This window comes from Dreissena polymorpha, chromosome 10, assembly GCF_020536995.1.
Source record: "Dreissena polymorpha isolate Duluth1 chromosome 10, UMN_Dpol_1.0, whole genome shotgun sequence".
Lineage (NCBI taxonomy): Eukaryota > Metazoa > Mollusca > Bivalvia > Myida > Dreissenidae > Dreissena > Dreissena polymorpha.
Window position 1 is genome coordinate 45,634,597 of NC_068364.1, and position 72,089 is coordinate 45,706,685.

The 72,089-nt window shown below is 35.5% G+C and overlaps 1 protein-coding gene and 1 long non-coding RNA gene across 6 annotated transcripts in view; both read left to right on the top strand.

Moving 5' to 3' along the window:
• Window positions 1-3,878: 3,878 nt before the first annotated feature.
• Window positions 3,879-37,430, top strand: LOC127848476 (carnosine synthase 1-like). 5 transcript variants are annotated; one of them, XM_052380957.1, is made up of 13 exons: window positions 3,879-4,095; window positions 20,844-21,053; window positions 21,528-21,714; window positions 22,348-22,586; window positions 24,519-24,779; window positions 25,077-25,352; window positions 25,993-26,224; window positions 26,611-27,011; window positions 31,455-31,671; window positions 32,109-32,271; window positions 32,421-32,704; window positions 35,212-35,298; window positions 36,724-37,430. In XM_052380957.1, exons 2-13 carry the CDS (start codon window positions 20,901-20,903, stop codon window positions 37,203-37,205), a joined length of 2,982 nt encoding a protein of 993 aa, XP_052236917.1. In that variant the 5' UTR covers window positions 3,879-4,095; window positions 20,844-20,900; the 3' UTR covers window positions 37,206-37,430. The 5 variants fall into 5 exon arrangements, with proteins under 5 accessions (XP_052236917.1, XP_052236918.1, XP_052236919.1 ...); XM_052380958.1 differs by lacking the exon at window positions 3,879-4,095 and adding an exon at window positions 16,880-17,114 and having other exon boundaries at window positions 20,844-21,050; XM_052380959.1 differs by lacking the exon at window positions 3,879-4,095 and adding an exon at window positions 16,880-17,114 and having other exon boundaries at window positions 20,844-21,045.
• Window positions 37,431-70,541: 33,111 nt separating this feature from the next.
• LOC127847279 (uncharacterized) overlaps window positions 70,542-72,089 on the top strand; it is a 1,710-nt gene continuing 162 nt past the window's right edge. The window contains exons 1-3 of the long non-coding RNA XR_008033897.1: window positions 70,542-70,628; window positions 70,882-70,986; window positions 71,255-71,385. This is a non-coding gene — a long non-coding RNA (uncharacterized LOC127847279). The remainder of the gene's footprint in view (window positions 70,629-70,881; window positions 70,987-71,254; window positions 71,386-72,089) is intronic.

Genomic DNA, 72,089 nt, shown 5'->3' on the forward strand with positions numbered 1-72,089 from the left:
TAACGATGTCAAAACAAACTATTTCAATGTATCTCAGAAGTTAAATATTTGAAATGTAATACAGATTCGAAATTTACACGGTATATATTGTCGCACAAAAAAATAAATACGAGCAGTTTGTATCTCGTTAAATCAATGTTACCATACCACACGTAGCGTAACAACTTTGGCTATTGCTTTTGGGAATACTGATTTTTTTTACTTCATTTACGAATTTGTTTGCGAAATATTCGTTGATTATGAGTAGTTACACGTGATTTTAAGACATATTAAATTTGTTTTAAGACATGTACGAATCTTCGTTTTTGCTTTGATACCTGCATACCTATCCAAATCCCAGCTGTGAAAATAGACACTTTGTTTATCCTTCTGCGATTTGTCCGGTCTTCACAGACTGTGTTAATAGATTCTTCTGCGTAGATATGATTGCACTTGGATGCGCGAGCAATCGGGATTGCGACAAACACTCAGTTCACGTGTGGCTTTCATTAAAGTGCGTTTTTAACACCTTTTTATGAACTATTTTGGTCACTTTCGCATTACTATGCATGTGATTATTGCTTATATATTGTCAGTTATGTATATGTGACGATAAACTGAAAATGTTCAAGTTATATGAATAAACTTTCTGTTCTGTTCTGTTCTATTAAAGAAGGTGATGGTACTATTTTATATATTACGAATAAGCCAAATGTCAGTAAATGCAGCACTCATAATCACTTCTTTTAATTCGATATAAATGGCAAACGCTCAACAACTGCTTACCCTGGCATGTATTGGACATAAAAAACCTTATTTTTCGTTGTCTGAATAAATATCATAAATCAGTATCATTTGAAGAAGTTGTCGTTCCTCGAAAATATTGAATGTAGGTATTAAAATTGTACTTAACCAAATTATTGCGATAGCTTGTGCAGATCTGAAAAAAATGGAATTGAACATCACACTAAACATTTAAGAATTTCCAAAATCATATACGTCGTATATCAATTATATTCAGTAAAAAAATCAAGGAAAACGTGAATTTAGTTGTCCAGTAACATACGCCATCCGTTTAACATAGTTAATATATTAGGTATATATTTCAATATGTTCCCTCACATATATCTCATCATATAAGCTATTTTGATAAAAAAAATGTTGTAGCACATGCTACCATGCGAAGTATCGGTGTGCGTTATTACGAATATAGTTTTGCAAGAGACATCTCGATAGTTCATCAATAAATACGACGCAACAACCCAACAAATAAGTGCATTCATCAGATAAAATGTGTTAAATTATGTTCAGTAACATATTAATAATATATGTGGGATGCCAACTTGTGTTACATCACAAGTGCGTGACTAACCAGAACATCTATATGGTAAAAGCAGAGCTATAAAGAACAAAGTTTCTTGATAAATGTTAAATACGAGATAGCTCAATTAGCGATGTGCATATTATGGACGGGACGCTTATGTTTTCTTTTTAGCATGTTTCTGGAGTTTTCACATCATGTATATCAAACTCTTCACAAAACCAGAGCAAAATACCAGGGTAGTGCGCCCAGCACCTTGTTGTTTGCTTTCTGCTGCAAATGTGGATTGGTAACCAACAAAAACGTGCAACATTGTTGTGCTGAGCTTCAATATATTGTAACAACTATTAAATGGAAACGAAAAAGACTTTCTTGTAATACCTGGAATTGCTGTTTGACTGAAACCCTTTGCACTATTTGCACACTTGTGTAATGCCATAGCCTTCCCTTACCGTGATTCAATCCCCGTCCCGGTCAAATAAGTCGTTCGGACATTGGTTGGGAAATATATATATATTAAGACGCACCATATATATTTTTGCGCTCGACTTGCGCGCTCGATCTGCGCAGTGAAATACCATATCCGGTTACTTCGTCTATTTCCGAGAATGATCGTTATTCGTTTTTCATTTTCTTTTTTTCTGGAATGTCTTGTTAACGCAAACTAAAATAACAATATTTTAAGATATGTATATAAATACCAAATATAAGGTCTTTTAATGTATCAAAAAAATATTCTTACTGTCTCGGTAAAGAATTGTATCTTTTCGGCCTAAACCGTCAAGTGAGGAACTTATTCTCATAATATGTAAACAATTAAAACTATGTTGTAGCCAATGATTAGCAATTTTGCTTCAATAATATTTGTTTACACTTTTCATGACACTACGATGTTATGTAGTGATGTTCTGTATTCTGCGAAGAACTACTTTTATTGCGCATGAATTAAGTGGTAAATCGGAGTTTTGGGAATTTAGTTTTTGGCAGCCAGCCAATTCATATTGGCTCAAAAATTTGTATCATTACTATGGCCTCGGGGCTATGCCCCAGGCCAAAAATGATGGTTCGGTGTTTATTAACGTGTCGAATATGCAGGGGCTTAATTTTATAATGTAACATTATTTTCCAAAACGTTGTTTGACTGCAAAATACGAGTATAATTAAGCAATCATTACCTAACCCCTATCGATAAAAAAACTTTGGTTGATATTATCATTCTGATAATTAAACATCATTTTAGATCCGAAGTTGAAGGTTATGAAAATAACTATAACATGGTGCTTTGTTTCATTAAAGTCAACATCCACATTCAAAAGTGGCAGTAATTTTATTATAAATTGATTGGAACTTACTGTGGTCCGAGGACTAATTGACACTATTTGACATGTACATGTAGCATGAACGTAAGTAATACTATTAAATCTACTGTATCTGTTACTGTTCGTGCTAAGCATTTTAGGTGTTTGATTTGAGTCTTAAAACTGCGGGTATTAATTATCTGATCATGTAATGTAATTAAAACAGGATCCCGAGAAAATTTATAGATCAGTGAATGCGTATCGTGCTGTTTAATTATAGTCCTGAATTATAAACAAATGGGATGTACTCTGTGAGAAAGGGGTGTAATTCATGTGTCCGCACAGACTCATCAGGAACGACACTTTCCGAATACACTGGATTTTTGCTCAAATGAGACATTCATTAAAAGGAAAAGTTTTAAAAGGGAAAATATCGTCTCTGGTAAGCCTGTGCACTTTAAGCAAATGCATAAATTCCTATTTCACAGATCAAATTTCAAATTATTGTACGAATATAGATTAACGACATTTTCCGTTGTTTTGCTACATTATCACATTCACTGTTTTTATTTTATTTTAAATGAAAGGACAGGTCGATTGTGAATAGCAGATTTTAAAAATGATAATAATGACATGTGAGTGGTGTGCCCAGCATATATATATATCATTCAAATATTTATTTTTATGTTTGTCTTCCTAATGATTTATTTAAGATTCCTTGAAATTGTGTTTGCAAAATATCAAAACGTGTTTGTTAATTTCCTTAGACTTATTCGAAACGCTCTGTAGTCGGTTTCCTGGGACAAGAACCAATACTTTGTGTCAATTGTCTATCGAAAGAATGCTTTCAATGGAGATCGAACCCGTCATTAGCCAAGTAAAATATTATAATTTAAAATGCTTTCTTATGACACTGGTGACAGCGACAGACCAGGTAGATCGGGAAAGCATTGGTATACTATGTTTTGTCCATCGTTCTCGACTGGTTTCACTACCTATAGAGAATAGACTGGTGTGTCGAGTGAAAATTTGAATTTGAAATGTATTAACATTTACTGTTAATTTGCCAAGACCAATTGTACATGTGTTTATTGAGGACAGAGTGGAGATTCTCATTTTTAGGAGTGTGTGCCAAGCTGCTTTAACACGGTCAATTGAATGAAAACTACGGGGGAGAATTTCTACATGTCTGTTTCTAGTGGTATTTACCTCCCTTTGTTAAAAATCGGTTCAGCTATTACTAAAAACAACTAGGAAGATATCATGACACACCCGGATGAAATTTGATTCTTTGATTGATCAAAATTCAAGTATTTATCATCGCTATGAACATAACATTTCTAGAATTATGGACATGTAAATTGTTATTGGGAGGAATGTTCTTAAATTCTTAAAAACGTGTCTTCTTTCGCAGCAGCAGGCGTTCAGCGGCATACACTGACTGGAAATCCTACAAAAGCCTGGCAACAGTTAGCAGTAAGACAAAAAATTGTCATGGTAAATTGCTATGAAGGCATATTATTGTTCAGTTGATGACTTGATGACTTTATAGTCAGTTTTAATTTCGGTTACACTTCATTCGACAGGTTAATGATTACCGTTTTTACTACTTGCTTGCAATCTGGTGTTCTCGCGTTACTTAAGGAATAAAATTCGCATTTAAACATCATGATTATATATTGGATAAATTATTGCATATAACAATCCTATTTGATTTCGATTAGGACTTTGGTTAATTGATAATCTGTAATACTGGATTGATACAGATTCCAACTCTTTCGATAAAAAGCCTGTGGTGTCAATTTTGTTTCCTGGTTGCCATGTAGACGTATTTACTAAGTTTTCAAATGCTCATATGAATACCGGAAGTTAATTAACAAAGGTTACCACCGCATAGCGCTTAAAGTGTCATCACGCTCTGAAAGGAAATCATTGCTTGTCATGCGTTATCAACAAAAACTATATATTATTTTATTTTTTTAAATCAGTTGATTAATACATTTTCGGAAAATGGTCGGACTTACTTGGTAATGCGAGTTTTAAGTTTGTAAACTGACTGTCATTTGAATGACATTCTCGAGTGTCAATGTTCATTTGCTTGGGAGATAACAATGATCAGGATTATTTGCATTTAAATATTATACGGAGATCTGCCTTGCCGTCTTTATATGATTTAGTTTAATGTACACAAAAGGAAAATCGAAAACTTCTGTATAAACAAACCTTTACTGTTATTAATCCTAACCAAACATTTAAATTCAGATGACTTTGAAACGAATACATTTACTTAACTGTAATGAGAACAACGTTTGTAAAATTCTCTGAAGTTTTTTTCATATATCTAATTAAAAAAAAACTGTATAAAAAGTAGACGGTCAAAAGCGAAATAAATACAAAAAATTAAACAAGGAAAACTTGTTTTATGACTTTCCATCAGTAGTTTTTACAATTCACGAACATATAATTAACCGTTCAATACAATATCTATGTCCGCATGTCAAAGTCCGGTATGCCACTAACGGGCTTTAGTTTGAAACACGGCAAATGTATTTTTTTAACAAAACTCACTACATATCCTAAAATGAGTGATAAACAAAGATTTTCGTTCATTTCGTGACTAGATTTACAACCGGATTAGGCCGCTTCTCTTGGATATATAATTAGCTCAGGACAACTAGTTTTGTAATTGAAAACCTGTACTGTTAAAGGGACATGTTAATAGATATGAGTATTGTTAGAAATGTCATATAATTTGCATACTAACAAATATTGAATGGATTTGAAAATCTTAAATTACCACAACAACAAAAGACGGTATATGAAAAGCATTGCTTTCACTGGGATATATCCCCGAGCACTGTGGTATCTAATGCTTAAAGGGTCTTTTCACGTTTAGGTAAATTGACAAAATTAAAAAAAAAAGTTGCTTCAGATTCGCAAATTTTCGTTTTAGTTATGATATTTCTTAGGATACAATAATACTGAACATTTACCATGCTCTAAAATATACATTATATTCATCTTTTGACGATTTAAAAACCTGAATATTATAAAGCGTTGCAACGCGAAACGATTGACTAATTTGGAAAGTTCTGTTGTTGTCGTTATGTTTTGTGAAACTACGAAGATTGCTTATATAAAGTAAAAAATACATCAGTCATTTTATGAGCACGGATAGACGAGTGGTAGCGGTATACTTTTACTCCAGAACTCCATGGGTCTGTGGTTCGAGTCAAGCTGAAGGTTACTTTTATCTTTTTTTAATGGTATTCTTGTTTTCTTACTGGAGCTGTTTAGATCCAATTTTTACATTTATCAATATAAAGCATTTAATGACAAACTTCAATACATGCCCAAATCTGTGAAAAGGCCCCTTTAACTAGAGCGTGTGCGCATCGCTGGCTTAAGTATTTATCAGCGGTTTATAAACGCTCTGTTAGTTAAACAGGTATTTTACAAATAATGGAGGAAATGCTTCACAAAAGCTGTATCATTTTACCGATTTCGAATGATTTTACATTTATGATATCTCTTACTTTTTGTATTAGGAGTGTTATTTCGATTGACGAAATGTATTCTTTATTGAATCAATGACTATTATTTTGAAAGTCAACATAGTCAAACTGTACACACCTCTCTTTAAAAAATAATTATCGATGTCGTGTATCTATAAATAAATACAGAACGAGTTGAAGTTTGTGCTCAAGTATAGTAAATACTAGGGTCACGCCATAGTGGCTCATTTCGTATTGTAGTGTTATTCGTGACGGCGACACAAAGGGTATAATTCAAAATAAAGTCTTTAATAACGTTGTTTCAAATGTATTTGTGTCTATATAGTAGTGTAATAGTAATAATACGATGTTATTGAATTTTATACCAATTTTCAATTTACACAATTTAAAGTATATAATTTATGAATACGGCGGAAAATCTAAATGTCTCATAAAAGCTATCTTTCAAGTCTAGCCGAATCTGTCTAATACAAAATTTGACTCTCTTTGTATAATAAATGGTTACCCTTTGATCGGGTCTCCACGACAAACAAGTTTCTCATAAAGATGCCCTATAATATCGTAACATTTTGTTATGGAATGGGTCGACTTTTGTTTTGTTTTTAGCTCTATTCGATCTTCTTTACTGTACCTCGCACTCTGATCGCTGTTATGTATGATCTTTGAGTTTCCGACAAATGGGATTTATTTCATTATGCAAAACTGTCTTACATCTGAGTAAACCATTGTGGCGATTGTTGTTGCAATACATATTAAGACGCTTACGCCGTGGACTTCCAAATCTTACTTTTTTCATTCATTTGATTTTGCAAGTACATGCATGACAAAAAGACCATACGGACGATGCCCCAATACGAGTCGTCTCGTAATTCGGCCAGACAGATTTACTCCCTGACAAAAAGCTTCCTCTGTTGTGCATTATTACAGGTCCACGATATTTGTATTTATAATTAGACAGTGATTTGACACCAATCAATCGACGTATGACACCACAATATATGGCATATACGTGTTACAGATCGTATTTAATATTAAATTTAAAACTATATTGTGTTGTGTTGTTTTATTGTTGTACCAATTTCTAAATATCGTTTACTTTAAATGAAAATCACGACTTGTCTATGAGTTCATAACGGTAGTTATTTTAATACTTATTGTACTCGTTGATTAGTTGTTTACTAGTATTCGATTTATTCGTTAAGGTCGTTTTGCTCTAGGTTAGATAAGTTCAGCTCATCTATTCCATACAATTGCACGTTTATAATTTGTCTAGTACTCAGATCACTCATCCCTTTTCCCGTGCACTGATATGTTTAATGTCGATCTCGAGAATCGTATGATTGCTAAAGTCATTCGATTCTTTACATTCAAAGAGTATACATCTCTTTGTTGTATATTAATGATATTTATTACCATTAATAAATATATTACAGGTAACTATGTTTTAGTATTTTCACAATGTTTCGTTGTTAAATTGTATTTTGTATTGTGTGTATTGTTAGTATTGTTTGTATTTTAAGGATCACCGTCGGATCATGCATTACTTGTATTTGTGTATTGCTATATTTATATAGATTCGATTCTTTACATTCAAAGAGTATACATCTCTTTGTTGTATATTAATGATATCTATTACCATTAATAAATATATTACAGCCAAACGAGTTTATCCTCCACGATAGAACCGCACGTAAACCCACCGGCAGCATTGGCGCCCAACAAGTCGTCGTGGAAAACAGGAAAACAACGTTCGAAGTAAATCGTTCAACGTTGAATCGTCGAGCACAGCATTTTGCTCAAATTGGCCAAACTACGCCTTTGCTATTTGACATAGAAGAGACATATTTGAGAGTTATTCCCAAAGAGACAGTCGACTGAACTTGGATTGTTTAGTGACAACACGCGTTTGCTGAACGTTCTATGGTCTGTCTGCTCACGGAGAAACCGTTCCCGGGACATTCACGGTATAAATGTGCACACATTAACTTTTACGTACGTACGTCAACGTCAGGATTCTTCATTCTACGTTACCAGGATTGGATTCGCCGTTCAGTCTGGATAGTGCATTGACACTGTAATTGGACTTATTACATAGTGTATAGGACTAAGTATATTGTTTTGTTTATTCTTTGCTGATCCGACGGATTTTGGTGAGTGTATTTTTCTTTGCATCAATTTGTATATTATTTGCAATTTTGCGTAAAAATTATCACTAAGTTGACCATCGAAATTATAAAGTATACTTCGATTTCAATTTTACGAAATTTGGCATATTGGTCACGGGTTATCTTGGTGTTAATTTAAGACGCAACTGCGAAACTGTTTATTTAGACGTATTTGATTTACTTGCTTCATTGTTTACATTTTAAGCTAAGTTGGAAAAGAACGAATATCTAACTTGTCTCGTTCACTAACCGATGTATTAACACCGTTTTACTTAAGCACGCAATAATCAGTACAATCGGTGTAATTCAGTAGAGCATACATTCAAATTCTACCATTAGACAGACTAGTATTATTGTGTTATCCCTAATTAATTATCATTCAGATTTATATCCTTTACATCTGTCCAGATAGTCACAGTATCGGGTTTGATTTTAAGTATTGTTAACAAGTATTTCATATTTCTGTGGACGTTATAGCATCGACAGAAATATTTACCAAATATTCTTATACCAAAATTGTACATGAAACCATGCATTGTAATGCATTACGTGTATAATACACTGTATTTGTATTATACATATTGGGAATTCGTCGTGATTTTCCGCATTTTGCACGCGAGAGTGACGCGCGTATCGCACTATAAAATCGTTAATTTCGCTCGATGAATTATGTAGCGAAATTAGCGCGGTTGATATCGTTTTAGACTATCACGCGGGAGAACTGAGTTCGATTCAGGATACCGGCACGTAAAATTAACCTTGGAAATTTCCAAATAAATTGAAATAAATTGACCACATTACAAATAAATTGAAAGAAAATTAGCAAGTTGAGTGCGTTTGAAAATAAAATAAATCAGTGTTTCTCAAAGCTGGCAAACGGAAGTGCAATTCAGGGGAGATAATGTGTGTAGATTACGAGCAAGGGCAGTGAATTAATTATACTGCATCATTTGAATGTTTGAAAAAAGTATTTTTTCATGTTGCAACCAACTTCATACGAAACGTGAGGTGATCGTGAGGTTGCTGTGATAATATAGTGCTTTAAGGAGATAGTGTTGCCTTAAAAGAATAGTATTTATTGATAGTAGTGCTAGTTGTTGATTAGTATAAAGAGGCCTCTACATAAGTACATAGATATAAGTATTCAGTATATATAGTAGACAGGTTAGGCTAGCACGATGAGTTTAGAACAGTTTAGAAATGTGAGTGAAAGAGAGGAGAGATTGCAGAGGAGAAATATAGAAATAAGACACGGTAGACAATATATCCAGGAGAGGAATCGTACTCGCCTGAATGAATCGGTCCATGCATGTGAGTCCCCATTACGAACACAGGAGCTAATTACGAGTAGTACCAGGCAACAACGTGATTCGTCTTATGTTCCATTACACGAGGGAGAGAATCTTGAAGATTTGGACAGATTTCTAAAAGAAGCACGTAGGGAAAGAATCAATAGCCTTGGATCAAATGTCGGTGACCTCGTTACAGTTGATGAGTACGTTGGTGACACCGAACAAACGCAAACCAAGACGTTTGAACATCAAAAGTCTGCACAACAACAGGAGACGGAAACAGACAGCAGATACGGACGACAAGCACACATTATCCGTTACAGAGAAGAAAATGAACGCACAGAAAGGGAGTTAGAGTTACGACGGCGGCTTCTGGAGCTAGAGGATCGCGAAAGCAAACATCGGGAAAGAGAAGAGCATATGTATGAATATTGGAAACGTAAAGAGTTTGACTTACAGCAAAAGGAACGAAACATGAAACATAGTTTTGAGAGCAGAGAAGAGCGATTATTATCTCAAGAAATGAAGCTAAGAGATATGGAAATCTCATTATCTGAGAGGATGCAGAAGATAGAATGCAAACTTGAGATGCGAGAGAATCGTACATCGGACGGTTACTGGAAAAATGAACGAAATGAGACAGTGGGCAATGCGTCTGTGCTTGAACATAGCAGTAAAGAGAAGATTGACCAACTTCAGCGTAAGATCGAAACTCTTCAAAAAGAAAAAGCAGCATTAGAACCAAGATTACCAGATGCTGACGTTTTACGCTACGGCAAAACGCTAATTCAAAAGGACGGCATGAGAGATGCCACAGAAATTAAATTGAACATCTCGTCATTTTCAGGAGAGGTACCAGTACCAAGGAGCGAATCGTCATTCGAGGATTTCAAATTAGAGGTAGACAGTGTGAAAGTTATATATGCGGACCACGTTGTCAAACAAGGCCTTCGCAGAGCACTTAAAGGGCAAGCCAAGAAAAAGATGCTTCATATGCGTGCTGATGCAACGGTTGATGAAATCATGACCGAACTTGAAGACAATTTCGGAAATGTCGCCAGTACCGACACATTACTATCCCGTTTCCTCCGTGCAGAACAGGAAATTGGCGAGTCCGTTACACAGTGGGGTTTACGACTCGAAGAAATGCTCCTTCAAGTAACCAGAAAGACCAAAATTGATGACGAAGAGAGGCGGTCCATGCTAAAGAAAAGGTTTTGGAGAGGCCTCAAGAGCGAAGAATTGAGAAATGCCACCAGGGTTCACTTCGAAAATAATGTCCCATATGAGGAACTACGAAATAAGGTACGCGAAGAGGAATTCGAGGTGAAGCTATTAAAGGACAAGGATACCAAACATAAGATAGGGAAAGTGAGTCAGCTTGCTGTTGAGACAGATGCATGTCAAAGTAACGAATTACTGCAACAGCTAATGAAGAAAATTGAGAGTCTCGATCGAAAGTTGGAAGACTTGAGAAAGGAAGGACACACAGGTCGGCAGAGTGGCAATGATAGAGCTGCAAATACCACAGGTGAATACCGACAGAGAGGGTTTCAGAGAGGTGGAAACCGGAGACGCCCCAATTATTATCAGAATAACCGAAATAATGATCATACTGCAAACCCCGATACATTGATGACGAATCAACCAGCATCAAAGGAACATTTAAACTAACAAACGTCGCCATTGAGGGTCGAATAGACGACGTTTCCAGTTCTGACCCCAAACCACGAAAATGCAATTTATTTAATAGGCTTATCGGTTGTTCCAACGAATCCGATATTTGTATTAATGGCTTACGAACACGGGCTTTGATTGACAGTGGAGCCATGGTTACGACTATTAGTCAAAACTGTTATGAACAAATGGACCCAAAGCCATTTCTCTATAGCTTAGAAGATTTACAGCTGTCAATTACAGGAGCTAACGGAACCGAACTTGTGTATATGGGATACATCGAAGCAGCCATATCAGTTCCAAACATAAGTGAAGAAACCTTTGACGTCCCTGTTTTGGTAGTGCCCAATACGGAGTACAATATCAATGTACCCGTTATCATTGGTACCAATGTGATACGACACCTTCACTCACTGCCATTAGAAAACTTATCTGAGGAATGGAAAGCAGCTTTAATGGCTACGTCTCTGGCGACGAACATAGGCTTGGTGGTTTCTACGAACAGATCCACTGTAGAACTACCACCGTACGAAACTATGACAATATCCGGTTTCGTTCGAAAATCAACACAGGATTCGGCCGCTGTTACTGAGCCATCAGAGAAGGCGTCAAGTCGAATTGGTGTATGCCCGCGTGTTGTCCGCCTTGACAGCCGAGGAAACACTGCCAGAGTTCCGGTGCGCATTTTCAACTTGTCAGCCAAACCCATTAAAATTGTTCCTAAAACCGTCCTCTGTGAATTGCAACCTGCAAAGGTACTGCGCTCATGGACACCAGATACCGCACAGACACCATTAAACGCGACGTGTGCAACACAACAAACAAACAAGGAAGATAGGGATAGATTCTGTGATAGTTTGAAAATTGATATTAATCATTTAGAACCAACAAGAGCAACTAAAATCCATGTTGTTTGAAATGAGGGATGTTTTTTCGTCAGGGCCGTTAGATCTGGGTAATACCGATCTCGTTCGCCACAAAATACGGCTAAGTGATAACGAACCATTTAAAGAACCTTACAGACGCGTACCGCCTGGACTCATAAATGAGGTTCGTGAGCATGTGCAGGAAATGTTGGACATCGGCGCTATTCAGCCATCATCAAGCCCGTACTCATCCAACGTGGTCATTGTCCGGAAGAAAGACGGAACTATACGCTTCTGCATTGATTACAGGAAGCTGAATAGCCGTACCCACAAGGATGCGTATGCCATTCCCCGCATTGACGACACCATTCACCTCCTTTCCGGTTCCCGTTACTTCACTAAACTTGACTTGAAGGCGGGGTACTGGCAAGTAGAGATGGCGGAAGAAGACAAAGAAAAAACCGCTTTCCAAGTAGGAAGTTTAGGCTTCTTTCAGTGTAACCGGATGCCATTCGGCCTCTGCAATGCCCCGGCTACATTCCAACGATTAATGGAGCGTTGTATGGGCGAATTAAACCTAAAAGAATGCCTCATATACCTTGATGACATCATTGTTTTCAGTCATGATTTTTCAGAGGCTGTTCAAAGACTTAAAGCAGTTTTACAACGTTTAAAAGACCATAAGCTCAAACTAAAAGCCTCCAAGTGTGAATTTATGAAACCGGAAGTGATATATCTAGGTCATTTGGTCTCAAAAGACGGTATCAAAACCGACCCAAGTAAGATCGAAGCGATACTTAAATGGAAAGTACCGACATCTATCAAAGAGGTTCGAAGTTTTTTAGGATTCGCCGGTTATTATCGAAAGTTTCTTAAAAACTTTTCCCAGATAGCCCGGCCCCTCAACGACCTCCTGATCGGCACATCCAGAAACCAGTCAATTACGAAGAAGAAGTTTACATGGGGTGAGGCACAACAGCTTGCTTTCGACACTCTTGTTCAGAAATTGTCAACAGCCCCAGTTCTGGCGTATGCCGACTATTCGAAACCGTTTAAGTTGCATACGGACGCATCTTCGCACGGTCTTGGTGCAGTGTTGTATCAAGAACACGACGGCGTGGACAGAGTGGTTGCTTTTTCGAGTCGCAGTCTGAAGACATCGGAAAAGAATTATCATGCAAGTAAGCTGGAGTTTCTTGCTCTCAAATGGGCAATCACCGATAAATTTCATGATTACCTGTATGGTATCCCATTTGATGTCTACACGGACAATAATCCACTAACATTTGTGCAAAGCTCAGCCAAACTATATGCATGTGGCCATAGATGGGTCGCCGCACTAGCGAACTATGACTTCAAAATACACTACCGGTCGGGAAAGTTGAATGTTGAGGCCGATGCACTTTCGAGGCTAGATCAGGACGTGGTACAAGCTGTCCTGGTAACGCATTCAACCCCTATGAATTCAAGTCCTGTTGTCGATCAGACCAAAATAAATGAAGCCTGCAACCCACCGGAAGTTCTAAAATCCGAAGACTGGATAAACGGTCAAAATGCTGATCCAACAATTTCACAGGTCAAGACGCTTATTGTTCTGAACTGGCGACCTAATCAGAATAACGTCCGTCAACTTCCGCCGAAAGTTAAAAAGTATGTGCGCGTGCTGAAGCATCTATACATTGATAACGGGATTCTAATGCGTAAAACAACATTACATGAACAAACCGTACAACAGGTTGTTTTGCCAGAATCGGCCAGATTGCATGTTTTTAAAGCATTGCATGATGATATGGGACATCAGGGTCGAGATAGGACAATATCTCTATTCAGCGAAAGATTTTATTGGCCTGGAATGTCAAGTGACATAACGAAATGGATACGAGAATGCGACAGATGTATTCGGAGTAAAACTGCCCCTACTTTTGCCACGGGTCTAGTAAATATAACCTCGACGGCACCTATGCAACTTGTGTGTATAGACTTTCTTTCACTGGAAGCATCAAAGGGAGGTTATGAGAATATACTCGTAATCACGGATCATTTTACGAGATATGCTCAAGCTATTCCATTAAGGAATCAAACAGCTCGCACCACGGCAAAAGCTCTGTTCGACAACTATTTCGTACATTACGGGTTTCCTGAGAAATTGCACAGCGATCGCGGTCAGAACTTTATGTCGCGCGTGATCAGAACGCTTTGTGCGATAACATATATAAAGAAAACGCGCACGACTGCTTACCATCCGCAGGGCAATGGTCAGTGCGAACGATTCAACGGTACACTGTTACAGATGTTGCGCACCCTGGACAATGAAAAAAAGGCAGACTGGAAATCTGCAGTACCAGCACTGGTACATGCGTATAACGTGACTCGGAATGAGTGCACTGGCTACTCACCATATGAGTTAATGTTTGGACGCGCCCCTCGACTTGCAATCGATGCAGTACTGGGTTTGAAACGACAGGGTGTTGGAGGCTCAGCACCGTCAACATATGTTAAAGAGCTCAAACAACACTTAGGGGATGCTTACAAAACAGCCAGCCGTGTATCGCAAGAACGTGAAAAGAAAGCAAAACAACAGTATGATAGAAAAGTACGTGAAACTGTTATTTACGTGGGCGACAGAGTTTTACTTCGCAATTACGGGTTAAAAGGAACTCACAAAATCGCCGATATATGGGCAGAACATGCATATACTGTGATCGGCCAACCTGACCCGTCGATTCCGGTGTTCCGGATCCAGCACGAAAGTGATAAGAATATCATCAAGACAGTTCACCGGAACCAATTATTACCAATCCGCCAACTGCCGCTTGACGTAACGTCTACATCCGAATCGGAGTCTACGTCCGAATCAGAGACGACAAACACGCACGAAACTTCAGATGCAGAATCCGATAGATCGCGTTCGGACCAGTCGTTAGCACGCAGTACGTTGAGGTGTAATGGTCCATCGAAGTCGGTGTACGTTCCACCACACAAGCGGAAGCCTTGAGAACCAGGGTTGTTACCGCGCAAAACAAAGCGCGCAACAAAAACCCCAGCGTGGATGCGCACTGGAGATAACCTAGTGTAAAGTCTATTATCTCCATTAAATCGTGAAAATATGTTATACATATTTATTTATTTTAAATAAATTACAAGGTGTATCTTCATGATGTTTTATTCATTATTAAGTATGCTAGTGTATATTATGTGTGTGCTATAATTACACGTTAAATATGCATTATTGTCTACAGTTGTCTGTTTTTAATATGATCGGAGTTGCGTTTTTCGACGTTCCAAATGTTAGAGATCCTCCTTAGACGATTTCACGCGTTCATAATGTATTACTGATAATTGCGTGAGTTTTGTTTTGAATTTAATTGAAGCATATGTCGAGGACGACATCAAAATCGGAGGACGGTAATATGTTACAGATCGTATTTAATATTAAATTTAAAACTATATTGTGTTGTGTTGTTTTATTGTTGTACCAATTTCTAAATATCGTTTACTTTAAATGAAAATCACGACTTGTCTATGAGTTCATAACGGTAGTTATTTTAATACTTATTGTACTCGTTGATTAGTTGTTTACTAGTATTCGATTTATTCGTTAAGGTCGTTTTGCTCTAGGTTAGATAGGTTCAGCTCATCTAATCCATACAGTTGCACGTTTATAATTTGTCTAATACTCAGATCACTAATCCCTTTTCCCGTGCACTGATATGTTTAATGTCGATCTCGTGAATCGTATGATTGCTAAAGTCATTCGATTCTTTACATTCAAAGAGTATACATCTCTTTGTTGTATATTAATGATATTTATTACCATTAATAAATATATTACAGATAACTATGTTTTAGTATTTTCACAATGTTTCGTTGTTAAATTGTATTTTGTATTGTGTGTATTGTTAGTATTGTTTGTATTTTAAGGATCACCGTCGGATCATGCATTACTTGTATTTGTGTATTGCTATATTTATATGCTATATTTATATAGATTCGATTCTTTACATTCAAAGAGTATACATCTCTTTGTTGTATATTAATGATATTTATTACCATTAATAAATATATTACAGCCAAACGAGTTTATCCTCCACGATAGAACCGCACGGAAACCCACCGGCAACATACGTGATGCCTAATAGGTAATTTGGCAGGTGACCACACGATCAACGTGAAGATGTTGTTCTGACCAATAGCTAATTAGTCTATATTTGTATCGACAAACGTAAGATACGTACGTTGGACGCAACTAGAACAAATCTTCTTATTCAATTTGATATCGTTATAGCATATATAATTATATGAGCCGCGTTCTGAGAAAACTGGGCTTAATGCATGTGCGTACATTGTAGTCCCAGATTAGCCTGTGCAGTCCGCACAGGCTAATCAGGGACGACACTTTCCGTCTAAACTTGACTTTCGGTAAGGAGGGACTTTCTTGAAACTAAAAATACCATAAACGGGGAAAGTGTCGTCCCTGATTAGCCTACTAAAACAGAACTTTGTTTTACAGTTTTACACTTTCGCAACAATTCACTGTTTCTTGATTTACGTTTTTTAAACATAATATCGTATAGTATGCGTGTGTCACTAAATGGCTTTTAAAACCAGACAAGAAAACTAAATCGTACGAAAAATAAGCAAGTAACCTGAACCAAAACTGATAATATCACAAACATTAGTACGTTACCGGCCCACTCTTGATCAGCAGACGATTTATTGCTTAAATCTGCCTAGATAGCCGAGGTATCACGATTTTGACCGGTTTATACAAGAAACGGAACCGGATCATATCGGAAAATATACATTTAAAACCTACACCGTCAAATAATTTACACCAAAAACATGTCAACATGTAGTACAATGCGGTCAATGGACAATATAATTATTTGAGATTCAATCTTTTCAGCATTGTTCCTGTTTTGTACATGCAACAGGCCTAAGTCACAAGTGTTTATAGTGACTTCGATGGAATATTATACGTATTGGAAATTAGCCTGTGACGTGCGTATCTTGACTTTATTTGTCTATAATAAAAAAATTCTTATAGTATTGGTGGTTTAAATTATTGAAATTCCGTTTGAAAGACAAATATAGATGGCGGTTCACTGCCAAAATATTATACGTTTAACATAAAGATTGTATTCCAAATGAGCACTATTTCTTTGTGTTTGAACAGGCTAAAATGTAACAACGATTTAGACCTTTTTATGCGGGTCATGCAAGTCAATTGATACGTATTTCGGTTGACGCGAATGCCGCTGGTATTTTCCATTGGCTAATTAAAAGTATGCGACGTCATCGATGATTTGTTCCTGGAAAACAGGGCTTTATGATGATGCGGAAAAACATCTTGGACTAAACCTTACGCACATGCATTAGGCCCAGTTTTCCAAGAATGCGGCCTTATGTTCGTTGAATCAGATCGATAACCACATCGATGAACCTGCTTACACGATACCACTGTTTTAAATAAACATTACTTCCTGCTTTATTTCCTTTCTTTTTATTTAAATATTATTATATAATATTCTGTTAGTATGATGTATACTTAACGAACCGCGTCATGCGTAAATTAGTCTTATACCATATACGCAGTCTGGTAAGGAGCTACCATGTTCGCTAATAAGATCCCGAAATATTGCGGAACTGTTTTATGTAGCGGACAGCGCGACAAAACTGCGCGATTGCGGTATATTGTTTAAGATCTATTTTTGCATGACTCGGCTCGTACTATATCCGAATCTGCTAGCTGCAGGGCGGTGGACGTTAATGTACGCGTAACTCGGCCCATAACATGTGTTCGTTCTCGTATATTTTTAATTAAATAAAAATAACTTGTGTCATGTTCAATTTTAGAAGCAATAAGATGGAAAATTTTGTCTTGTTTAGATCCTGTTGAAGGGTATCTGTTTCTATGCATACGAGACGGATCAACGTGAAAATGTTCTTTTCCGTAAACTTTGCCTAAACAAATTAACACCGGGCCTAAAATATATATGGCAGATGTTACATTTAAATAGCGAAATCAGTAATGTCACACATCTATGTAAACAATTGTTCAACCTCATGTTTTAGCTTAATCAGCGGTTTTTGCAGAGTCTACACTTAAAGGGGCCTTTTCACGTTTTGGCAAATTGAAAAATTAATAATAAATGCTTCAGATTCGCAAACTTTCTTTTGAAGTTATGATTTTTGTGAGAAAACAGTAATACTGAACATTTACCATGCTCTAAAATATCCAGTATATGCAACGTTATATTTTGTGACACTGTGAGGATTGCTTAATCTATAAAGTATAAAATACATCATGCATTGAATGAGCATGGATGACCGAGTGGTCTAAGCGTTATAATTTTTTAGAGTTGGAATGTAATCAACCGCTTGTCGACAAGCGATGCATAGAATATTTTACCGATAGTGTTAAATGTAAACAGTGGCTTGGTAGTTGATATGCAAAGAGACTTTGACTTTCTGTCGACCTGGATTAAAGATAAGGTACTAGCATTAACAAGCTGCCGCGGGTCATTTTATTTTATTTGAGATGTCAAATTTCGGTCACTTAAGGTTATTATAGGCGTCACCTTAATTGAAATCAATTTCAACAAGACGTAAGATTTCTAGCTGTCATTTCGGCACAAACGATAATGATGTTTGTTTTTTCCTTTAGCTCACGATAGCATAACGTGCTCATGTTGAGCTTTTGTGTTAACGTTTTGTCCGCCGTGCTTCGTTTGTCTGTGTGCGTCGTCATACATCAGTTAATATTTAATTCGAAAACATTGAGAACTTGTATTGCTGAACTTTCATTTAACATTTTTAGAACATTTGTAACACTGATGTTTCTGCTGAGTTTGAAACTTAGTTCAATCTGTAAAAAAAAAAGTTGTAATATTTGGTCTGAGTTCACATTTAGTGTGCTTTGTTTAAAAACATGTCTACTATTTGTTTTGGCAGTTTTCTTGTCGCTTATTGTACTTCTAATATTTTGAAACCTTGTGAACACTACATGCTAAAAACAATTGCCATGGTACCTCATGTGAAAGCTTTATTACTTTTGTCTCACTTGTTATAAACATGTTGATGAACCCTAATCTATCAGGAATAATAATAGGGTCGCAATATTGCACATGTTTGGCGTAAAAATGCATGAAGATATTTTAAAAGCGCAAATGTCGCGGTACATCTTCAGTGATTTTTTTTTGATTTTTTTTCTTACAGCCTGTGCCTTTTGGATTGGGAAAATTAGCGCGATAAACCATGAAATTGGGAAAAATAGCGCGATAAACCATGAAATTGGGAAACATTATAAATAAGATTATAAGAACAGAATTAAAATTATTAAAGTATGTTTGACAGCATTTTTATATTATAAAGTACTAATTTAATGTGTTCTTGCAATGAAGACAATGTTAAGTTAATATCCTTCCACATTCATATTGAACTTGCAATAATCTATATAGATTCTTAAATATATCATTTAATCATAACCTCTTTAACAGTAAGAATTTAATTCAGTTTTCTTTTAAATTAAATATGATATGGTGAAAACATTAACACATATTTATAAAAAAAAACGATTTAGTGGTCTTGCTATGTTAATGATGTATTATATGGAGTTAAAATAATTTATTTCATTTCTTTACCTTTCAACATCTTACACTTCAATGCTATTTCAGTAAACTGTAAAGCGTGACAAACATAATAAAGCAGAATATGCATATGAATCTGATTTTACACAGATCCTCTAACATATAAATCATATCATGTTTGTCTCTTTCCATTTTCGAACGATACTCATCTTAAATGCATTAACTTTTTGAGTAACGGTAGACTAACTCCAATTTCCCAACACTGATTTCCGTGATGCACATTCACTGTGAAGATTTGTAATAAATATTTGTTGTTTTTATCTCAAACGTTATATTTTGCGTTAATTGACACACGCATTAAATTATTCCGTAATAACCATATGATATCCGTTGTTAATTTGAATGTTATTTATCATTTTCGACGCGCATCGCAAATTTCTCGTCTGCCTGCCGCCATCTTGGGCGTGTGTAAAAACAGGCGTTTACAATCGGGATACATCGACTATCGTCGGTATCCTCCGCAATATAGAGAGAGATGTGGATAGCAACGTTAAATCGTATTCGGCTAAATTCGCGAAAAATACGTTAGTCAGTTGTTGTTCGGCGACGACTCAGCAACTCGGTCGGCACTCGTTCGAAATTATTGCTTAATTATATTGTAATCTTATTGGCTTTATTGGGAAAATTTTGTCTTTTTGGGGAAATTTTGATCAAATTTTTGGGAAAAAACGTCATTTTTTGCAATTGGGAAGCAGCCGAATATCGGCTGTAATTTCTGGCAAAAAAAATCACTGATCTTACCTGCATACGGTTTGTCCTTATTCAGCGCGGTAGATTTATTTGTAGGTGAGCTTTTCTGATCGCATAGGGTCTGTCATGAATCTTGCGTCTTGAGTCGGCAACAGTTTCCGTATTTTCCAATCTTCGTGTTACTTAAACAGAAGATATTTTTTCCACGCCGAGTTCAGCCGAGTTCGAAGCTGGATTACGTAAGCTTAAATATAAGGTCACAAGGTGAAATTAAATTTAAAAAAAAAGCCGAAACTCTATAAATCACATTTGTGTTACTTTCTTCATTAAACACGTAAAAATCTTTTTCTAATAATTTCCCATTTGTTCATCACGACCGGTTTAATTTCAGAGTAAAACCCTCAGCTGAAGCTCAGTCTACACGAATCGGTAACAAGCGTATATAGGAATGGATATCATAGAGAGTGAGAAGACCGGAAGTGACCCCGATGGCGACCTACAAGACCGCTTGAAAGATGTTAATATTACGACGAAGACGAGTACACACGTGGGATGGCAGCAGGAGGCAAATCTGGGACCTGCGTCAGCGTGGAGTAAGGTGGTAGGAAGCTCAGAGTTTATGTTTGTTTTTTGTTGTTGCATGTATTTTTGTACTAGCTGACTTTTGAGGGGTGGGGGTAGATATTTGGAGGAGGTAAGGGCGAATTGTAAGTATTATGTTATGACCGTAGTAAAACTGTTTAATGGCAATACACACTGTTGAACAAAATGGAAATACACCATGTCGTTTTCTTACCTTGAAATTGAGTCGTGTTCTGAGAAAACTGGGCATAATGCATTTGCGTAAAGTGTCGTCCCAGATTAATCCGCACAGGCTAATCAGGGACAACACTTTCTGCATAAACTACCTTTTCGGTAAAGAGGGACTTCCTAAAAACTAAAAGTACCATAAAAGCGGAAAGTGTCGTCTCTGATTAGCCTATGCGGACTGAACATGCTAATCTGGGATGACACTTTACTCACATGCATTAAGCCTAGTTTTCTCAGAACGCGGCTCAAATTAAACTGTTGACAGATCCCCACTGAGGACGCGGACATCGCGAGCCAGTACCAAGCGCTGCAATACCACTTATTTGAGCTCGGGTACCCCGAGACCGTGGATCGCACCCGCGCTCCCCGGGCCGCCAAAGATGCCCCCAGCGAGAAGGCGGTGGTGGCTGTGTTACATAACGCTGGGAAAACTACGTCGATATGCCTTGAAGGTAACACGCCTTGTCTAACATCCATGAATCCACACTGCCTTGGGACTTCATATATTTTGCGAGTTTCTATATATGGTAATTCATATACCGTAAATTCCTCCATTCTTCTATACTGAGTAGTGAGTTACATTTATGCTTTATTTGCTAAGAGATGCTGAAGCAAGTAATTCATATACCTACACACCACGCTCTGGGAAAATTGGGCTTATTACATATGCGTAAAATTTCGCCCCATATAGGCATCTGAAGTCCACAGGGCTAATCAGGGACGACACGCTCCGCCTAAACTTGATTTTCGTAAAGAAAAAAAAGCTTACTTTCAACGAAAAATACCTTAATGGCGAAAAATGCTATCGTAATCTATAGTAAGTATGGGTAATGCTCGGCTATTTGAATCAAGCGTTATTTTTAAAATGGACATCTGTATATTGCCATTTTATTTCCTTGTATTATAATCGTAATGATTATTCATGATTATATTGAAACTCTGACTTAAAATATCGGACATCCAAGTGCAGATGCACATGAGTCTTATCTATAACCAGTTCATTTCAGTACACATAATTTAGTATTAATCGTTTAAATTAGAATTAGATACCATTAATCAAACATGATTTTTGTTATCGCTTCCAGGCGGTCGTCAGGCGCCGGGCACAATGTATATGATTCTGTCGTCGTCGTGGCTCTCAAAGGTACCGTCTGTCATCAACCGGGGCCTGTACACCCTTTACGTCCACAAGGCTGTCACGTTTCACGCCGGTGGAACGACCTATATTGACGAGTTTGAGCTGCCGAGGCGCGTGACGTATCTAGTGAATTATTTCACGCATGCGGCAACTGAAGGGCAGAAAAACGACGGGAAGACTATTGAGGTAACGTAGAAGCCATAATTATGTGTTTGCTTACAGATAACGGACTATGAAACCGCTTCATTAACTGTCAAATATATCATCCGCATTTTTGAACAAACTGGGCAAAATGTATGTGCGTTAAGTGTCGTCCCAGATTAGCCCGTGTATTTTTGCACAGGCTTAGAAGGGACGCCACTTTCCGCTCTGACTGAATTTTTATAAAAAATATACTTTCTTAAACGAAAAATTCCATAAAAGCAGAAAGAGTCTGCACTGATGAGCCTATGCGGACTGCACAGGCTAATCTGCGAGCAACACATTACGCGCATGCATTAAGCCCAGTTTTCGAAGAACGAGGCTCATATTGTCTTATTAGGCGTGCATCTTGTCAGTCAAAGTATCTGACAGCGCCAGCTTGCTTCTCAGAGATTTTTTTATAGTTTCAAATGTCTTTAGCTGTTATACAAATTTCGTGGTATTTATAAGGTTTAACGTCACTTATTTGTAATTTTGATCAATTTTAATTTCTGTACAGAGTTGAGAATTTACTATTCCTTTTAATAATTATGAACAAATGTTCTGCAAAGATTGTTGTTTGCTTAATGTTTGAAACAAAATTACAGTTAACAAACCACATTGCATGCTATAAATACATGTATTAACAAGACAGTTTCTGGCGGGCTATTATAATTATACCGAACCGGGCCGACTTTATGTATCTGAAATTATCGGAAAACGCGGTTTATACTGAACACAATGGCGGCATTAATCTGTCTTAGTAAACAGGCATCAATGAAATATGGCCACAAAACAATGAAAGAATCGGAAAATAATTATAATTAAAAATATCACACAATTGGGATAATTAAAATATCGATTGAAACCAAAACTGTAATGTAGACATGATTGATACATGATTTGAGTTTAAGCAGGACTCATCAAACAACAACATTTATTAAAAGAAAAGCTATTCTCAATGGAAACTGTTATCCAATGCGTATAATAATAACATTGCAACGATTTGCGCTTCATATTTCTGTTCTTCCACCCCTTTCTCAAAATAATTTCAAGCAACACTTTTTTGGAAACATTTTTTCTATTTATAACCATTCTGACAAAAAAAAAACGATTAAAGAAATCAATTTCGTGTCGAAACGATCCATGTCATTCCTATCGAAGTTTCAAAGTATGCATAACAAATACACCATAAGAAAAACGTTTTGAATTATTTCGATGCTTAAGAAATATTTAAATGTTAAATAAACAATCACCAAGTCCCATTGTGTGTCCCTGATATCCACAGAGGGGATAATCACGTTATAGTCAAAATGGCGACGTCCGTGCCGAGACAGGCATTTTTCGCCGCTGTATACCATTTACTTCTTTTGTTTAATGTTCAAATGCGTCTCACTTTCCAGACATATAAGTGAGAAAGTGATAAGCGTTTATTTTGTTTTAATGTTCGCTCTTATGTGTGATCCCGCTAAGGAATGTCGTAGCGAGTGAAGGCGAGAAAATAGTGAAAATTAACACGAACTAGGCGCTAATCACATTCTTGCTGCGATGACTGGAAAGTGACCGGAAGTACACAAGTTAATTAAAGTAAAAAAAGGCGTATAAATACCTGTGAAAAAAAAAAGAAAAGTAGTTGTCTCGGCATGAACGTTGCCATCTTGACTATTACGTGATAACTCGTCTGATCCAGAGATTGTTACTTCATCTGGTGTGTTTCGTCACACAATTTAATTGACACCAGATACGTCATGCATATTGTTATCAATTGAATGAAAACAGTTCGGAAAGCTTGTTCTGAAATAAATTGTAGAAAATGAACAATTATGTCGGCAGCGCGCCTATTACAGACGCCCGACTCACCTTGCCGTGCGTTATTGTCTAAATAAAAAGAACATTATTCGTATGTAATTTTGATCATTGAAAACAAAATATTTTCAGGAAAACTTGGACTGCCCAATGAGCACTTCGCATAACCTCCGTGACGTCATCAATGACCGCATCTGGTCGCGAAGTGTCCTGCATTCCGTTGGAATTACAACGCCTGAGACGCTCGCTTTCTGTTACAAACCAAAACACAGTCTGGTTGCTGTGCCCTCCAATGCCGTCATCCACGAGTACGACAGGAAAACCAGTCCGGACTTTGTTGCGAAAGAAGTGTCAACATTTCTTCAGGAATTGTCCGAAAACAAACGTAAAATGGTAGTGTGAGTGTTATAGTGAACGTATTGATTGTTACTATTAAATGCACATACATAATGCATATATACATCTATTTACAGAATCTATATCTGTCATCGGCTTCAATTATGGAGTAAAAGCTAATTAAGAAAATATCAGTGTAATCAAAAGGAAAAGCCTCTTTGCGCAGAGCAGTGACAAATGCTGCCATGGCAAAGACGTTGATGTGCTTTTATTAGAAATATATGGTTTCAGACAGATTATTTATTTTAACACATTGACAATAAATTCGACTCTTTTCAAGTTTATGTCCTTCAGATTATCATAAGACAGTCCAAACGAACACAGACGGGTAGCTCGGACGCCTCGGTTTTCAGCATTGAAGACCTGTCCTGTATTGTGGACGCGGTGCTTAAAATGCTGAACGAGCTTCAAGACTCAAACTCCATACTCGTGGAGGCTTACATCGACCATCTGAGCGCCGGAAGGACCGAAGACGCGAAGTACCTGTGGGCCGCGCCCAGCGCGGATGTTGGCATAAGATGTCGAGCGATCGTGTGCAGAGATTTTGATAACACACCCGTTTGCACGCCGGTCTGTCGTCTTCTTTTTTTAAAATCCATAATTATATTGTTCAAGAATAATTAACAGTGCATTAAGACACTTTATTAAAGAAACAAATTGTAAAACTAAATCGTTTGGGACAGGATAAACGACGCATGTGATTTCTACCATCATCAGAAATTAGGAAATTATAAACCCATTTCTGTTTGTTATCCTGGCCCTTTCTTAATTTTGTTGTACATGGCTACTCAGTGCGGAGCAATAAATATCGTTATGGGAAAACTGGGCTTAATGCATTTGCGTAAAGTGTCATCCCGCATTAGCCTGTGCCGTTCCTACAGGCTAATATCGCACGAGACTTTTCGCCTTTACTGGAATTTCGTTTAGAAGAGATATTATAAGTAAAAAACTCCATAAAAGTGGAAAGTGTACGTCCCTGATAAGCCTCTGTGGACTGCATATGCTAACCTGGGATGACACTTCACGCACATGCATTAAGCCCGGTTTCCCCAAAACGCAGCTCAAATGGTCATATGTCAGTGAGGCTATTCTCAGTATCAAAGCTTACACGATTTGAACGAGATCAGACAGAGTTATGGGACTGAAAAGACAATGAATTTTCTTTTCGAATTAGTTTGTCTGATAAATATTGTCAATAGATCTCTTTCAGTTGATCTGCAGCATGATAAACAAAAACATCGACATCAGAGGCGAACACACGGTACCAATGTCTATCGAAACCGCGATGAAAACCTTGAACATTGTGGACGAAACGTTTATCTGGGCATTCCAGACTAACATGCGCGCGCACGCAGAAGCGGCGCTGCAGTCAATCATGGACCACGAGAGCAAGCTGCCAGTCGAGGAGAGGGCGGAACCCGGTGCTCAAACGGACCTCATTGGTGAGCTCGGTTCCAGCAGATCAGTTGGATCAACCTTATACTTATTCCATTTGTCGAAACAACTCCTTTAAAATGATGATTTTGAACATTTATTAAAAACACGTTTTGTTCAAGTATAACGCACAAAGGGCACATAGCAATATTTTATTTTCTATTTTTCCTCTTTTTCGGGATAGGATATGTATAATGTGTTTTTAATTCGAAATCTATCCTGACAGTGTAAATGAGCTGTGGTGGCCGTTGAACTGCACGGTTATACATTCCTTAAAACTCCATAGTTTAGATTGTGTTATGTTTTGAGGTCGTATGAATTCAAATTCGACATTAAGAGCGTAACAGTGATTCAGTATTACAAAGAAACGTTTCTCGTTTCTCTTCTCATCCAGGCATTGACTACGTTTTCACGGAGTGTAACGGCAAAGTGACGGCAGTAGCGTTGAACATTGACACGCACAAGTACATAACTGACTCCGCAGTGCGCGACAATTTCAACTCATTCGCTGACGGAAGGGTCGTAGAACAGAACAGAACTGTGCATCCCGTGGATAAATTGATGGAGGCAGCCGGACACGATATCAGCTATAAAGATATTAGCGTCCGGAAAGTTTCTAATGAGAACAAATTCACGTGTGGTGGTTTGGACAGTATGTCCGTTCGCCCGTTCGTGCGGACGGTTCTGACCAGATCTCAATACTTTCTCATGTCGGGGAAGACAATACTAGCGTTAGGTGCGGGCGGATTTAGCAAGATGAGCATATGGACGTTCGCGGAGAAAAGTGGTATAAATGTAAGTTAGGGTCCCACCATGATATGGCGGTTTGATTTGTGAAAACAGAGCAATTGCTTGAAACAAAAAACAGCGCACGCCTATTAATATAACCGTAAATGATTTTGATAAGTTAGTTGATCTTAATATACAAATCAAATTAGGCCGAGATTGAAAAAGACGCAGAATCCTGCAGTTTGATGCAAGGGAATCCAATTTATTTTACCAGAGCAAATTTTGCCTCGAACCGGAAACAATCCTTATCACTGTTCAAAAGTGCCATGACAACGACCAAGCTACAGTTATGTATGCTACGTATTGAGATTGCACCTGTGTATTAAAAACACGCTACTGATTAAAAGGACCCCGATAAGACATCGTTTATCTGATCTCAGTTTCATGCATGTCACTGAAATCAATGATTAAATGCGAAAAGCTAAAACAACAACTCTATTTTCATATTAAGTATACTATGGGCACACAGTCGGTTAAGCTGCTTCTAGCTGATAATATTATTTTACACAGTAGCACGCCGGGTATGCGGATACTTTGATAACAGCTGGCACTTCGATACCAGATAACAACAAAAGCCACGCGCGAGAGCTGAGTTCTTCAGCTTTTTTGCATTTATGTTCTGTGCATTTGGTTTCCAGACACGTAACATTGTTTGGTTGATTAATGGTAAAGTACTTCGTATTTCGGAGCAAGAAAGTCGTGAAAAAAACCAGTGGATTATTTAAAATAAGATTCAAAGAGATGACATTTCATCGATAATCGTCATGAATTCGATGATCAGTACGTATTTCAACAAAATAAAAATACTTGGAAATCAACCAAGAACGTGCCAACTAATCGAAATAAAAGATCAATATGTCTATTAATGTTACAACATGTGAAATTTTAGTTGAATAAAGTATTTGAGGAAATTCAAATGTTTTAAGAGTCTGATGCCAAATTTTCATGGACACTTCTTTTACCGATCATCTCTAAGAAAATGTCACTTCGATTCCAGATAACTCTGCACTTTTTACCAGATATAACACTCTATTTAGTGAACCAAAAATGCAGAATTCGCTGTGGAATACTGCTATATTAAGCAGGCAATAAATAAAAATGTATGTACTGACGAAAATTAAAATCGAATTACCGAAACATGTTCTTATCCCTTTGGAAAATGATAATAAAAGGGAAAGGGGAGTGTAAAGGGAAGTGCTTCCTATAAGTAGAGCTCAATATAAAGGGAGGATGCCAATCTCTTTTAAATTTTGTGGCTACGCGTTAGTATCGTCTTCATGATGCAATTCTAATGAACACCAATGACAAAGGATTTTATGAGGTGTACTGACCGCTTTAAGACCCCTTGCTCCCCTTATCTGGAGTCCTGCTATAAGTTCAATTGAACACAGTCGTGTTGCTCCACATGATCCGTTGTATTTTCAATTCTCTTAATCTCAATTTACCACTTTTTTTTTATTTAGACAATTATTTTCGGTCGTCACTTGAAATATATTAGTAATGAAATAAGCATTTGAATCTTATTTAAAATTTGCACTTATACTATTAAAGGGGCCTTTTCACAGATTTGGGCATTTTTTTTAACTTATTCATTTAAAGGTTTATATTGATACATGTAAACATTGGATCGTAAAAGCTCCAGTAAAAAATCAAGAAAAAAATTAAAAAAGGGAAAAGAACATTGCCCGGAGCAGGTTTCGAACCAGTGACCCCTGGAGTCCTGCTAGAGTCCTGAAGTAAAAACGTTTTAGCCTACTGAGCTATTCCGCCGAGTACACATTCTTGACGTATTTTATACCTTATATAAGCAATCTTCGTAGTTTCACAAAATTTAACGACAAAAACAGAACTCTCCAAATTATTCAATCGTTTCGCGTTGCAACGCTTTATAATTTTTAGGTTTTAAAATCGTCAAAAGATGCATATAATGGCTATATTAGAGCATGGTTAATGTTCAGTATTACTGTTTCCTCACAAATATCATAACTAAAACGAAAACTTACGAATCTGATAACAACTTTTTTCAATTTTGTCAATTTACCAAAGCGTGAAAAGATCCCTTTAATTGTATGAATTAAGTGTAATAAGATTTTTGAAAACGAACAACGCCATTGATTATATTTTACATGTGTATGTAATTACGTTATGCATAGATTCCCAATGTGTCGGGCTTGACAATGCAAATTGATTGGTACTTCAAAATGTTTGGTAAGAATAGCAATAATATACATAAATGCATTTTATGTAAAAGATAAAACTCGGTTATCCGAGTGCCAAATGTGTTGAAAGTCTCTGTTATCCGAAGTGCCTTATATCGGGAATCAAAGTATCCGCAACTTCATGAATACCACCTATTAAAACATGCTCTATCTTCGTTTATATTTCATTGAATATTATCATAATTTCAGTATTTGAAGCACAGTGATTACTCTACATGCTGGAATATCAAACACTTCCTTGCAATATTTCTAAGTAGTTTTATTTTGTTGAAATGTTTACTGTTCATCCAGTTTATGCTGTTTTCCGACTGACTTTTCTATTTTTTGGGGAAAATCTACCATTCTTCTGTGATTTTTTTTCTTTGCAATAGAAAAGGATACACCATTTATAAACTCGACCATGCGCTTTGTCTAAAAAACTAATCTTTTTGATATAACTTAAAAAAAGCTGATGAACTTACCTCTTGCGCGTGGCTTTTGTTGTTATCTGTTATCGAAGTGCCATCTGTTATCAAAGTATCGGCATACCCAGCGTGAGTTGAGCGGAAATAGAAAACATCAAATTAATCTATAGTGCGGTTTCATTTGTGAAAATGAAGCAATTGCTTGAAAAATCGCGCGCTTATAAAATACCGGTTAAAGTCTGTTTCAATTCAACTTGTCTAGAATTTCTAACTTAAGTAAGAGATGTGAACGAAAATTGACTTTTTGAATACCTAAACGAATGTGTTAATACTTGAAATCACGTTTAAGAAACTGTTATAATATGTGTTAAGCTTCATGAAATTCTTTGGGCTCAAAAGATAATTATACTAACAAATCTACCCGATGAAGAATACTTATGTGGGCATAGATCGCATTATACTAAAACACCTGACTAAATTAAATTCGCGGGTATTTGTGTTTGTTCTACTAAAGTTGTGCAGAGCGCCGGTAATTATATGTTATCGTAATCATTTCGTATTTACTGCTGGCAAAAGTGATTTGTACTTCCATCGTCCCGTTTTAAACGCTGTGGTTGGTGATAATTTCTCACCTGAGCAAACCATTCTCATGTTGCGCTTTTGTGAGCGCCATGTGTACGTCGTAATTCGTAAATAGTGCTTCGTTCGTCGTGCACTCTAACCTTGGTTACACTTTCTGAGGTCTGAGTAACGTGACGTCAAAAGCTAGGTTACTGGGTATAATTAAACGAAAAGCTTCTTAACACTATCAGGTAGATTGGTTCCAATCTTTTTAAAAACTTTTTCAGAAATTTGTTCTGATGAGAATCTCGTCCGATTTCGATTTTTGTCTGTCTGTCGAAAAACATGGTCACCAATAAGGAGGGGGGGGGGGAGGGTGCGATGCAGTTTTCCTTATATGGCTTTAGGGGAACCTTGACTCTTGAAGTCACATTTATTTGGACAGTCGCCATATAACTTGGTCAGAATATTTTATTTTAAGTTCATGATGCATATATATCTATTCCGACTTCGAAAAATGGTGCCGGTCCGTTGTACAACGTGACCGCCTAGGGACGGGGAAGTTTTCCGTCTATAATGATAGTGCAACCTCATAAAAACTCTTACGGCTACAAATATTGTCCAATATAAATGAATGTTGGTCAGAAAATATTTCCCAATGCTATCTCGGCCGCGTTAGAAACTGCGAATGTTAAAGTAAAAAAATCGATCAATAGGTCAAGTTAAAAAAAATATTTTCATAATTTCATAATTTGCACGTTTAGTCCAATCAACATGCAACTTGGTCATACCATCTGTTCAAATAATATATCAGCCGAGTATGAAAATGGTTCCGATCAATTGAAAAAATGTTGCCGCAAAGTACCAGGGCAGTGTTCCATATATAGATATAGGGAAACAATGTTAACACTCAAGAAGTCAACTTTTCGGTCAAATTGTCATGAAAGTGGGGAATAATTCTAAAAATGCGATGGACGAGGTGGAAAATGGCTTTTGTCTGTTGAAAACCACTACTGCCAGGGAGCGGGGCAGTTATCCAGAAGTGGGAGGCACCCGTATCAACCATTGTTTTACCAGACACAAAATGTTTTATTTTGCACATTCATGTGCCCATACACATGCAATATGTTTATTGTTTAAGCACCGGTTTTCACATGATATCAATTCCGAATGTAAAGATTTAAGACATGTATTGTCATTAGTCCTTAAGAAAATCTGTGTTTTTTTTTTGTACATTCTCATCAATCCCTATTTCCCGCACACAGCTGGTAATGGTGGATTCGAATCCTGAGCACAGCGTTAGGGACATGGCTCACACGTTCATCTGCTACGACATAAGCGACCACACGAACGACAGACACCACGCGGCCGAGATAGTCAACCTCCTGAAGCAGCGTGACATCCAGGTCGACGGCTGCCTCACGTTCTGGGAGGACGCGGTTCCTTTGGCCGCCATGGTGCGGGAGATCCTGGGAACGCGAGGTAAGTGACAAACGATGTCTATGCCATTTAGGGGCTTAACTTCGGCCGCATCCAATCCACCGCCGTCCGCCCAGTGAAAACGTTTGTATTTACGCAAACTTTAACATAAAATGCATCCTCGAATGTCTTTTTGGGGTTAGAAAAGGAAATTATCGTTTTTTACTTGTGCTCAAAACCGTTTTTATTGTAAGTTTTGCATTTTCATTTCGCGTGACTGCTATTGGATTCCTACTTACAGTGGTACTACTAATCATTTAACATACACATGCTATAACGGGTACCATGCTCCATCTAAGGACTACAACGAAGGTGAATACATGGGACGCTTGACCTGTACAAGTAAAGAATACAATGTAATAAATACGCTTAGAAGGGATTTTGCTTGGAGGAGAATTGCTTATATGAAAATGTCCAGTGCGCGGCACATATGTTTTTAGGCGCCAACGTGGAGGGAGCCCTGAACGCTAAGAAGAAGAGTCGCACACAGTCAACACTGTATAAGAAGGATACGCCAATCCCACACTTGGTGATGACCTGCCAGTATTCCTCACCCAGTTTCCTTATCCGCGAACCCGCCGATATCGACGCCGTCTGCAACCAGTATGTTCAGGTTTCTCAGAAAACGCGGTAACTTTGGTTTTATAACAGCAGTTTCGACTTATGTTTGAAGACACTACAACAGTTTCTGAAATTGATAATTATATAATATCAGAAAAGCTGAGTTTATTTTTTCCGTTGTGTTCTTGCAGGTTGAGCTACCCACTAATGCTGAAGTTAGAACACGGAAACAGCGCAATCGGCGTGTCGCTTGTCTCGAGCGCCGAGGAGCTCCGAAAACAGCATCGCGCCATCACCGACTGCCTACGGAAGGAGGCCGACCATCCGGGGGTAGGACTGGGGCACGGGGCGGAAATGCTCGTCATGGAGTACCACGGGGGCTCTGAGCACGACGTAGACATTGTCATCTACGGGAACAAGCTCGTTGGAGCGTTCATTTCCGACAACGGCCCCACTAACTTCCCGTCTTTCACCGGTTTGTCCCTTAGATTGCGTTTGGTTGCGTATGTATTCTATTGATTTTTTTTATAAAATTGGCATCACACGTTTTGTTACGATATCGAATAGAGACGTTGGACATTGTTTTGTTGTTGACACGCAGCATTTTATATTGATTGTAATTAACAGAAAGATTTATAGAACTACCATATGACAACATTTGCATTACGAATTTGGAAAACTAAGATTTGTTGGTTTGATGAGGTCACTTAGACGTTTTGGATGATTGCAATGTTTGTTCAATTATTGTATATTCACTACACTTTTTTAACCTGAGTATTGGACTTTGATCAAATACCGAGGATATAAAACCTATTTCGTATTGGCATTTAATTATTTTACTAAATGCGCAGTATTTCAACACTATTTCAGTTTTGTATCGCGCAGCCAACTAAGGAAAACTTTTTTTGGCCAGTCGCGAAATGAAATTCATTTACAAAAATATCTTTAGTTGTTTTGGCTTCGTCTTTATTAATTAGCAGTGTAGCTGGAGATATATATTTTAGGCGAGGGCAAAAAGTGCATTATGCCATTGTGTCCATTTTTTGTAGGCCGTGTTTGAAATGAAGTTATTATGCCGTATTATTTATGTTACATCTATTTGTCTTTTAACTACATTATTCGTTAGCAGAAAGACAAAAAAAGTAATCAACTTTGAAATACATCCGCTACCTTATGCCATAATACAAGATAAAAGATAATGTACCGGTAATAAACTTCAAAATACCTACATAAAATTAACATCTCGCCACCTATCAATCAAACTATAATATTGTAATATCGATCGACCAATCAGTCAGCGTAATGTCTGGGAGCCGGTTGTTCGCGTGAATAGTTGGAGACGTAGAATTTATACAATTTTCAAAATCGAAACGAAGCTTTATTCGCTTACCATATATGACTAAATGTGTGTGACTGGTAATATTCATATGTTTAAAACGCTGGTTTTATCAACAGAGAGCTTTCTTTTGAACTTCTGGGTACAGTTTGCCGCTTGATATTTAAAGGGGCCTTTTCACGTTTGTGTAAATTGACAAAAATAAAAAGAGTTTTTTCAGATTCGCAAATTTTCGTTTTAGTTATGATGTTTGTGAGGAAACAGTAAATCTGAATATTTACCATGCTCTAAAATAGCCTTTATATGCATCTTTTGACGATTTATGTGTCGGGAAATCCACTTGTCAAAAGTGTCTCTAAACCAGTCAGCGTCAAAAGACAACATGATTCGCTTTGCTGCAACTATAAGTTCCTGTTTACTTGCAAAGCGAATACCGCGCAACTGTGATTTAACGGGAAGACGCGGAAATCCATAGGGGCCAAATCCGGGCTGGCTGTAAGGAGGACTTAGGCGCTGTAACGTAAAATTTGCCGTAAATTCTGTTTATCAACGACATTTAAACCAAATTTAAATTCGCGTAACGCTCATACTTATAATAAAATACACGCGTGCCCCGCATGTCGTTACTGAGGTCTCTATGGCAACGCGTTTCAAACGCGCTTTATGGAATTCATGCATTTTAGCTTATATATAAAATAATTTTCAAAATCGAAACGAGATCGTGACAACTTCGAATGTCATTTCACACGTGTAAAGTTATTGCCGATATAGCTTTATTCGCTTACCATATATGACTAAATGTGTGTGACTGGTAATATTCATATGTTTGAAACGCTGGTTTTATCAACAGAGAGCTTTCTTTTGAACTGCTGGGTACAGTTTGCCGCTTGATATTTAAAGGGGCCTTTTCACGTTTGGTTAAATTGACAAAAATAAAAAGAGTTGTTTCAGATTCGCAAATTTTCGTTTTAGTTATGATGTTTGTGAGGAAACAGTAAATCTGAATATTTACCATGCTCTAAAATAGCCTTTATATGCATCTTTTGACGATTTAAAAACCAAAAAATTAAAAAAGCGTTGCAACGCGAAACAAATTAATAATTTTGAGAGTTCTGTTGTTGTCGTTATAGTTTGTGAAACTTCGAGGATTGCTTATATAAAGTATAAAATACATCTGGCATTGAATTTGGAAGAATGGCCGAGTGGTCAAAGTGGTAGCCGTTTTACTCCAGGACTCCAAGGGTCAGTGGTTCAAGCCCTGCTGAGAGTTACCTTTTTTCTTTTTAAAATTTTATTCTTGATATTTTACTGGAGCTTTTTGTATCCAATTTTTACATTGATCAATATAAAGCATTTAACGACAAACTTCAATGCCAAAATCTGTGAAAAGGTCCCTTAAAAGGTTTAATGTATTACCGAGTGAAACACGCAATTTACACGTGATTCAGTTAAACTTACCCGAATTAAGGGCATTGTATTGCCATTCAAACAATTAAGTGACTTCACATCCTCTGTCGGTATGGGTATATTAATGTGACATATGTGCAGAATTATAACGAGAAAAGTTGTTTGAGCCTAGGTTAAGGATAATCTCCGATTAAAGTCAATTTTGTACTGCGTTCAGTTCAGTTCCCTCTTCGTTTCAGAAACTGCTACCACCATGCCGTCTGTGCTGCCGCCTGACCGCCAGTCCCAGCTGATTGTTGCCGCCTTTAAGTGCTGCGTCGACGTCGGTAAGTGTCAGCAATAGCAGGATTACACGTACGTGTTGAGCGCCGTTCTTCGAAACATAGGTTTAAAGCGGGTATATACGATTTTGACAAATATTTATGAATTTATATAAACTGTGTAAAAAACTTATTATATATATATTTCAATATAAATTAAAATAAAAGTTAAGAAGAACACGTGTCGAAAAATGCGAAATAAGCCAGATATTTAATTCTGAAATTGAAAACGGCTGTACAGCCGAATTCGCCAGCATGTATACCATACATGTACATGTGCATCTAAACTTACGAGGGGTGTTCCAGAAGTTCGTGGATTGTCGGTATTTTCATTTGGTAACATAAATGGACAAACAAATAGCATGTTAAGCATATTTCGTCCTTTCCAAATCTACTCTCCAAATATCATGGAAATACATAAAACAATAAATATATATCAGAGAAGCGTAGGCTTCATTCCCGATAAGGCTGTGCATTCTGCACAGACTTATTAGGGAGGACACTTCCCTGCTTTAACAGGATATTTGTTTACAAGAGTCTTCATTAAACAAATAATCCATACGAGAGGAAAGTGTCGTCCATGATTAGCCCGTGTGGTCTGCACAGCCTAATCTTGGATGGCACTATGCGTACTTCCATTCATCCCAGTTATTTTCCAGAACAAGACTTAATAAATGAATCGTTTACAATAGATGTAATACGGATTTCCAACATCCAAACTTATTGAAAAAGATCGAATCATTACAGGTAAGAGAAGTAAATTAGCATGAGCCCGCGAGCCCATGCCCCTAAAATATGTGCTTAGCTCGTAGAGATTCAGTGTAAACTCGCCATGTCCTCCTTACAAAAATTGCTACTAGAACAACGCCGGCCTACTCTGGTCGAAATAATGGCTTAAAATCCCACAAGGCTTACACAATGTTCCCACATTTATGTAAGAATGGTAGTTCAATCATATTTGAAATAAATTAAAATGGTTCAACTGGGATTTTAAAAATCCGAACAACTTCCCGACTAAGGCTATTGATTGGGGTGTTTCTTATTTACACGTCGTAAGATCTGACTTTGTTGAAACATTTAATTCAACTAGAAATTTTCCTCAAATCCTCTTGCGGAAAGCCCGATGTAAAGCGGACCGGACAAAGTCCGTGTCCGTCCGTATCGGGTCGGTGAAAGTCCGTGTCCGTCCGTATCGGGACGGTCAAAGTTCGTGTCCGCCCGATCTTGACGAGAGTGATAATTAACAATTCTCAAGGCAATTTTAAACTAACTTTCCACAAATTATTTAAATCTAGAGAAGGCATGTGGCGCCCTTTTTAATATCAGTACTCGTTTTGTATCCAGCATTTACGTCATGTTAACATTAATTATATAATATTTTTTGCTTAATAAGATAACGATTTTGTTATTTAGTATTGTTTGTTATCGCAGGCCTTTCCGACGGCGTTTTCAATGTCGAAATGAAGATGACGGCTCGTGGACCGAAACTCATCGAGATCAACGGCCGGATGGGTGGTTTCTACCTGCGCAATTGGATCCGGCGCCTGCACGGCGTCGACCTCGCCATGTCCGCATTCATGATCTCGTGCGACATGAAACCGTACGTGCCAAAGATCCAGCCGCATGAGCGCCTCATGGGCGTTATGGTACTGCCATCGCTTCACAGCCATCTTGTGAACAACAACAACTTTCGGGAACGTATTCATAGCCTAAAAGATAACGGAGAAGTGTTGTTCAAAATGTTCGATGACCAGATCGAGGTTGCAGAACACGAGGAGCCGTACGGACACTTCGGCGTCTGTGGCACCGACCCCGACGTCTGCCGCCAAAAGTTGTTAGCTCTTTGCAACGAGTTGAAGATTGAATGCGACACCTACAAGGTCTCCAATTTTGTTCGCTATTTCCGGTACTGACCCTAATTGGACTTGGATCGTTTGTAGATTTACTAGGCTTAATATCGGGCTAATGTGTTTGAGATTATTAACTATCATACATAAAAGCTGCGGTGTTTTGTGAAATGGTTTTTGCTGCATGCAACGTGGACATTTATAATGAAGCACGAAATTTAGGTATTTTCTTTGTATATGCACAGGTGTAAATATGCCGTTAGTTGTATAATAGACGAAGTATTATACTTACTATAATCTTCTCATATTTGTTCGGGGCTCTGAATCAACCATCAACTGTTAACGAAAACTATATATCATTATTTTTGCATCATATGAATACTCAATTTGCTGTATACGTGCATTTCATTAAGATCTCGGATATACATAAAATGATAATAGTAGTGAATTCCATAAACATTTATGATGGTATGAGCCTCGTTCTGGGAAAACGTGGCTTAATGCATAGGCTTTAATTGCCTTCCAAGATTAGCCAGTGTGGTCTGTGGCGATTTCCGCCTTAATTAGATTTGCGTTAAGAAGGGAAAAACTTGTTATGAACGAACAATCCCATAAAAGCGGAAATTATCGTCCCTTGTTAGCGTGTGCTAAAGATAAAGAGCACGTTCTCAAGTTTTAGCGAGATGTGTAGTATACTTTGACATATACAGAGCGGGGAAATCACGTGTCAATTAAGGTTTATGCCAATACAGGCAGTTTCCACGGTTTTATACCCTTAAGTACTTGTATTAATTGTTTAAACGCCGCTCACTTTCCAGCCATATCAACAAGAAAAAGATTCGCGTTTATAACGTATTAATATTCGCTCTATAACTAGACTTTTCTCGCTGCGCAATTTCTTAGCGGATTACATAATTACAGTGCCCGCTAAGGAAATTGGCAGTGAGTAAAGTGAGGAAAAAGAACGATTATTAGTTAATACGAAATAAACGCTAATCCCATTCTTTCTGATATGGCTGGCAAGTGAGGGGCATTTAAACAATTATTACAAATATTAAAGTACGGTTGAAACAGAATCATCGGACGACGAGTCACCGAATTACCTACCCATCGAACCTGCGATAACCAATGCCAACAAAAGCCCCGGTCTATGCACGAAACCAAAACAAATCACAAAAGTTAAACAACCCATGCATAATAAGAAACACAGAAATCAGAAGTCAACATTGAACTTTGTGACCCCAAACAAGCACGTTCTCTCGAGCAAATCGAAATCAGCTAACGTGAAAGAGCGCTCACCGCCGACGCCAGCAGAAAAACTACACGACAAGTTAAAGGCAACCAAGAAGGTGAAAAACAAATCAAAGTAACCCACGCATAATGTTGCCTTTAACCAACAACAGATCTTAAACGGACGTGGAACTAGTAAAACGAAAGATTATACACTGACTAAATCTAATGTCATATTAGATGACACATCTATTTGTTATATAATTTACACCGTGTGCATGCTATTGATAGTATTGCCTGTGACTTTAATGTGAATGTATTATTCAGACACATATTTTAAAATGGCAAACAAGACCGCCTACACACAAACAACACGAAACTTGCAAAATGTTATTATCAAAATTATGGATGGTTCTTTAGCTTTAACGACTAGTGTTCACAATGTAGATCACTGTTTTCACCTTTTGCAAGTAACACATGCACGGGCCAATTTTTCTTGCCATAATTTAATGCGGTTAAAACCAGCTTTTAATTTCCTTTTATCGCGGTTAAAAAATATACGTGATCCTTATTCTGCCATATCATACTTCAAATGAACGCCTTAGGTGTAAAGGTTTATTAACGGTTTATTTGTTAAACCAGATTTCCATTCCAACGAGCTTGTCATGCACTTCAACGAACAATAATGGCTTGTCAATTTGTCATGTTATTACTGTTTAACACTATGAAGATAATACTCCTACCCCTACACTTTCACTTTCAGCTTTCACTTAGCCATCCTCAATGTGTTTTCGTTTTATTAAGGGTGGAACGGAAACCAAGCAAAAACAATTATTTCTCTTATTAGGAGCGCATTACTAGTATTACATAGTATTTCTCTTAATGCCCAAAGAATTAAGAGATCGTAAAAAAACGTTAAAGAGTACATCAATATCTCCTTTGCCAAACACGGACATTGTATTTATACAAGAGACCCAGTTTTAACTAGATATAAACTGTTAATTAATTGAGGAATTTTTAGAATGGGACATATATCATTAATATGGTGAACGGAACAGAAAGGGGGCCTCAATTTTAATTAAAAAGCAATTACAATCTGTAAACCTTGACATAACACGTGATACACAGAGAAGATATATTTAAATGGGCATCGACATTAAAAGTAATGTGTATACATTCCTTAATAAATACGCACCAAACGATAAGAAATCACGGAATGTTTTCTTTTACACTTTATCTGAACTATTAATACACAATGCACAAGGTGTAAATGTGATAGGCGGATACTTTAACGAAATAAATGATACAATAGATAGGAAAACTGTGCTATCACAAAGTAAAATCCCACTTAACGCGCATTTAAAAATCTAATTAAAAACAATAAATTAACGGATATCTGGCGAGTACTTAATTCCTCAAAACTGCATTACACATGGAGAAGAAACAACAAAACTGAAATGAGTCGTATTGATGTTTGGCTTATAGACTCAAACATTAACCCTATAGTTTATTCAACCGATATTAGACCAGCAATAATCAAGACAACAGAGCACAAGGCTGTTTCAATTAATCTTAAGGTTCATGGGGGGGGGGGATAAATTTCATTAAAACTTCGCTTTGGTTTTTCTTCATTCAATGTGGTACAATATGGTCAAACTATATATAATTTTAAAGCTTAAGACGGATAGAATAACATAAACACATTTTTGACATTTAATATTTGTGTGCTTTTTTCATATTTTGGTTTAAAACCAATACATTTTTACACTAATTTACAAAATCTCAATCTAAAGTTAGGAAGGATATGCACTTCCTTAAGTTGAATAAATACAAAGCTATATACATATACAAGGTCAAGTTAGCAACATTTCAAAGAAAATTATTGTCATAAAGCAACAAATGAGTTTTTATTCAACTGCCTTTTTTGGATAAATTTCCTAAACAAAGTTCTAAAAATAACCAAAACGTAACTACTTTTTAAAAATCCAGGTATGGTGGATAATAAGAGTCACAATTCTATTTCAAAGGCTTAACAATTTTGTTATTTACCTCTCAACCAAATTGCAAATTTTAAACCATCTCAAATTGAAATAGATTGCAGACGACGTATAAAATTGTACAGGAATATAAAGAAATTGGCAAAGCGATTGATTTTATATTTCGATTCCTTCTACCCATTTTGAAAGCGTGGCCATCGCCGTGCTCCGTAGAAAAACGTGCAAAACAAATCGGTCGAAACCACGTGCAGTGGTGAGAAAACCGGGTATGTGTATACACATACCTGAGAAAACACATATCTTATTTTGACAGTTGGGTGGAAACTAGTAAAACAACTATTAACATTAATCAGCAAGAGATCGCACTAAATAACAGAAATGACCACGTAGAGATATCATCACTTACCCTATTTCAAATATTTTCCAGCTGAAAATTGTCCCACACACGTCTTTTTTAGTTTATTTGTATAGTTTTTCTGCCGTCGAAGTGCATCTCACATACTATCCATCCAACCTCCGTTGTTTTCACTTTCGTTATTAAAAACTCCGTTTAAAAGAATTATTTCTACTTTTAGATTGTTAAAGCGATGTATTATTATATATTATCATTATAATAGTATACCGTGATGAATTGAACGGAGTAACGTATCGATCTTTCTGTCAGTCTGTAAGCGTACTATTTTATGCGCAATAATATAAGTAATGTGATTCGACAACGATTGTAAACATTGGTGAAATGCTTCTTACATAGTTATTCTTTTGAGTGTTTATGAGGTCTTATCGTGCAGTTTGCAAACATCAACGGAAAGATTACAATCCAATGCATTTGTCATCGTCAACCGTTTGGAATGTCAATTAGGCGATGAGTGAGTTTTTAGCATGTTTCTTTCTATTTTATTAATTTAAAAATGGCTGCCCCCATGGTGATGAAATGACATGTGTTCGAGTTTTGATATTTCTAGATATGTACACTTTTTTTACTATTTAAGCGTAACTTGCCCTCGTCAATGTCGATATTAATCACTAGTTATATAATTTTCCGCTGAAATACGTGGAATTAACATGATTCAGATTTTTGAAAATAATGTATATTTTATTGTTAAAATCGCTTTGTATTTTGATTGATTTTGTGGATGTTATGATACGTTGATGTACATAATTGGTAGCAGTTTTAAGGAAAAACATCCTTTAAAGCATATAGGTATACATTTTCAATGTGGCACTCTTCCTTTAGTCAAATTTGAGTTCAATGCTAGAAGTCCCACATTTTTCAAACTAAAGCCTCTACATAAACCTTAAATTACCGTGCAGTAGAGGTACTGGATTCTGGAAACTAAATAACTCACTTCTATCAGATACAGGCTACATAATATTGATAAACAAAGTAATTGACGACTGCACGAATTTTAATATGTCAAATAGTACCATTTGTTGGGAAATATACGAAATAAAGCAGGCTTCAATACACTACTCGAAATCAAAAGCGCGCGAACGCCATGATAAATTGGCTTTCCTCGAGAAACAATTTAATAACCTTCTCATTCAAAACTCGAATACCCGACATGATAATTCATCTATAGCTGAACTTAAAAACGAAATAAAACAAATATATGACCTTAAAGCGACAGCATCACGCATACATTCTAGACTGCAATTTATCGAAGAAGGAGAGCGTAATACAAAATATTTTTAGGCATAGAAAAATCGCGACAAAACAAAAAACTTATAACATTATTGCGCACTGAAAATAATACAAAATAATGACATTTTAAAATACGAAGTTGAATTCTATAAAATACTTCTTGCGGTGCTATAAGTCAAGAGATAGAGTCTTATTTAAATAACTCGCCTTTTACACACACACTATCAGATAATGCCGCTAATCTATGTGTAGGTAATATATCATTAAATGAATTGACTAATGCCCTAAATCCTATGCAGTTTAATAAAAGCCCTGGCCTAGACGGACTATCCGTCGAATTTTACAAAACATTTTGGAAAAAAATATCCCCTTTTCTTTTTAACTGCATATTAGATTGCAGTGCAAGCGGTGAATTATCAAGATCACAAAAACAGTGCATTTTCTCATTACTTTACAAAAAAGGTGACTCCGAAAATCTGGAAAATTGGCGTCCTATATCACTACTTAACACCGATTATAAATTTAAAGCAAAAGTACAAGCACAACGTTTACAGATAGTATTGCCAAAAATAAAAAGTTTAGATCAACAAGAGCACCGCATAACGGGTGCCATGCTCGGCTGCGTAAGCTTGTCAGAATATTTTTAAGAGGTCACAGTGACCTTTACCTTTGACCTAGTGAACCAACAAGAGTTCTGTTTGTCAGAAACACAATGTCCCCTACTGCGCCTCTTTCAAATAAAATTTCTATTTATCATTTCGCAGGTATAGACATCATCTCCCTTTAAAGCTTTATTACTTCCCTTGGATTTTGTCCAATCCAACCGGTGGGGGGGGGGGGGTTCTGTAGACAGTCAAAAATGACCAAGTCAGACATCACTGCCAACCAAGGCCTGTGGTTTATCAAAGAGATCATAGCCAGAGTTCATCATGTATGTATGGACATAAGTCCACTGGTATTTAATGAAAACTAGCATTCACAAATTAGAACAGGAAAAACATGATAATTATTACAAGAGATGTGTTCGTCAGAAACACAATGCCCCCTATTGCACCGCTTTGAAATAAACTTGCTATTTATCATTTGGCAGGTATAGAAATCATCTGCCTGTAAAGCTTATTACTTCCCTTCAATGTTGTCCAATCAAATCGGGGGTTGGGCGCGAGGGTCTCACAGTCAATTATGGCCATGTCAGAAATCACTGACAACGAAGGACTGTGGTTTAAAAGAGATCATAGCCACAGAGTTGATCATGTATCTATGGACATAATTCCACAGGTATGTAATGAACATCAAAGAAATTATAATTATATCATTTAAAAAAAATTGACAAATCATTTGAGTTATAAATAATCAAAATAATAAATCTGTACAGTAACTGTGAAAAGAACTTCAATTCTTGGTAAGGAAATATATAATATGAGATTTATAATTATATAAATTACTTCCCTTAAAAATAATTGTCTCTAACAAATCTCTATTTTTAGTAGCAAATAATTACAAGCCACTACCGTGACTGTGATTGACCACTCGTAATGTGCAGCTCCATGAGAAACACATGCATGCCAAATATATAAAGTGGCTATGTTCAATTTTGAATAATTTTCTCCCTTTTTAAAGCTTATTACTTCTCTTAAATTTGTATTTTTTACCATAGACCGTAAAGGATGACCTTGACCTTTTACCACAATGTGTTTGTCAGAAACACAATGCCGCCTACTAAGCCGCTTTGATTTATTTAACAAAAATATATACGTGGGCAGGTCAGATAACTACGTCCATTTAAAGCTTATTACTTCCACTGACTTTGTTTTTTCGACCCTAGACCTCGAAGGATGATGTTCACCTTCAAATTATACCACTCAAAACGTGCAGCTCCATGAGATACACATACATGCCAAATATGAAGGTGCTATCTTAAATATTTAAAAAGTTATGGCCAATGTTAAGGTTTTTGCACGACGCCTACGGCGGACGGCGGACGTCGGACGGCGGACGTCGGACGTCGGACGACGAGCTGGCTATGACAATAGCTCTGGTTTTCTCCGAAAACAGCCTCGCCAACAAGGTTATATTAAAAATAGATTAATTGGGTGCCATATACGCCAGATACAAGATATAATCGACTATGCGGATAAGTTTGACATAGATGGTGCGATTATATTTTTAGACTTCAAAAAAGCATTTGATACTGTAGATTGGAATCCTATGGTAGAAACACTGAGAAAGATTGGTTCCAAACAATACTTCATTAATTGGGTCAATACATTATACACAAATATTGTCTCTTTCGTGACAAATAATGGCTGGATGTCAGATTTTTTTAAAGTAACTAGGTAAGTTAGACAAGGATTTCTATTATCATCGTTATTATTCATTATTGTCGCCGAGGTACTTGTAAATAACATAAGAGTAAGTGATGAAGTCCAAGGTATACACATTCAATCCAAAAATACGCAAATAAAAGTAACACAACTAGCTGATGACACAACTATATTCCTTAGAGATACTTATGAAATCCCAAGCGTACTAAAATAGTCGATACTGTTGGAGAAGTGTCAGGTTTAAAACTTAATAAAAACAAAAAATGAGAGCATGTTAATTGGTAAATCTAGAATCAACTCAATTATTAAAATACACGATGTTATATTCAAACCCACTATGAAGGCTCTCGGTACTGTTTTTGGAATATACCGAGACAAATGCGAAGTCCTTAACTGGTAAAATAAAATTTCTGATTTCAAAACCCTAATAAATGAATTTAGCAAACGCAATTTAACCATCTTCGGAAAGGTTACGGTAATCAAATCAGTATTGTTACCAAAGTTAGCATATTTAGTAAAAAAAAGAGTATGTACCCCTAAACAAAGACTCAACGAGATCAACTATATGCTTTTAAAGTTTTTATGGAATAACAAACCTGCAAAGATGTATAGATATGAATGACTTTGAAGTTTATTCAAAATGCATAAAAATCAAATGGATTAAACTTTTATGTCATAACGATGAGGAAAACTGGAAAATTATCCCAAAGGTATTTTTAAACCAATTGGAAATGACCAATTATTTTTTTAAATGAACCTAGATTCGTTTAAATCATGACTTTGTGTCCAAAGGAAAATTCCACCTTTCTACACAGACCTTATACATATCAACATTGAATTAAACAATATAAAACCGAAATCAAAACCTCAAACGTTTATTGATATAAGATCCCAAATATTGTGGGGTAACATATTCATTAAAAACAAAGGAAAATGCTTAATATTCGCTAATTGGGTCGAATCAGGGATATTATACATAAATGACATTATTACAAACAAAGGAAATGTCTCAGAAACTGTTATCTTACAAAAACTAAAATCAAAACGAAACTGGTTAGCAGAGACAAATATACTGAAATTAGCCATACAGACAATAGAAGGAAATAGTTAAATAAGACGAATCAATTAAATCAAGCGTAAAAATTAAAACTACCAACCCTTATGACAAAAACCTCGACATAAAGGCCCTAAGTAATAAAGATATTAGGTCAATATACATCACAAAACAGTTCACATCACTATATCAGCATAAGTTTTGGGAAACAAGGTTAAACCAACAAATAAACTGACACTCAATATATTTTACTATACACAAATTAATAGTGAATACAACAAATCGACAACTTAAATACAAGCTCTTACACCGCATAATACCCACAAATGAAAATCTTTTCAAATGGAACATATATAACTCCCCATGCTGCTTATTTTGCAAAGAGGTAGAAACATTCGAGCACTTTTTCCTAGAATGTCCGTTCGCTACACAATTCTGGAATCATGTTAATTGCATATTTAAGAGCATTGGACTAAATAAACCCATGAATACTTTACATAACATAACCATAGGTTACAAAACACAATATGCAGCATACCACGACAGACACATTATTTTAAGTGAAATATGCTTCACCATCTATAAAGCGTATATGAAAAGTGAAAGACGAACGCGTCAAGTAGATATGTCTAGCATTCTCCTTGACGGTCTACTGATACTCGAAAAACAATACAGAACAAGTAAGACTAAGCATCATTTAGTATCCAAGTTCATAGTCCTTTGTAAAGAACTGATGAATAATTAAAACACGTTTAAACTCCAGTTCCTCATCAAACTATCCCTTTTTGTTGTTTGTTGTTTTTTTTTATACATCCCAAACCACTTCTAACTACTTCTTGCAAACGTGATGAAAAACTCTCCCATAACCTTCTGTTATTGTTGTTTTGTAAATGTACAAAATCCTACACAAAGTTTTGTACTGTGCTAAATATTAAAATGTAAGAAAATGAGTTACATTGTGTATCTGCAAATGCCGAACATATATATTTTGGTAAGAAGAATGTATCGCTTTTGCATGCCTTATTTGCATGTATATAAATATATGTATGTTTATTTTGTACTCGTTTTCAGTTAAATAAAAGTATTAAAAAAAATACAATAAAAGAACTCGCTCACTTAACTGAGTTGTCTTTTTATTTCGATAACAGTGTATGTTGCTCGTGATAGTAAGCGTGTTTGCTGTAGTTGAGTCAATTTTAAACCTAGGGGAATGAAACTTTAGACTTAACTTAACATACGGATTGTATAATAAGTGTTACATATTAGTAAGTTTATATTTCTCGAATCGAATATCAAACATATCCGTGTTTAAAATTATCGTTATTGAAAAATAGGTAAGTGCACCCGTTCAGATCTTTTAATATATTTTTTTTGGAAAAACACACACATTGTTTTGTTCTTTATTCATTGTAATTACAACTGATATTTTAATGCTCTACTTAACTAGACGTGTATACAGTAAATCATAATAATTATCTATTTCTGCATAATAAAGTGTAACATACGATTAATTATTAATTGTTTCTGATAATGTTGAAAGTTCAATTAAAATTCCTTCGTTATACAATAAACGCACTCTCTTTGAGGACATAAACATATGCAGTGAAGAAAACTGATTAATTTATATTATTACTTCTGTCGATTACCTCTCATTTCTTCAAACACGACACAATAAACAGCTGTGATTTATTGTTGTTTTAAAACGTGACTTACATAGTATACATTGAAAATACCACTTCAAACAAGAAAATTCTATTAAGATTTTGTCTAAGATGTTTGACTGCGTTTGATAAGCCGTCTTTGAATACCACAAAATGTTTTGCATTCGTTTTTTCTTTGAAAACTTCACAACTGGAGCTTTTGCCCTGTCTGTTGGTTGGTTGGTTGGTTGGTTTGTGTGTTTGTGTGTTTGTTTGCTCCAACTTTAACATTTGCCATAACTTTTGCAATATAGAAGATAGCAACTTGATATTTGGCATGCATGTGTATTTCATGCAGCTGCACATTTTGGGTGGTGAAAGGTCATGGTCATAATTCAAGGTGAAAGGTAAAAAAAAAAATCAAAGCGGCGCATAAGGGGATGTAGTGTTTCTGACAAACACATTTTGAGTGGTGAAAGGTCAAGGTTTTCCTTCAAGGTCAAAGGTAAAAAAAATAATCAAAGCGGCGCAGAAGGGGACATAGTATTTCTGACAAACAGATTTCTTGTTCTTCATATCCTTATTTAAAAAAAGAAAATTCGTGTATTAAAATGTATTAAGTATTTAAGTCAGCATAAAAATGACCATTCGTTTGTCGATTAGGCAAAGTCGCAATAAACAGCACGAATGTGTATTGGTAAATGTGTTGCATAACTTTAAAATGTAGGCGGTCAGTAAAATATAAAATTCACGTATATTCTTAAATCGCATTTATTGCGTACATATGGGCACATATTATTGTTATCGAAAACTCGAAAATATATCCATTCACTATAAATTGCAGGAAATGAACCAGTACTAGAATCTGGACACATTCATATTATAATTGTTGAGCACTTTTGTCAAAGCAAAACATGTTTATGTAACGTTTTAGCCAAAGTGATAATTGAATCAAAATATATTTTAACAGGCGAACATTTCCAATTTTCGCATTGCACGTTCCGTCTTGACTACTATACGGCTGATACATGGGCCTTCCACTCCTCATGTGTAGCCACATTCTACCGCACATGTCCTCGTGTCATTCGTTCGCACGTGGACACGTGTATATCTCTACATTAAATAACTATATTTTAAACTTTAAATAGTTATTTTAAAAAAAGTGCCGCTTGTCGGTGTGTTGTCAATTTAACAGAAATTTTTTGTAAATAAATTCAGACGAAAATACTACTCATACAGCCAAACATAAACATATATCCGTTTTATATATTAGTACAAAGCAGCATACAGATGCGTGCTTTTATAAAACTTCAAACCTTTGTCAAAACTTAAAATAATTAAAGTGTCGCCTCACAGAATGGCAAATGCTTGTCACTACAAAGCCACTGTCGAAACGATAAAGAAATTACTCAAATCATCTTTAAAGTCGTTAATTACAAGCCACGTGGTTTTATGTCTTTACTAAGCCTAATTTCTAAAAAAAATGTTACCCCGTTGACAAAAAAAAAATCACATAATTCAATGCATGTTCAATGTGCGTTTTCTGTTTTGGTACCGTTTGACTGCTTGAGATAGGCAAAACAAAAAGCAATATTAAATAAATGCATGATGTTAAAATGAATTCAAATGTGCCCAAAAACTGGAGATCCTCTTTAGATGTCCAAATTGCTTGGAAATTGCAATAGTTATTAAATGCTGTCTTCAAAGCAAGTTATGTTTTTTTTTATAGAAAATCTCCAATTAGTGATTAATTTTAAAATACATGTTAATACAATTTGGTTCTTAAATAGTTACTTGCTTGTCTTCACTGCATTTATTGAAAAAAAAATACGTGTGCATAAGACCTTTAAATGAAGATGTACATATTGAAATATATACATAAACATGTTTATTATACAACATGTGTAAGATCCTCAATTTCCACAGGCGGTTTTAGCACAGCGGCCACGCGCTGCCTGGGCTTCAAATGTCAATTTCGACGGGGCGCTTGTGTTTCCGATCATGTCGCCAAGACGCTTAAAATTTAAATTTCCACTTGCGCTTGCAAGCTCTCATCAGAATATTGTCTGCATTTGGCCTACGACCAGTAAAAACACGCGCGCGGTAATCAGCTGTGTGTTTATCAGGGGCTTTAGTACAACGGGTGTACAATTGTATCGAACAAACGGCACCCAAAATATCGCCAACCTGCCATTGTTGCATCCAAGGACAATGGGTACCGCGTAAAGGTGTCTACTAGGACAATGCGGCAAAGAACACCTCTCTCGTTGTGCTATTGCTGCTATCCGGGAGAGATGCTGTAAGCAGCTGACGAATGTCTTTTTCCCATTTTTACTCGAATACAAAACATTTGGGCGAATTGTCGTGGCGCTGTCGAATGCATTCCATCCATTCGTCATATTTCTGTATCGCCCAGAAAATATAACCCGACCCAAAGAAAGAAAACTTTGCATTGTAATCGAGTTTGTATGTTGACATATGTGATTTTCCCGAGCTGCAAATTATTGGAATGCATAAACAAACTCTGGAGCCGATTTTTCCAGGTTGGAAAATTTACGAGATGCCGATTGTCCGGGAAGGATAAACACGCAGGCAGCCGAAAGGCCAGGTTTGTCCGTAAATCATTAACGATTTACGTGTCGTTTATGGAGGTCAATAATGGTGTTTTCCCCCTGACATTGGTAATTACTCCTTGATTATTTCCGGTAAACGTGGTGTTACAGCAATTAAAGGTGTGTTTCATGTGGTTGTTTGTTTACTTTAAATTGTTAACGACAATTTTAGCGGTGTTCTAAAATAATCAGTAACTTCTGTGTGTTGTGGTAGTGCCTAATTAAAGTTATACTTACAATTTATTGGAGTCAAACATGAAGAGCGCATCTTCCTGTTGTCGCAATACTGAACAACTGGCAAGTTCAAGGCAGCCTACAGGGTACAGAGAAGAAGGCTGATGAGGCAATTGAGTGGATTACCATGCATTTACAGGACATTGACAACCATATTGACAAGCTGGCATCTGGTGGTTAACTCCTCCCTACAGCTTTTAGGTACTAGATTAGGCTGTCAAAAGCACAATAACAAACGAAATATGCGTTTTTTGCTTAAATATATATTTGTATTTAAATCAAAGCCATTTTAAAGATCTAATTTCATAGTAATTTACAAATTGTGTATACTTCAGACTGCGAGGAAAAATTAAGCCCAATGAAAAGGGTTAAATCTTTAAATCGTGCTCGTATGAAGTATGCAGTCCCAATGCTCTGATGATTGTCAGAATTGAAGGACCAGACATACAGGCAACGGACTTCGGAAGAATGGTGGATGCCCGGCACCAGGAAAATCCATGTTTTTTTTAAAGTTAATATTGTATATCTGTATACGTAAACTATTTAACTCTATTGTTGTTGTTATTGTTTCATTCATTTTTGCGTTTTAATGTCAACTGTTATTTTGCTTGTAATTTAGTATTATAATATCTGACTTCAATAAAAATGAAAGATATTGAGAAAAAATATATAAAAATACATTAATAATAAAAGAAAATATTGTGTATTAATAGTTCCAAATATGTGTAGATTTCTATTAAGAACATTAACTAAATATAAAAACAACCGACACGCCTAATGGGGCTGCCCGCTTCCGCACCAACCCCCTTCCACGGTGTCCTGCCGCTGTGCCTGACCAAAACCCCCGGGAAATGCCATATCACGATAATTAGTGCAAACGATACAATGAAGTGCATTATATTACTAATGCGCAGCAGGACGCATTTATTTCCATAAGGTTACAATTATAATAATTTGGGGTCATGGACTCAACATGTATTCATCATAGAATAAATGAATGCTTTTAAAAAATGTGTCTGTGTTGGTGAATAGAAAAATCAAAATATACAGATTAAAAACAATGTTAATTAAAGTTGGGTGGCGCATGGACAAATAAGTCTAAAAGTCAGTCAATGCTTACTTTTGACTTTGTTTGGTTAGTAATAATAAGTGAATACGGATCCGTTGTGTTACAGAATAAAAGTTTTGCTTTAGCAAAACAGGTATTGCCAATGCGAATGATTACACAAACTGTTATGTTCTATTATATATAAAATGAAAGTTTTCAGATATGAAAAACTAACAAAATTAAGTAAAGTCGTTTTAATTAAAAATTTCACACATAAATAGTGTGTGGAGGTGTCGCTAGGTTTATTTTCTTCATTCAATCATCGTTGTTACATACAAGTGTTTAATTTACCGGTACAATTGTTTAATGATTAAGTAAGAAAGCTCGCAATATTCAGTTATTGTGGGTAATTGTCAGTATTTAATGACATATATGAACGATGGAATTAATGTGCATACTGTGTTGTAATAATGTCATTAATTATACACATGTACATATTGTTACTAAAATAATATACTATAATCTACAATTAAGTACAAGTTACTCGGTAGGAAATCCGTATTTCACAGTGTGAAGATCTTTTCCGTATCAATTGAGACAAAGGACTATTTTGTGCGATATGTAGCATCAGTATCAATAACGTTTCGAATGTCATTGAGAAACCACGTTCTATTTTTAGACAATGCACGAGACCGTACATGAATGCTGCACGTCATAGAATTTAGTTATATGCACATCACTTCTGCGCACATCCCGCGAATTATTTTTTGGGGTTAGAACAGTGTTATTCAAATATCATTGTTGTTTAAGAGAATAGCTCGTTTGTGTCGTAAGAGGGTATAAAATACATGAACATTAGCCATACATTTTATTTTATCCAAGTATTTCACCAAACTGTCCAGTTGTTTGTCATGTTGTTTTGAGACAATCCTCTTAAAGTAACATGATTGTAAAGTTAGTCTAAACGCTTTAGACACACTTTGCTTTTAAATGCTCATAACATCTATGTCGCTTCAGATAGCAACTTAATATTTGGCATGCATGTGTATGTCATGGAGCTGAACATTTTAAGTGGTGCAAAGTCAAGGTCAATGTCATACTTCTAGGTCAAAGGTAAAAACTAATTCAAGGGAAGTAATTTTCTTTAAAGGGAGATAATTATCTGCGCCTGCCAAATGATAAAAAATAAATAAAATAAGTCAAAGCGACGCAGCAAGGGGCATTGTCTTTCTGACAAACACTCCTCTTGTTAAACACTGATTGTGTTTTTGATCTTACCGACGAATAAAAAACAATATGCGAACTGATAACGAATTTCCCGTGATCAAGGCTATAATATAAATAAAGTGTTTTATTTTCTTATATGTATTCAATTCAATTGTCGATGTGCACCAGAAGTGTTTAATACTATGCTGTCTTACTGATAAAAATATTGAGAACACTCGTGTGTTATGCAAAAATGAGCACCGCTAAAGCCGCAAGCTTTGTTTTACTGTTACGCAATATATGTACCTCACGGAGTTTTGACGATGTGTTGTGTAAAAAAAAGAGAATATTGTTTCTGTGTTAAAGATAATTTATTACAACCCTTTATCAAATACTACTTTACAAATAACATATAAATGTTCATGCATATTTTCTTAAGATATAAGTAACAACATGTGCAGTATACATTATAATAATTTGTTACATGAAGATTATTACGAATAACAATACAACCATCTGAGATATATACAAACATATGGCTAGTGACTGTAAAGTTCAATAGCGCACACTCTAGCCAGCAATGCATATTATAGACAAAAGCCGCAGTTCAATACAATTCACAATGCACTAGACACACTTCACAAAACAAATGTATACATGCGTGTTATGTACAATTAAGTTATATCGATCGCAGCTAGATACATGTCAAATTCACGTAACGCTATGGCAATGTCAGGCGATTTACATGTCGATGTTATTGGTAGCGAGTTTGTTTGCTGCCTTAAGTTCCCTTTGCAGACTTATGAATTATTTGTTGCGATTGTGACACAACGCCTTTACTTTGTTGAAAGCGATCTCCTCTAAGCTTTTTCTTGCCTGTATATTCTTTACTATTGATCGCAATTTCTGGAAATGTGGTTTGTTTTCTTCAGCTGCAGCGGAGAAGTAGTTCACAGACGGGACGATGGTTGAAGGGTCGTAACCAGCATCTTTGCATGGATTGAGTTTCTTCTTCGGATCTACTGATGTCAAACTAACATCGCCAAACTTTGTAAAGCTTGCGTGATAACTTGAGTTATTCGCAAAATGCTCCTCATTTTGACCGCTCCGGGTACGGCGCATACCAGACGTTTGTTTCAGCAAACTGGGCTCGGCAATTTTGTTTAAAAAGTCAGGTTGGGACGTCGGACGTGCAATTATCTTGTCGGCTGATTTTTGTTTTGACAGAACTCGTCTGAACAAATTATTCGCTGTCTTAGTTTTACTGCCTTGTTTTGATCTATTCAAGCCAAGATTGCATGATTCTGAAACGTTGCATTTCAGTGATTGCTCATTAGTATACGATTGTCTCGAAGGCGTAGAAGGCATCCTCGACAGGCGTTCGCGCATCTCGTCTGCAGAAGTATCTTCGTGAAACTGCATTTTGTTCAACGCTATGTTGCTTAGTATCCCGTCTGAATGTCCTTTAACAAAATTTCGATCTATGTTTTTTCCGTTATGTAATGTTTGTTTTTTGTGTTTAAGAAAAGGCATACTATTCAGATTACCATGATTCTTAGATAGAAGAGTGCCGGATCGTATTCTCGTGGCATGTTGTTCTGGCTTCGACTGCATGGATATTGTTACTGTTTTTGTCGTCACAAAAGAATCCGCGATATGTAATTTCAGGTTTGGTATTTGTTCCGAGCTATTTCTTTCCGAACCCGTCGACATTTCACAAAGCCGTCTGGAGTGGACTCTGGCGGCGATAGAGCGACTCGTCGGCATTTTACTAAGCCGTATATACTGGACTTTGTCGTCGATAAAGCGACCCGTCGCCATTTCACTTCGCCGTCTGAACTGGATTCTGCAAGCGGTAGAGCGACCAGTCGGCATTTCACTATGCTGTCTTGACTGAACTCTACCAGCGATAAAAGGCTGGTCACGCGGCGTAACTTCGTTGTTTTCTCTATCATATCCGTCGAATTTAGCTGTGATGTTTTCATAAACTGAACGGCTGGACACTCTGATCCAATCTAAACATTCTAATATCTCGTCCTTTGCATTTCTGCAGCACTCTATCAGCGCTTCACGAGCGCTAAGTAATACACTTGTGGACATATCAATATGTTTGTAGCTCAAAAGTCCTGCAATAAACCCATATATCAATCTTACGAGTTTTTATTTTAGCTGGAACCTCGCCTATAAGCTGCAAATAATATAATGATCACGCGATTAGTATTTATACGCTGTACCTATTATCACCTTCAATCTTGTTGTCAACTGCCAATTATCAAATTGTCCAGGAAGGTTTCGTTCAATATAATATTTGCGAATACAAAAGTATCGATGGGTGTTGCTGACTGTTTGTTTACTTTTATGTTGTTTTGCTCGGAAAATGGAATGGTATTAAGACACACACTCATAATAAAAATTCCGTTTACGAGTAATCGTCATTTGGAATCGATATAGTTACGAATGTTTCTGTTGTAAATGTACAATAATGTTGGCTACATAATTGAACGTGGATGCAATTAATAATTAATAATGAAAACGTGTTACCGTGTGTGTGCCTTTTTCAGAAACGTTTTTAATTGTCTGGCTCACGCTTGATGATCATCAATTGTTCATATGATCACAAACGTCGGCATAGTGATGACATCAATTGTTCATATGATCACAAACGTCAGCATAGTGATGACATCAATTGTTCATATGATCACAAACGTCAGCATAGTTATGTTCATCAATTGATCATATGATCACAAACGTCAGCATAGTGATGACATCAATTGTTCATATGATCACAAACGTCAGCATAGTGATGATCATCAATTGTTCATATGATAACAAACGTCAGCACATGTTTTTTACATGCTTAGTGCCAAATTCAAAACATGAGTTTTGCAAATTTAAATTTAAAATAAAGGAGGGTCATTTAATATTAATTATATATTTCCTCTTTTTAACAATTTCCAATATTCTCAAAATACCGTAGTTGGTAACATATAGTAATTTGAACTAGTTTATTCCATAATTGAACTTTCTATCAAAATTAAACAATCACGCTTTGGGCTAATCATGTTGCCATATATATGTAGAGCCTCCGGTGTTAGGTATTGACGCCTTAATTCAGTTACAATTATGAAACATACTTGACATCTTGTTTTAAGGATAAACTGTGTGTCACAAAATTACTAGAAAGTCTTGTAAACATTGATTGATTGCATTTTATCTTTATTCACAATATAATGCAAGTACATGCATATCAAAAGTTGACAGTGTATATTTATATTAAATAGAATAAGAACGTATTATTTGCAGTGTGTCATCCTGCACACGGAATATTCCAATGTGGTCACTGACATCGCGTCCGTTTACAATTTATTTTAAAATGACAGGTATATCAACCAGGACTGAAAGAAATCATTACTCTTAGTAATGCATACATTTATTTGTTCTACACACATAGTTTTTGACACACTTTATCTATTGATATTAACATTAGTTTGCATACCTCTATGTCTTGCCATAACGATGTTTCTGCAAAAACAGAACATTATACGTAAACAATTTATATTTTTACATTCAATCATTGAAATTAATTACTTTCTATACCTCACTTGCAGTGAGGTTTTGTTTTATGTTTGAGTTATTGATATTTTGTGAATTATTTAATTTATTTGTTTTGTTTTTGTACTTTTGTCAAAATTATTTGATATGGTTGATAGGAAATGAAAAGTTATAGATTATTATATCCATACTGAATATGTTTCTTCTTTTTTACAATCCCAATTAATCTCTACTTTTATTTCGATGCGAAATGTCATTGCTTGTTAACACACATACAAGTATACATGTTGTATTATTAATTTGGTTTCTTTTAATTGCATATTGACACATGGCGTTTCTTCATTTCAGATTGTATGCATTTACTACGTTGTTTATATGTTTACGTCTCAATAAAGTGTATTTTTTATTATGTTCTTCTACATACATATGGGCCATGCTCTGTGAAAAAGTCGTGTACACTTTGTGCGTAGAGCGTCGCCTCAAATTAGCTTGTGCAGTCCGCACATGATAACCAAGGACGACACTTTCCGCTGTTATGAAATTTTTCGTTTAAAGAAAGTCTCTTTATAGTAAAAACAAGTTTAGGCGGAACGTGTCATCCCGCTGATTAGCCTGTGCGGACTGGGTACTTAACTTTGTATACGCAACACAGTATCGTGTGAGCATTAAGTTTTGTTTACGTATGTCATCGGTCTGTAATGCACCTTAGTTTCGATGTCGTGAGACACATTTTCCATGTAGCGCAAAAATAAATACTTTAAAGTTGTATCTTGTATACATTAAATAACTACATTAACGTGTTTTACTGACAGTAGTATGTAATTCATTCAACCGATGAAATTTGCTCAAACGCCGAAAAATGACAGACAATAATCAAAGATGTTCGACTTATTTGAATACCATGTCACTTTAATAGAATAGCAGCAAGGAAGATTGCAAAGCGCTTTGCAGCGTAGTGAATAACTGTCATAAAGTAAATTGTGCATGCATTTAAATACATAACATTTTAAACCCTAAATACACATACATAGCAAAAAATTCTTGTTACTATACAATTGTTTACACAATAAACGGCAAAACATTCGTCAATAAAATATACAACATAAACCGTTTACAACTAGATTCATAGTTTAATATTGTATCGTCCATTAACTTTATAATTATCAACTCCTAAACGTGGTAATCTATGTTTTGTTAAATTGTTTGTTGATACACAGGTCGCTAACACGACATCGTTGATACGCGCATAAATGAATAATCACGTGTCGAAACTATAAAAACACTATTGATTCTGTTTTGATGATAACAACGAGTCGCATATTTTCATGCAATATATAAACAAACGCAAACTCAATTTCTACACGTGGCACATCATCCACCGGTACGATGAAAGCGTCATCAGCAAGTAACTAAGAAAATGAGTATCATTTTACTAAGACTAAGACAGTTATAAGGAGTGAAGGATGCTTAACTAGTAACTCGACCAACAGTTTTTATTTAAGAATTGAATAGCATTTGTCTGCATTTCATCGGGGTATGAACTGTCGGTAAAATTACGCATACTTTGCATAAACGCCGACGTCGTTTATGCATAAATTAGGTGTATTTTTTCCGACAGTTCATACCTCGATGAAATGCAGAAATGCTATTCAATTCTTATAATTACAACCCAAAATTATCTTAAAGCTGAAATTCTATCGTGGTAAGGGTCATTAGAGTCCTTTTTAATCTAGCGTATGAATCTCTTTTCAGTTTCGGTTTTATCTCCTTCAAACGGGTATATCGTTGAAGTTCGCGCAACAAATATAACGTCATTTCGCTGTTGACCAATAAAAACAACGCCATTAAGTTTCGCGCAAAACATAACGTCATTTTGGCAACTTGTTTATGACCAGAAAGTAGCGCCATGAATATTTATGTTTAAATTTGCATGCGAAGTGGATTCATCGGAAAATGAAAAACCGGTCACGTGAACAAATTAACTTATCAGATTGACACATTCATATGAATGTGTCAAAAGTTGTAACTATTGTATTGTTAATATCTTAGCTTTGTTTTAACAATTAGGAATATAACACGACTGTGGAGCTATGGTGAGTTGTATCCCACTCGTTGAAAGTGTCATGTTGAATTGGAAGTGATGAGAAATGCAAAGTCATACAAACAACGAATGCGACACAGCTCATCGGAATATCACAGTTGGCTAATGTTCATTTACTGTATACCTTCTTACGATACAAAAACAAGGAAAATATTCATTTAAACAACAATTATATTCGCAATCTTTTCGTTTTACGTAAAGTTAAAATACCTCACCTGTTGTACGACGACGCATATAAATTCCTCGCATGACTTGCAACATTCATTAACGGTATAGTGTAGTTTCTAAAAAAATAGAACGGGCTTTCTCAATGACGCTCGTAAGATTTAAGGAAGAAAGGTAAACCAAGCGACAAGTCAAGACATTATTAACTTATAATATCTCGTTGTTGCAGGATCTTTTTTTGTACTTTTTATAGAACAGATTAAAGCGAGATTATACGATTGTTAATATGTATTGAATTGTAATAAATTGATAAAATATGTAACAATAACACAAACTAGGCAAGAAACAATATACATTGAATATACATTTCATAAAATGCAGCAAAGATAAATAAGTGTCCCGAGCCGATTGTGAAGAAGATATTTCGTACATATGTTCCTTCAATGTTTTTTTGTTAGTGTTCGTTTGTCGTATGCATAGATATCGTTGCAGAAATTTAAAATTAACCGTTAAACTAAATTTAGATTCTCATCGTACATGCATGGTTTACATGCTGGCGAATTCGACTGTACAAACATTTTCGATTTAAGAATTAAAGATCTGGCTTATTTCGCATTTTCGACACATGTTCTTCTTAACTTTTATTTTAATTTAGATTGAAATATATGTTTAATACATGTATATTGTTTACACATTTTATACAAATTAATTAATATTTTACAAAATCGTATAATCTCGCTTTAATAAGAATATTTCTTTCTTGTAATGTTCATTAACACGACATCCGAGTTTTTACTATCAGATTATGTTCATGTCGTATGTTATTGAACATAACATGTTGGTTAATAATTCGCCTTGGGGAAACATGTACTTTTTTAGAGCGATTGTTTTAGTCTGTAACAAAACTGCCCCGTTTTCATATGTTATTACTGCCCAATGAAACTGAAGCGAAGTCATAATTAAGCATTGACTGCTAATAGACTTAATCTGTAATCCGCAAACCAACTCGAATTTACATTTTGAAATATTTGATAATTGTGAGTGTGTATAAACCAACACAGACACATTTCTTAAAAGCGTTGATTTATTTGATATTCAATACATGTTTGAATCCATGACACAAAATGATTGAAACACTTAGGGAATCAATGCATCCTGTTGCGCATAGTAATATACTATATTTGACACACATATCGTTTGCATGAATTGTATCGATGATAAGATCAAATTATCACATGTGCTTACTCATGTTTTTATTAAAAAAGAACGCTTGTTTATGTATATTTACAGAAGCGTACAGCTGCATTTAAAGGTCGTATGTGCACTTTAAAAATAAATTAGATTAATGCATCGAGCTGAAAACACAAGTAACTATCTTAGAACCGAACTGTAATTTAATATATTAAAAAACATAAAATATTATAATTATAGTAAATACAAGTGAAAAATGTGTTCGTGTAATGAACTTAGCGATGATATTACGCCCCTTGAAATCAAAACATTACACAATCCACTTATATAAAAACATTTTTAAAACGGATTTAAAAAAAACACACGCATTATTATAATAATTTCAAAGAAAAAAAAAGGTTTGACATTTTTAAGTGGACTTCCAGTAAAAGGCACACTCAAATACATGTTATCATCATGCATTCCTTTAAAGGGACCTTTTGACAGATTTTGGCAGGTATTAAAGTTAGTTTCTAAATACTTTAAATTGATAAATGTAGAAACTTGAACTTAATATTTCCAGTTAAAAAATGATGTTAAAGAATTAATAAACAAGTATTCCTCAAATGATCTCAAGTCAAGTCAAGTCAAGTAATATTTATTTATAAAGTCGGGGTTTTAAACATGATAAGCATAAGCTCTGAAGAGCTTTTAAAGCCGACCTATACATAACATTACATGATAACAACATGATATATAGTACATTCAATGAACACATAGTTATAACAATCCTGTAGTTGAGAAACAACAGAGAATATGAGTTTGAGTAAAATATTGCTTTAAAAGACTAGAGGTAGCTTAATACATGTATTACTTAAAAAACAAAAAACAAAACAAAAACTAGCGTTAACATGTACTTAAAATATCAGACAAATTTAGAACTACAAAGCTTAGTAATGAACAAATAAATAGTGTACAAGGCATGCAATCATGAAAGGACAAACATTAAAATTAAAAGCAGTACAAAGGAAAACCAAGGAACATAAAACACATTGAACATAACATAACAAAACACACCAGTACATATAGGAACATATATTAAGCAAGCTAAAAACATAAGTTAGCAGCTAAAGATAACATAGAACATAAAAATTCAAAAGCTATATAATATCATTAAGAACAATCACAGCTTACAAGATGTTGTTTACTTTAAAGCGTACAAAAAATTAGTACTCAGAACTCTATGACTTTTTAAAATATAAAATATACAAAATTATATATAATACGGAACAATTTACATTAAGAGACTTTATAAAAATAGGGAACCTGATTAATTTTACATTGCTTGCATGTAACAAATATGTAAAACACACACATAAAAAGGAAAACATAAGGGTAGACATAAGGAAGCAAAGCAGGGATATATAAAGCACTTAAGTTTACAAAACTAAGGCAAAGGGTTGGGATCATGCAGGGAAACATACATATTGGGAGACAATAGCAAAAAAAACAGGGACGTATTTGTTTTAAACCCTTTCAGTGTCACAGGCTACAAATTTTAATATTTAAAATATATTTAGTTATTTATGCAAGATGGACAAGAGCAGACTGATCTATTCCAGTACCCAAGCATGGATTTAAAGGAGTTGAAGGATGAAATTTGCCTAAAGTGATTTGGTAAATTATTCCAGAGTTTTGCAGCTGTGTATCTGAAAGAGTTTATACCATACCTGGTTGTTCTTGGCTTAGGCAGCCTTACTGTATTTGAATATCTAAAATTATAAGAATGTTCTTTAATTTCAACAAAATCATGTAAATAAGAGAGTCCATCCTTATTATACATTTTAAAAAATTCTTGTGAAATTATTCTTAAGCGCCTTATTTTAAGGGATGGAAGACCAGACATTGTGAGAAGAGCATCATAATCTGAAGTAAAATCATTGTAAATGAATCTTAGCTCTTTCTTGAATTTTTTTCCATTTTCTTTGTATTTGTTTCATTTGTAAAGTGCCAGGTGAGTGGGCAATAATTAAAGTTTGATAAAATAAAAGATTGATACATTGTGATTTTACAAAGCTTATTAAAGTTATGGCCAAGTCGCTTCATTACATTTAATTGCCTTGATGCCTTTTTACAAATGTTACTTATGTGAGTGTTAAAACTAAGATTAAAATCTAAAGTAACACCGAGAAGAACAACTTCATCTTCACATTTAATATTAACATCATTAAATTTGAAAGTAAGATCTAAGTTGTGAGTTTTCTTCCCAAGGGACATTGCCTGAAATTTGTCAGAGTTTGCTTGCATTTTATTTTCATGGAACCATTTGATGAGACTTAAACTATCATTTTCAAGAACATTGACCTGATGTTCATGTGATGTACTACTAAAAGAGAGTGTATTGTCATCTGCATAGTTATAAAGGTTGGATTCTGTTACAAATTCAAATATATCATGAATAAAAATATTAAAAAGGACAGGACCTAGAATAGAAACCTGAGGAACTCCCTTCAATGTCTCTTGGAAAGAACTATGAACATCACCAACCCTGACACATTGCTGCCTTTGTGATAGATAGCTATCAATTAAAGATAAAGACTTTTCATCAAGACCATAATGTTTCAATTTTAGAACTAAAAGATCATGCGGTAAACAGTCGAAAGCCTTTGAGAGATCCATCAAAATAGCTGCAACGTAATGGTTTTTATCAAGAGATGCTTTCCAATCTTCAATGATTTTTAGCAAAGTTGTATTACATCCATATCCTGGTCTAAAAGCACTTAAAAGAGGATTAAAAATGTTATTAAAATGATTCATTAGTTGAGTGAAAATGGCTCTCTCAAAGACTTTGGACATGACAGGTAAAAGGCTAACAGGTCTGTAGTTGGCTTTATCTAAGGTGCTATTCTTTTTAAAAATTGGAGCTACTTGTGCTATTTTAAAATTTGAGGGAAACTGTGAGTTTTCAATGGATTTGTTTATGAGTTTAGTAAGAGGTTTTGATATTACTGGTTCTGCAAGTTTTAACATTTTTACTGAAAGTCCATCATAACCTGTAGCCATTTTACTGTTCATTTTCCTAATTTGTTTTGTAACAAAAGATTCATCAATATTTGTAAAGGTTAATGTTGAGTTACAGTTTTTCATGATATTGTCAATTATCTCCTATTGAACTAGCAAGATTAACATAATAGTCGTTAAAAATTTCAGCAATTTCCTTTTGATCTGTAACTAAAACATTTTTTTCTTCAATTATGGTATTTTTCTTTACATTGGTACCCTTATTTGTAATAAAAGGTTTAATTGTACTCCAAAAATCTTTATTTTTACACCCACCAGTACATCTTTCCACAAAATAGGTTTTAACTGATTTCCTCCTTATCTTAGTCACATAATTTCTTGCCTGTCTGTATATTTCCCAATTTCTGTCCGTTGGATATTTTTTAAATTTATTAAATTGCATCTTTTTATGGTAAATAGCTTTCCTTAACTTAGAATTCATAAAAGAAGCAGGTTTATTAACTTGTTTTTTAGTTTTAATTGGTGCATGCTTATCAAAACAGTTCAAAATACTTTGTTGGAATATTTCAGATGCCTTATTTGCATTGGGATCATCCAAAATGTGGTTGAAATCATAAGTATTGAGATCTGTAAGAAAACATTCATAGTCAATTTTTTTTAAACTTCTGTATCTTATCCATTTGTTGGAGAAATTTGGTACATCATATTTAAGTTGAAAGCCTATCATATTGTGCATATCACTCAAACCACAGTTAAAGTTTAAAATATTACAGCAGGCATTTTCCTGGTTCATTAAAACAACATCAATAAGGCTTGGGTCTGAGCTTTTTGGAAAACATGTAGGGGTTTTAACCATGTTAGTTATGTCAAAAATATCACAGAACTGCATTAAATGAACACATTTATCAGGCTTCATGACAATGTAATTTATATCACCAATAATTGCAAAATTATCATATTTGATTGTGACTTTGTCAGTAACATTGCAAAGATCTTCAAAACATTCAGAATCATTTGTTGATGGGGGTCTGTATATTCCAGTTATAAGCCATTTGGTATTATTTAAAACAATTTCTACACTTAAAGATTCAATCACCTTGAAATCAAAGTTTGTTTTTCTGTCCCCAGCAAGGTCACTGCGTAGGTATGCAATCAATCCTCCGCCATATACAGTACGGTCAGATCTCCAGAGATGGTAATTGTTAACTGCAAACTGTGCATCTGGAAAGGAACTGTCAATTTTTGTTTCTGCAATACATAATAAATCAATTGAGTTTTGTATAAGAGTTTCTTTAATGAAGTCAAATTTGTTTCTCAAGCTGTTGATGTTTAAATAAGCACACAAAAATTTAGATGGATATTTCTTGCGGGCAGTGTGAAGTTCTTCGAAAGGAGAAATAACATCAGGTTCACTTTGGTGTGTACATGTGCTGCTGAAAGACGTTTCAAAATAAGAGTCACTGAACGGGCATTTTAAGCACGTTTTGCAGATCCATGGGTCCTCACTTTGTCCAAGGAAAGCGAAAGCAGATGCGGATAGCTCAGCACACTTCATGTGGTTCCAGCAATAACATGTATCACAATATATGGCTCGATGTGTCCTTGCAATAGGTTTGTTGCACACCCCACATGGATTTTGAATAGGGCCTGGATTTAGGGCGACATCTCCACACACTAAGAGAAGTAAAAAAGTATGTTTCCGGCCATTTAATCTGATGGGAATTGATGTAGGAACCGTTCGTGTATACTTGATATTATAGTAAATACATGTCCATTTTGAGATTGTCCGATCTATAGTAACATCCGAAAACTGGTACAGTTTCAAAATATTTTCGTCAGGTTCACATTTATAGACAGTAGATTAATGAACACCAGAGTCAACAGTATTAGATGGTTTATCAAAATAAAATACCAATAAGATGGTGAGCGAGTACCGTAATGCATGCATATTTTCAAACAAATATATCTATTTCACACAAAATGTTTATGTGTCGCGAAAACAGAATACTAAAATATAAATTCAAGATTTCACAGTGAAAAACAATGTATTGTATCGTCTTTGTTGATTTAACTCGTTTCCAAACCTTAATATCTTCCTAAAATCCGTTTGCAGGTTTCTTAAAAGGAATAAAAAGATCCAAATTTACTATATTTCGTATTTGTTTACAAAATAGTCGTTACGGCTACACACCACCAGGACATCTCTAACCTCTGGCCATTGGAGTAAAAATCTAGCATTGACCATCCATACTGATATGTTATTAGTACGTTGAGCATTTTATAGTTTATATAAGCAATCCTTGTAATGTCACAAAACATAACAATGGGAATAGAACTCTTTGTAGCGCCGTTAAATGTCGTATCGCCGTTATATGTTGCAGGCTACGAGATTTGTCGCAACGTTGGCGATAAAAGTCTCAAGGAAAGATAAATGTCGCAAATCCTACTGACGATATATGTCGCAACCTTAACGATAAATGTCGCAAAAAATTCAACTGCCGATATATGTCGTAACATTAACGATAATTGTCGCACACCTTTGTATGTCATGTTAAAAACGAAAATTTGAAGTAAAATGACTAAAATTTTAAGGTTAGATTTAGATTACCCGACGAAGTTCTTTGAGCCGACTTCCACCAGAATGGTCAGTTTTTAGTTAGTATTGTCCGAAATGGTCAATTGTGGTCAGTATTTTCCATAATTGTCAGTTGCGGTCAGTATTGTCCGAAATGGTCAGTTGTGGTCAATATTGACCCAATCAATTCTTATAATTCTTGGCTCGAGTAGCCAGTTGTTGATTACCCTGTGCTAAATAGACTGCTGTTATCAAGATTGGCCAAATGTTGTAAGATGTGATAAAACGGTAACGGGTTCAATCACAGACTCATTTTTGGCATAACGCGAGTGATTTAGTTTCTTAAATATAGTGTATACGTATTTATAATGCAGAACTGTTTGATAGAATAAAGAATATGATTTTGAAGCGATAGATGCGGAATATTATGTCCGTAACATTTGAAATATAACCTTGTTAAAAAAACTTTTAAATTAACAAAAAAAAGATGTTTTAATCAATATGCCGTCATGTCGCTGATCACGAATTCATTTGAATTTTTAAGATATTTAAAGCCGTTCAAAAGTTATCAGTTTTAAAAAATATATAATAAAATACATATGTATCATATCATAAAAAAATCATTTTTTTGTAAATAGCATAAACAGTTTATAGTGTTGTTTAAAAGTTTAAAAAAAATGAAACAAAAATAAAAATTAAAAACATATAATCAATAAATATTTTGCATTAAGCACCCTTTTCATATAACTACGTCAAAAAACGATATACGCTAGCTCGCTTGCTCGTTCGCTCCATCGAAATCAAACAATAAGATAGTGAAATCTATATGTTCTATGGCATATGTAATAATACAAACTAAAACACTAAGTATCATGTAAATGGTTTGTAAGTTATAATACAAAACACAAGTCTATACACCCAGTTGACAAATCAACTAGGCAAGTAAGAAACCAATGCTTTCATGCAGAATATTTCTCTGTGAGCAGTCGACCCTCACGAGTTCGAGCCATACGACAGAAATGTACATGAGATATATCAATACAATAATGGTACTTAAAGCGGAATTCCGTCCCAACCGGATATTGGAGCCAAGTTAGTTCGCGCCATCGAGTTTCGACTGTATGTAAATAAAAGTTAACAAGTTTTAAGCATAATTCAAATATACAGTTTCTTCTAAAATACCATTTCCTTTTCAAATTACGAACATTTTTGCAAAATAAGCGACACAAAGCAAAATAACCTTTTATATATTTAATAATAGTTAATGTTACTTTATTTTTATAATACTACACAATTTGTATTTATACCGTTTGATCGTTACCTTAAACTAAGTGTCAATAAATTTGAGCGTAGCTGATTCTTTTTCTGAATCGATGATCAGATCACGTGTCATCATGACAACATATAAGCATATGTCTTATTTAAATACAATGATAGTACTCACCAGACGGATTTAAAGGGGCATTTTCACAGAATTTGGCATGTAATGTGTCATTAAATGTTTAATATTGATACATGTAAACATTGGATCTATAAAGCTCCAGTGAAAATCAAGAATTACATTAAAGAAAGAAAAACATGTAACCCTCAAATAGGTTCGAACAATTGACCTCCGGAATAAAAGTCTATCGCATAGACCACTCGGCTATCAGTGCTAATACAATTAGTCATGTATGTTATACCTTAATATATAAACAATCATCGTTGTATCTCTTAATATGGCGACCATATTATTCCAACGTTTCGCGTTGCAACGCTTTATAATTTTCATGTTTTTTTTTAAATTGTCAAAAGATGCATATAATATATATTTTAGAGCATGGTAAATGTTCAGTATTACTGTTTCCTCACAAATATCTTAACAAAAACGAAAATTTGCGAATGTTAAATATTTTTTTTAAGTTTATTTAATTTACCAAATCGTGAAAAGGCCCTTTTAAAGAAATAACACGTACAATTTAAGCAAGTCCATAACTTCTCACAACCAACGAATATTTCGTGCAATATTTCGAGCAAATATAGTAAACAAATTAAAAAATGATTTTCTTTATAGCAATAGCCAACATTTCAACGCTAGATGTTGTCTGGTAACATAGATTTAACAAGATATACAATGCTCTACTTTTTTTTCTGTGTTACAATTTATTCAAAACATATTCAGGTACCATATTAATGTTCGTGTGTCGTGTGAATAAATATCGTTGTGGGAAATTAAAATGGAATAACTTTCGCCGCAAAAAATATAAAAAAGAGCATTTATATCTCGTTAAATCTATGTTACCATGCCACATCTAGCTTTGAAATTATTGCTTTTGCTATAACAGAGGGGGTAATCACGTGATTATCAAGATGACGACGTTCATGCCGAGGCAGGTATTTTCCGCCGTTTTATACCCTTTATAACTGTTTTTTTTTTAATTCCGCTCACTATCCAGACATATTAGCAAGAAAGTTACTGGCGTTGTTCATTGTTATATTAGCTCTACATATCGACTTTACTCGCTGAAAAAATTTCTTAGCGGGATGACTTAATTAGGGCTCCACCAAGAAAATTTGCGGGCAGTAAAGTCGAAATATAAAGCAAATTTAAATACGAAATGAACGCCAATCACCGTTTTACTGACATGGCTGGAAAGTGAGCGTCATTTACAAAATAAACAAAAGTAAAAAAGGGTATAAACCGGCGAAAAATAACAGTCTCGGCATTGATGTCGCCATCTTGACTATCACTCGTTTACCCCCTCTGTTTAAGGAAATTTTATTGTTTATGGTTTAACTTTATTTTGCGAAAAATTCGTTTATTTTGAATATTCATGTTACTTGATACTCTTATAACAAAAAAATGAACGAAACAGTATGTACTCTTTGCGTAGCGAAATATTAAAACGTCATAACTGAACACCAAAAATTGCAGGATTAAAATAGATATTTCTAAATACATTTCAGAACGAGGCAACGCTGAGTGTTTATATGTACATTTTCTCCCATTTTTTTTACGACGGTGTTGATGGGAATAACCTTCGTTATTCCGATGAACGTTGGCGAGAAACTTACGTATGTCTTGACCTTATACCTCTCTCAAATATTTGTGGTAGACATGATGTCAGATGCTATGCCACACGACTATATCAGACGCAACCATTTAGGTAAGTATTAGAAATTGAGTATATTTATATTCTCACACTAAATGCAAATCGCATGTTATTAAGGATCTTTGACATACATCATGCAGCAATAATGTTGGTAAATAAGGTTAGTAAATACTGTATGCGCCATACCTAGATTAGTAACGAATTTAATCGGATTGTACGTTTTCGGGATATTTAAACGTTTTGTGTAAGATATAATTCAACTTTGGCGGACGCCTTTCTTGAACACCTAGATATTTACAGGCCATCCTCGTATAAGCGTTAAAATACAAAGCAACCTGTTTAATAACATAGTGAATAGATGTTACCCGACTTACCGGTTTTACATATTTGTTGAAGGATTTTAAGTTTTGCTTACCTATTAATCAACTTACACGTAAGACCGCTTTTGATCTGTTATTCTACTTGCAACTATATTGGTACTTAATCTTTTGTGATTTTACAAGATATATCAGCTATGATTACACAATGTGTATAAGTGGTGACACGATAATTAATGACCCTTATTTTTTCAAAGGTCATTGTAATATTTCTATTACTTATTATTGAATTACACATACTTACTTACTTTACTTAGTCCTCTTCGCCCACTTCTGGGCATAGGGCCTTGACTACTGTCCGCCATTGGGTACGGTCCTGAGCCATGCGCTTTGCATCACCCAATGATAGGTGGAGAGGCTTTAGCTCTGTCTCAAGAGTTCTCCTCCAGGTGGTTGCTGGTCTTCCTCTCTTTCTCTGGCCTTGTGGATTACAGTCCAGAACATGTCTGGTGATGTTTGGTTGGTCTCTTCGTAGGATATGGCCAATCCATTTCCACTTCCTCTCTTTAATGGTGGTGGTGATTGGTTTCTGTCTCGTCCTCTTCCAGAGATCTTGGTTGGAAATTTTGTCTGGCCATCTGATTCGAAGGATGTTGCGGAGGCATCTGTTGATGAACACTTGTAGTTTGTGATCTAGCGCTTTGGTGTGTTTCTAGGTCTCCGATCCATACAGCAGGGCAGACTTCACGTTAAGTTGAAGAGGGTCAGCTTTGTGGTAAGCCTTAAGTGCCTGTTTCTCCAGGTGTTCCTTAGCATGTTGAAGGCACACTGGGCCTTACCAATTCGGACTTTGAAATCCTCATCAGCACCTCCTGTCTTGGAGACAACACTTTCTAAGTATACAAAGCTGTCTACTTCCTCCAGCGGCTGGTCTTCCAGCAGAATGGGCACTGTGCTAGTAGCATTGATGCGCATTGTCTTCGTCTTGCTGGAGTTGATGGATAGCCCTGTATCTCTAGCTGTGTCGACTAGGTTTTGAATCTTCTCCTGCATGTGTTGATGAGTATGGGACAGCAGGCTTATGTCATCTGCAAAGTCCAAGTCTTCTAGCCGTTTGGTAATGGTCCACTGTATCCCACGTGGTTGACTATTTGTGGTGGTCATTATCCAGTCGACGACAAGCGAGAAGATCAGAGGGGAAATAAAACAGCCCTGTCGTACGCCGGTTGTCACTTCAAAGGATGGGGACAGTTCGCCATTGTGGATATCATTGCAGGTGGTGATTTCGTAAAGGCTGCGGAGTGTGTTAATGATTTTGTCTGGAAGGCCATAGAACTTCAATATCTTCCACATTGTAGCTCGATCTACCATATCGAACGCCTTTTTGAAATCAATGAAGGTCATGTATAAAGGTGTCTGCCATTCCAGTGATTGCTCAACGATGACTCGCAGTGTAGCTATCTGGTCAATACACGATCGCCCGACTCGAAAACCCGCTTGCTCGTCCCTCATCACTTTGTTGACTGCTGCTTTAATCCTTTCCAGGATTACTCTTGTAAGCACTTTGCTTGGCAGAGACAGTAGCTGGATTCCTCGCCAATTTTGGCAGTCTCCCAGATCCCCGTTTTTTGGCAGCTTAACAATAAGTCCTCTACGCCATTCTGATGGTACCTGTTCTTGTTCCCATATATTAGCGATGAGACCTTGCAGGATGTCTACTGTTGTCTTTAGATCTGCTTTCAGGGCTTCTAGGCTAGGTATATTAGGAATTTGGGGTAAAACAAATTCCTTCACAATAGTTTTTATCAACAAACGATTTATCAATAACATATCAAACTCCAAAAAAAAGTCCTAAAAAAATCTCCGTGCAGTCTCCGAGATATCACTGTTTAAAGTGAAGTCAATTATAAGATTAACGATGGTACCGCTACTACACCATACAACCGTATTTTACCGGAACCGGTGTAGAAGTAAACAATGTGCTCTGAGCAGCGTTCATTATTTAGATCACTTTCTTGGCTGTTTCCAGCTATAAGCAGCATTTTCTAGGTAAGTAATGTGTTTCAGAATCAAAAATATATAAAACAAATAACGCTAGTCTTATGTAAGTTCAATTTTAATATTTGTACCCGTTTCTTAAAAATGAAAATGAAAATCGTTGCAGACGACGGAAACTCGTTTTTCGCTTGACATTATATATTTTTTCAATTTTCGGCTTTAGATGATATTTGTTAAGATTTCTACATCGTAAATTATGAAAACATCAATAATATATGCACATATGATTGATATTTAAATTATTTAATAGACAAACAACAATATATCGCACGATTCATTTTTTAAACTACGGAAGGGTGAAACGCCATCAAAATTAAAAAACAGTGAAAAATTAAATAAAGAACTAATGTTTTGTTTTTAATTCTTTTTCAGGGGGAGATGTTTGTTTATCAAAATCACGTCTGCTATTATGAGCTTGCTGGTTTTTCAGCTTCATATAGATAAAATAAAGGTATTTTAACTATATATTTATATATCTTTAAACCATTTAGACATAGCTCTACACGTAAGAAACTTCATATGAATAAAAATAAAATATACATGATAAACTGGATAAGGTCTAGTTTCTGTTGTTGTTTTTTTAATTATTATATACAGATGTAATAATGTAACTGTAACATTAATACTTTAACTTATAATACAATAATGTCTGGATAAAGAATCAAACAACACTAAAACAAATATGCTTGTCCCTTCTTTTTCAGAATCATGTCTGCTGTTATCGTCAATTATTTACCTGTGTGTGATGTCATGAGACAACTGTGCTTTCCCTGCATATGAGGAAACAACTGTATATAACAAAAAATGAGGTAACCAAATTTTGTGTTGTACTTTAATAAATTAACAATATATATGGTTTTAGAAGATGAACTAGTAATATGTGAGATCATTTACAAAAACATCAGTAAATGGCTAAGTCTATCTTTATATTAGGATTATAGCTGTAAATATTTCCATAGCCCTGCTGGCTGCATTTATAAACTTTTTTTGAGGGGAAAAAAAGTACTTGATAATATATAGTAATATTCTATTTGTGTAAAATGCATGTAGCTTTAAACATTTTTTCAATATTTCCAGTCTGGAAGTAACCAGTATAGACATAACTAAAAAGGTGTGTGTCATCTGTGGAGAGCAAGATGACCGTCAAGTTTCAAAACTTGGAGAAAAGGGATGTCAATGACTTTCATTAGCTGCAAAAAACTATAAAGGTATTCTAACTAATAAATTAGTATTCATTTAAAATCATGACGAATAATAACATAACCTAACAGAACAAATGGTTTATTGTTATTGTTATGCAAGGCCTCAGGCCCAAAATAGAATTATTCAACAATCATCCAATGTGATGAAAACCGAGATATGTTATTAATAATATATTATCAACACGCAGAACAACATGAAACTCAAAGACATGGACAGACAATGTATATATTATATCGTATAATAATTTGACATGCAATTAATTGAAGTTATATCTTTCATAATAAGAGTACTTATAATGTCGTGAAACACTTTTATATAAATAATTACTCAGAAACTTCTGTCGAGTAGTAAACGCTTCGTGTTTATATTTTGCAATAGCAATTACACTCGTTCTGTCATATTTCGACATCATTGTATAAAACAGATTTAAAGTTATATAATGGTTTCCAACAATGTCCATTAAATATATAATAATATTTAATATAATATAAAGAAGTGAAACTCCAGCTGCTGGAGCAGTATTGAATTTTCATTAAAACAATTAATTGGTCCTTTATTTAAGGCAAGTGACCGATTGCCCAAACAGTACAAAACAGCACAATACAGCACAATATAAACCAACATAAACACAAAATATGAATAAAGCTGGGGTAATATAATAACACATTGCTATCAAGGTTAATGTATTAATCAAATTAAATAGTCCACT

Excerpts from the sequence above, each read along its gene's own strand:
- LOC127848476 (XM_052380957.1), top strand. The coding sequence starts at position 20,901 with ATGGATATCATAGAGAGTGAGAAGACCGGAAGTGACCCCGATGGCGAC. Across the intron at positions 27,012-31,454 it reads CGGAGAAAAGTGGTATAAAT|CTGGTAATGGTGGATTCGAA; the intron begins GTAAGTTAGGGT and ends TCCCGCACACAG. Across the intron at positions 35,299-36,723 it reads TAAGTGCTGCGTCGACGTCG|GCCTTTCCGACGGCGTTTTC; the intron begins GTAAGTGTCAGC and ends TTGTTATCGCAG.